This window comes from Rhyacophila brunnea, unplaced genomic scaffold, assembly GCF_057557595.1.
Source record: "Rhyacophila brunnea isolate RB1 unplaced genomic scaffold, BYU_Rbru_1.0 scaffold_20, whole genome shotgun sequence".
Classification (NCBI taxonomy): domain Eukaryota; kingdom Metazoa; phylum Arthropoda; class Insecta; order Trichoptera; family Rhyacophilidae; genus Rhyacophila; species Rhyacophila brunnea.
This window is the reverse complement of record NW_028232860.1, coordinates 21,003,503-21,067,608: the sequence shown is the minus strand read 5'-3', so window position 1 is coordinate 21,067,608 and position 64,106 is coordinate 21,003,503. Positions and strand designations below refer to the sequence as shown.

The 64,106-nt window shown below is 34.1% G+C and overlaps 2 protein-coding genes across 2 annotated transcripts; one reads left to right on the top strand and one right to left on the bottom strand.

The window, feature by feature from the left end:
* Positions 1-8,578: 8,578 nt before the first annotated feature.
* On the bottom strand, positions 8,579-13,309 carry LOC147071375 (uncharacterized). Its single transcript, XM_085948575.1, has 2 exons — positions 13,301-13,309; positions 8,579-9,361 (listed from the first exon to the last, which is right to left on the bottom strand). Exons 1-2 carry the CDS (start codon positions 13,307-13,309, stop codon positions 8,579-8,581), a joined length of 792 nt encoding a protein of 263 aa, XP_085804701.1.
* Positions 13,310-15,520: 2,211 nt separating this feature from the next.
* On the top strand, positions 15,521-17,526 carry LOC147071374 (uncharacterized). The gene is made up of 2 exons (XM_085948185.1): positions 15,521-15,581; positions 16,295-17,526. Exons 1-2 carry the CDS (start codon positions 15,570-15,572, stop codon positions 17,144-17,146), a joined length of 864 nt encoding a protein of 287 aa, XP_085804311.1. The 5' UTR covers positions 15,521-15,569; the 3' UTR covers positions 17,147-17,526.
* The last annotated feature ends 46,580 nt before the right edge of the window (positions 17,527-64,106 follow it).

The following is a 64,106-nucleotide window of genomic DNA, read 5'->3' as shown; positions in this document are numbered from 1 at the left end:
CGCATGCCCACGAAGGTGTCTGAATTAGATAATCATCTTCTTCTTCTATTCGTATTCGTTCCTATACCATTCATCCGATTGCGATGAAACTTTTGTCAGTTGCTGTGCGCATACCTGCGAAGGTTTCTAAATTAGTATTATATAAAATACAATTTTGTTGTTTGTTTGTTCCATCCAATTTTGATTTTTTTTTACTACATATTAATAACATTAATAACGTTTGCATATTTTGGATTCGATTTTAATTTATTGTTCTTTTATTTGATCTTTACTCCTATTAGAATTATTTTCATATTGCCATATTGTATTACACAAATATTTTAATTTTTAAAAAATAATTACCTCTTATTATTTTTTAAATATCTAAGATAAATATAACCACGAAGCGACCCTGTGCGAAGCCGGGTACTTCAGCTAGTCACCAATAAATTGTAACCTCACCGGGTCGAACCCGGAGGGGCCCAGGTGAAATTTATATTTTGAACACATCTCAAGACAACAGATAAGTATTTATTAATGGATGAGGAACATTAAGAAAACATGGGGATAAATCAATAGTAAAACACATAGGTAGATTTTAAATATTTTTTATTGTGTCTATAAAATCCGGCAATTCGAGGAACACCATTTAGAAGAATGCCAAAGAAACTAAATGGCTCAGTTTATCAGTGGTGAGGGGTGAAGGTAGGCTGTAAAGATTAGACATAAATAGTACACACTGTACACATAAATAGTACACATAAATAGTACTACAATGAAAGCAAAGACGTTTGACTGAGTTAGCAGTTAATACAAGTTTAATTGTCATCAATATACCTTCTCTGTGGTCATGGCTAGATACTTCAATTCTGATTACGTATATATATTTATGTTAAATGTGACTGTATTGCCAATCCACAACTCCTTGGTTATTAAAATAGTGGCAAGTGAGGTCTCTTACTTCACGGGCTGCTCGTGAAGAATGGTTACTAGCAAGCCAGGTGAGCTGAGAGCGGTTCTAGTGCTAAAGCCACGTTGACACGGTCCAAGTACACTTGGACCGAGTGCCATCCAAGTGCCAGCTTCATACTAATTATTCCTATCCAAGCTACTCGGACCGCGTCCTACTCATACAAGTTAGCTTAGATATGAATAATTAGTATGAAGATGTCTCATATGAGTGCGCTTGGACGGCACTCGATCCAAGTGTACTTAGATCGTACTTGGACCGTATCAACGCGGCTTAAAGGATCTGGATCCCCACGCCATCTACCCGGTGTTGATACACCATCTATTACTCTGTCAAACTCTTCTTGTAAACATAATGTATGTAGCCAGTCAGTGGCGCATCCAGGATTTATTATTGGGGGGGGGGGGGGCAAGTACAGGGGTTAAATATAGTTTTCATGCAAATGAAAAAAAAACATTTAGTAGGATTTGAAAATTTTATTTACAGAACAAAGTCAAATTTTCTTTTCTTTTTACAAAGCTCTTGAATTACTTCGGCCGTGGTTACTTTAATACTACATTGGACGCCAAAGACGCGCCCAGCGCGTAACGATTAAGGTGGTCATTCGATATAATTAGCATGTTATTTAAATGTGGTAATTAAAAAGTAACTATCTAGTCAGCAGTCAATGTGTTTTGTGTATATAAAGTAAGGCCAGTCCATTTAATCTTGACTACGTCATGGTATGTCACCATGTACCTACACCTTATATAATGTTTGTTTTATGTATGTCTTTAAAAGGCGTAAGGTTAAAAAATATCTTTCACTGACGTATGTTGTGACGGGACGTGTTTCACATATTTTAAAGATGTTGGGGTAAATCTTTCTGTCGCATTTTGATATGGCATCAACAGCATTTCTGCATGGAGTAACTGCTTTTGGTCTATCGAACTTTTTATACCATAATTTCAATTCGGCATTTAAAATTGCAAGATTTGTAGAAGGCATATCACGGTCATAAAATTCGCACAGCTCACGAAACACTTTCGGTTGAAGTATCTTTTCCGTTTGGTAGAAGAGTTATAAACTGTTTCAGTACTTCGCGATGTCGCATGAAACGTTCATTGAGCTGATTTAATATGTGGTCAATAAATGGAACAAAGATAGTTCTTCAGAAATACTCTTCTGCTGAATCAGCTGGAACATTACACCTCAATGTTTGTTTCGATGTAGTTCGCCGCTTTTTTATTTCAACATTAAAGTTATTGGCTTTTGCACACGCTTCATCGCAATTGCCAAATTCAAACTGTGTGATGCACAAAGAAACATAAAACTTGTGGATAAATGGCGGATATATGAGATTGGACACCATTAAAATTCCCGCTCATTTGTATGGCACCGTCGTAACCTTATCCATGACAAATCGATTCCATAATTATGGAAACTTTCCAATATTTTGTCAGATAAGCTTTCTCCTGTGGTGCTTGTTACAGGATCAACCGAATGAATTGTTCACAAATTTTGTTGTATTTTCGTCGTCAATGTACCTATCTAATACACAAAGAACATTGTTGCGTTGTCGAAATGTCACAAGTTTCGTCGGCAAGGATTGAATTTTTTTTATTAAATTGAGGCATAGTGGCGGTAACCGTTGAGCGTGTCATCAGCGACTGGCGGATCGGAAGTGACTAACAGCAACCATGCTGCAGCTCGATTTCCTAACTATCGTCTCGTGTGGCACCAGTCGACATGACGTAATTGTGACGTCAGCCAATACACGCTCGAGCGGGCGGCATGGGCTACGTGCGCCACGTAGGTCAAAATTGAGGTTTTATGGTATTTTCAGAGCATAAGCCTGGACATTCCTTTAACGTTGTAGATAATCTATTTATATAATTTTGAAGCCTTATTATCCGTTATATTTATTTTAAACATTTGATGACTGCATAATGTATTTTTATTACATAACATAGTAGGCATTCTTTTAAACCTCTCGATCTAATGTTTTCGAATATAGTCATATTTCAGTACATCCATATGCAGTGGTGTTAAGATTTTTTGGATTTATTAATTTTTAAACGCATTTATAAAACCATTGGTAAAATTGATGTTAACATTATATAGTGAAATAATATGTACGATAAAAAAATGTATTTATAATCTCTGTGATCCCAAATTTTACAAGAATTAGACATTTTACTATTCAAAAAATGGGCGCGATTCACACGTTTGTAGATAATTCTAAAGATACTGATTATAAGCTATGTCTTTGACCATTCAAATGTGATAAAACATTCTACGAATAACGATTGTTTTATAATAATTATCGACCTAAGAATAAAGAAGTATTTTTTTGAAATACGCCATTTCTATTGGCTTTTCCCAGTGGTTAAGATACAACATACGGCCGTAGGCATACGGCTTACGGGCCCTTTTAATAGATTTTGTAATTAACGTGTTAATTTGCATTTGAAAAGTAATTAGCAAAAACACAATTTTGTGCGGCCCGTAAGCTATGGGTTAAGAGGCGTAATCATGCCCATTACACATCTAGTCAATAATAAAAGGTAAAAAACACTCGATCGTGTTCCTTGGTTAACCAGCAGGATTGTGTGATAGATGTAAATTTTTAAATCAATAGCTTTAAGTAAAATATTAAGTTTTTTGTAAGTACTTAACATTGTAGTTGTAATAGCACGTAAAGCGCAAACCACATTGAGGTGCATGTTGCCTACTGTCACGGGCTGCCGCTACGGGAAAAAAGTGTGTAATGTTGTTGTTCATGGTATTTAAAATCTTATCAGACTGATTCTCCCATCCCGTAGCACCTTTTGAACCTTTAAACGAACATTGTCAGTTGGAAAAATCTGCCGTAATCGTTAAAACAAGAATGAGCGCACTTCACGTTGAACTGCGCTGCATCTGCACCTGCATGACGTTTTGAACGTTTTTATCATATTCCACATGGCTGTACTTTTCGAATGTCACGTCAAAGTGTCAATCTGACGTTCTTTTTTGTTTTTAGCAGTAGAGACTGTGTATTTTTTTTTATAATTTTGTCTATTATCTATGGTGGGTTCTCTTCAAAATATTATCTATGAATGTCATGTCGCGCTTAATTTTAACGTAACACACACCTCTATAATCCAAGACCCACACATCCACATTAAAATTAATTGAAATTAGCATGAATAATAATTAAAAATACTAATATATTAGAGTTGGCACTCTCCGTTATAAAATAATAACATCCATAACAAATAACCAACAGAGGTAGTGATCGTTCAAAATATTCTGCCAAATAATGAAATCATAGACTAAATTTGTCTCTGAAGTGGTATTTTAGTAATGGCCGTCGCGTGATCGGGAGGGCGGTCACGTGACCCAGGATGACCTAAAGCAGGGGCGGGCAAACTTTTTGGATGGAGGGCCAAATTCAAGAATTCAAAATGAGCTGCGGGCCGCAAGTAAAATACCATTTTTCGATAGGTATACACTATTTATTATCACGAAAAATAAACATTACAAAAAAAAATAATGAGAAGAATGAAACTGTTGTACATTTTTGAACATTTTTTTAAATTTAGGTGAATTTTGTACTTGATATTCTCAAAACTGCTAGTAAATGGGCATCGGAGATATTTGATCGTAAAGATTTTTTATTGAGGTTCATGATCGAAAATGTTTGTTCACATATATAGGTTGATCCAAAAATAACGAACATTTTTCTTGCATACCTACTCTTTAAGTTGGTCGAATTTGTCTGAATTTAGGGCATTGTAAAATTTGGAGATTTCTTCACGACGATGCAATTCTCTTAAATCAGTTTCACACTGCAGATTAATAATCTCAAGTTGTAGCTCTGTCGGTACACTATCAATATCTATTGAAATCGATGTTCAACGTAGAAAATCGTGGTTACATAGTGTGAGACGAGACGCAAGGAATACGTACTGAGATAATACATTTACGAAACAACAAATTCTTCAAATTATGATCTATTATCAATATTTTTTTAAAAAACACACTTTCACAAGTACAATTATCGATGGCGGGCCGCGAAAAAATACCCTGACCTAAAGGGACAAAGCCCACCAAACGCAGCGGATTGGAGCTCTCACTAGGTAGTAGGCCCGTGAAACGTGAATGCAACCGAAATGACACTCATTCCACCCGCGCATTACCCTTCACCTATGTAATAAGGAGCGCGAAAAGTACAAAATAATTATTATTATCAGCACCTCTCATAACAAACAGTGACGTCCCGTGGGGGTAGGCAGATTGACCGTCGCTTGGGGGCGGTAGTTACTCGAAGAGCGGCAAATCGAGGAGAATCATTAGGTATATTTAGAAATAGCTACCAAAACTTAGTAATAACGGAAATATCGTTCCATTAAAAAAAAATCGGCTCACTGGTTGGAAACAAAATGTATTAATTAACATACATGGTTTAACAGCAATGTAGTTTTTGTCGGGTTCGAGATGTATAGCTTACTTCCGTTGTACTTGAATGTCTATCTTTGATGACCAGCAAGTACACGTGCAGATTTGTGAACTATAGGCAGCACATACATTTATCTACGTATCTTAAAATTTATACAAATATCTTTGTCAGTCACTCTTGAGTTTTGGAAGTTGTCAGATGTATTTGAAACCGTTGACTCGCAATATTGCCTTATTTAAGCAAAAATGGTAAGTATTTAAATTAGATTTAGTAGTAAGTATATATTTTGTTAGTAATGCATCCATACAACACATTTCTTAGATATTTTAGTCATGAAAGGATGATAAAAAAATACTCTATAAAAATGGGGCGGCATTCTGGCGCTACCTAGGGGCGGCATTTTGTCTGGGACGTCACTGATAACAAAGCAATAAAAATATTATTTTATTTCTTAGCGGCTTGTAATTCATATTCACGATGACATAATTCTACTAGCAATATATCGCACACCAAGCAACTAAACAATGCCTTTATTGTTATTAAAAGAATGCCAAGGCGCCCGTCTATCGACAACGCGTCCAGAAGCGGAGAAATAAAAAAAGCGTGCGCCCCTTATGCTTGCCGCATTCAATGGGCGTTGACATATTTGAATAAATAGTATTTACGTTAATTCATCCTGCTGAGAAGCCAAACAACGCGTGCGCCTCCACCTATGTGCTTTGAATTATGGGGCAGGTGAGCGCAGCGCTTCGTCAAAACCAGTGTACTCTGCCGTATTTGATCACGTTGTATTTTCGATAATTCACCCCGCCACTTGTAAAATTTTGCGCGAGCGCCCCACTCGCTGGTTAAGTGGGTTTCACGCCAAAGACTTACGTGGGCGACCATTTAAAAATCTTAGCTCGTGAAACGCGCCAAAATAAAATGAATCTAGATATTAACTCATTAGTGGCACATGTGTCCATATGGACACATCAATTTTGTTGATGGTGTGACATGAATTTTTATTTGTTTTAAAAATTGTTTATTTACATTTTTTATGTATCTGTAATATAACAGAGAATGAATAGTGAAAATAAAAGTTTCATAACGTTTTTAAGTTTTGAGATAATAGCCGTGTCCATATGGACACGCGTGACACTTATGTTATACTTAATTTTTTTTGTGGATTGTATGGTTTATTAGTAGAATTAAAGTATTATAGTTTTAAATACACATTACACACAAACTAATATTGCATTTTCTTCACTGCGTTCTGATTTCAGATGTTTCTTTTTCTTTCAAAAAATCAGTCACAGCGTCGATTTTTTTTATTTTTTTGAATAAAATAATTTAGCCCATTAAATCGTATATCTGCTAGAACCATTGATTTTGATGTACATAGTTTTGAATATCCATCCTATCAAGATCCATCAGCGTTCTTATTTTCCACATTTTTCCCGAAAAATTGATATTTTATGCAGCTAGGTGTAATTGCGTGTAGAATCTCCAGTTGCAGTATAAAATATCAGATTTGTCTATCTATGTTCTTGCATTCCTAGATTTCACTTGTGTATCTGCTTTTAATTGTTTATGATTTAAATTATCGATTGTTCCACCACCATCCTCATCTGTTAAAACCGCAGGATCTGGTCGGTGGTGAGATAAATATTAATATTATATTCGTCGACATTATCATCATCACTAGCTTCATAAAGTGCATTCAATGCATTATTTACCATCATTTCTCTTTCTTCAATCTTAGACATATCCCAGAAACTAAATAATTTGACAAAATGATAATAATAAATTTTATAAAAAATATAGTGATAATGATAACACTGTTAACAAATCATAATTTAAATTTGTAGTGTTAAGTGGCACGCGTGTCCATATGGACACGCATTAATTCATTATGCAATAACACCACATAAACAAAAATAATTCCATTTCGTAATTACATATCATGAAAGTGAACACCTTTATAATGTATTCAATGACAGAAATATTATTCTTTGAAACAATATAATCAGAAAACCACGGTTACCTTTAACATAAGTCCATCATTTTTTGATTATAAAATGAATGGCCACTTTGACACTTGATATTAATTTTATTATGTCAGCTAGATCATTCAAATGACGAACAATTGAAGCAGTGTACTTATTTCAACTGACTAACGTTTATAAACCAAATTATTATTTTAAAATAACAATTAGGCAAAGTAAACTGTACTACAATAATTGCGTATCCATATGGACACGGGTGACACTAACGTGAGCAATTGGGTCTGGCACTAAAGAGTTAATAATTAGAATATAAGTGATCCTTGTTAGATAATAATTAATTAAGAAAGTAACTCACTGACTAAATATGCACGATGTATAACATAAGTTCTTCTTTTTGTATATAAAAAAACAGTGAAAATATAAAGCCCCGTGCACCAAAAAAACTACTATTTTATTTAATTATTTTTGTGAATCCCGGGTTCTAATACATCTTTAGCTAGCTACAGAACCCCGGATATCTCAGTACCTTCCTACCTACCTACTTTTTATTTGGATATGTTATTGCTTGATTTTTTTTAAATCTGTAGATTAATAATTCCTTGTAAACGGCACATTTGCGGTAGGTACAAATAAACTTTTCAAAAGCAACCTTGGTTTTCCCACAGACTAATTTTCTCTTTGACAAGAAAAAATAGTTCTTTAGTTTAACGAATTATTAACCATTCAACATGAAAGTGTAAAGTAAAACACTTAATTATTCAGGCTTGCATAATGTTGACATGTCATGGGCTTTTTATATTATATGAGTGTGGCCATGTTTGGGAAAAGGCGAGATTGACTTGTGGCTAATTTATATAGAAGAAGGTTTCCTTCAACATCTATGGTGTATCTATGTACCTACGAAACAAATAATATATCTGGATGGCTGTTGAAATAATAGTGTTCTTTATTTGTATATTTATAAACATGTTATGTATTTCACAGAGTTGCGATGCGTGATGCGATTAACTAACTACAATCCAATGAAATTATCAGAATGAAAAAAAGGAGACAACGTATCTACTTTTGTGCAAAAAAATCTTACAACAATGAAAACAATACTTGTGGCATTCATTTATTGTTGCAGTAGGTAGTAAAAAATGCAGATAATGAAGACTTATTTTATTTAAACGTTTCGTCATAAGTAGGTATATTGTATATATTTTAAGCAAGATAGAATTAGTGATGATAGCTGTTGGAATATGAGTCGTGACCAGAATATCCACCGCTGGAGGCTCCATGAGATGATAATGCTTGCGACGAATAATCAGCCGACCCTCCGTGACCAAAGCCCTGTCCAGCTCCTCCGCCTAATCCACCGAATCCTTGCCCAGCACCACCGCCAGCACCACCGCCAGCTCCTCCTCCGAATCCTTCACCAGCGTTTCCACCGGCATTGATATAAACAGGAACTCTCCTTTCCACGATGTAAGGCTGGGCAACCTGTACTGGGTATGGCCTGTCAACTGGCACTGGGTAGGGCCTTGGCACACGTACTTCCACCCTCCTAATGACTGGCACCTGGTATGGTACCCTCACTGGATAAGGGACTGGTCTATCGACGTTATAATGTACCGGTCTATCCACGGTGACTGGGTATGGCCTGGTTACTTGAACTGCGACTGGTCTGTCAACGGGGACGCGGACGGGTACTGGAACTTGTCTTTCTACAGGGACTGGGTAAGGCTGGGGAACTTGGACTGTATTGGTGATTACTTGGGGTGCTTGGGCACCTCCACCTCCACCGCCGCCTCCCAGACCGCCACCAGCGCCTAGACCTCCTCCGATTCCGCCACCAGCCCCGCCTCCGAAATCACCGCCTGCGCCGCCTCCGAAACCGTGACTTCCGGTATCAATGCTGTTGCCTCCTCCATAGCCAAGATCATGTAGACCACGTTTTTCATGCTTCTTGTCTATGGACGCACAGGCCAAGGCCATACACCCAAGAAGGGTTGCAAGAGTCTGTAAATAAAATCAAGAGTATAGGTATAGTTAGGAAATGTGTTCGTCGCATGGGGATTTACCTATGATTTATCTATGATAGCGATAATCCCTAAATAAGGGCGGCAAATAAACGAATGCATACAAATATTACTAGCCAACTGAGTATTCAGCGTGATTATGTAGATTTTGTGGTAATATATTTTTTCGGCTGTGACACTGGTAGTAGGTATCTGTTTGTTTTGACAATTTGCAGATAATATAAATGTCCAAATTTTAAACATATTTTTACATATACTAGGTACGTAATAATTTTTTAGCAAAGTTTGAGCTTAAAATAGCATGGGGTGGCAAGTCTGATTTTGCCCAGAGACTTCACTGCCTGTAAGTTTGTATTCATTAATGATTCAAGACCGTCCAACCTCTTTGGGTCGTATAGTACGGACATAAAATTAATGTCTAAATAAAACACGGTTTTTGTCGGTTTACACTTTACAGGAAGTTAGCAGCAAACAAATTTTGAAAATAGGTGATATACTGGATTATTTGTTAGCTTAGATTAGGTTTGGTTTTCATTCTTGAATTCACGAATTTTGTCAAAATTAGCCATGAAAATTGAATTAATGTTCTCTCAGAGGGTATAAGAATGTTTTTCGATAATAATCGATTTTTCAAACCCAACATATGATACCAACCACTCTAAATTTTAATAAAATTGGAGACCGTATAGAATACGGTTATCTCTTTCCGATAATAAAGCTCACCGCGAACTGTGCCACAGTGAAATGTTTTTCGCACAATTTACATGTAACTAATAAAATAACCACTGAACAGATCAAAATATAGGCACATATTTTAATCTGTATTTCTTGTTATATTATGGTATACCCGCAATAAATGATTATATAACCAAACACGCAATCAATTAACTTGGTTAATAAATAAAGTTATACTGATACAAAGACTATATTATATAAAAACGGAAAAATTACTTCGGCATTGACGTTGTTCAGTTAGAAAAATAATATACAATTAATCCAGTTACAGTTTCCCTTGAAAGGACGCTCACTATTCGTAGGAAATATTGCTTAAAATCTAAGGGTTTTAAGAAGTGTACCTGCTATACGATAATAAAAATATTATAATAGTGTAGGACCTAGGTAATTTTAACATTTAGTGCTGGTATTTTATCGGACATGTAGAATTTTGCAAGGGGGAGGAAATTCTGCTTACCGATCAATAATAATTATGAATAAAATAAGACATGAAACAGATACGTAAATACGTCGATCTGTAACTGAGAGCGGAATGCACAATCTAAGATTTCGATCCTAAGGATAAGTCGCCGAAAAGCATGACTTAACTATAGACAATCCTAAGTATAGAGTTAAGGAATCCTTAACCATAGACTACTTTTGTTATGAACACTCCCCCTTCTGTATTACCATTTACCACTGACAGCTGCTGTCAAAATAAATTCACATGTCTATAAAATAGTCCATACACTTAAATTCATTTAACAATGTATCTCAATATGGATATTGATAGTGTTAATTCGTTTGGCATGTACTTGCAGAATATTATTTTACTTTTATACGCCAGCCCGCAGAAATACAAAATGCCAGGTGAAGAATGACACTTGATGCTAGTATTACCATGTTAAAAAAATATCTTGCGGTGCCTGTGGAATCATGTATAATGACTTATAACGGAAACATAAGAGTATTATAATTAAATATTAATATATATTTATAGTTATTGCATTTATAAAATGCAGTTGTCATATTTTTGTCATCGTTTAACAATTATAAAATAATTTACCTAGACTATAGGAAAGAGAATTTTTAAATATGGTATTATTTTCAATAGAAATGATCTTAATTAAGGACAATGTTTCTGCATAGTGTTTTCTGCTAAGGAAATTTTAGTTATGAAAAATGTTTCTGCATTCCGCTCTGAATCGATTACGATGAACTAACTTGCATTTAAATCCACTAGAATTTAAATTAAAATTCCATCAAGTACCTTCAGTCGATTGTATTAAATATTAACTTGTATTTATTTGAGTTATTTTTTTTTTACTAAACGTCGATTGGTTTATTTTCTATCGTTGGAGCTTTGATGTCAGTCAGCTATTAGCTGTACTTTAAACTGCCACTGAATAAAATATATAATAATAAACATATCTGATAAGAAAGAACTATCTAACCTAGGCAGGTATTAAATATAATTTGTAATTTTAGTAGTTAGTGCTCACTGTTAATATATTTATAATTATAACATACCTACATAAGATCCAGTCTACGATTACAATAATTAGATTTTAATTTATGTAAGTAGCTACGTATCAAGAGTACATTAATAGTAAAAAACAATTATTTATATAGTGACTCAACATGACTATTGAGTGTAGATGATACTTATTAAAAATATACATTTATTGGACTTTACAGATATTCAATATAAGTGTTAAAGCCATAGCTATAAACCATGGTTTTTAAGGAGGGTACTTTATGACGGTTATGCCATAAAATCTATATAAAACAAAGCGTTCTCAAATATTTAATGCGCGTTACATTTAAGTGACAGATTTTAATGCCTATTATTATGATACATAACTATTGAAATTGTTGTTTTTAATTAATAGAACGCAATTTTTTTGTAGTACTTATTCCACTTTTAATCAATAGATTAGGACCGGTTTCGTCCGCCTCAGATGGACATTTTCAACATTTTGTCCCTCTGAGGTGGACGAAACCGGTCCTAATCTATTGATTAAAAGTGGAATAAGTACTACAAAAAATTGCGTTTTATTAAATAAAAACAACAATACAATGCAGTTCCACCATGAATTGACAGTTAACAAAATAAAAGAAACTATTGAAATTAATATATTATTTAACACATGTTTAAATTTATCCCATGTTTTTCCACACTTGAGATCCGTAGCCTGTTATACCACACCCTTTATGATAAGACAGTTTCTATTCATTTTGTGTTCACTGGCATCACCGTAAGGGGATATCTGCCTATCTAATAGGTACATTATTATAAATTTACACTGTTTAGATTGTTTAAAGTGTACCTATTCAGTGTTTTTCTACCTTTGCCAATTATTAATGAGACACTTGAAACTAATTAGGATTTTACGATACACCAAAATTATTAAATAATTAAAGAGTTTCGCTTGAAATAACTCATTTTTTTTTATTAGTTTTCGAGAAAACTGATCAGGAAACACTTGTGTAGATTAAAGAAAATTCAGTAAATATTTCAAAACGTGAATGTTGTAAATACAAGAAATGCTATAATGTTCCGTTCATAACACTATATTACATCATGCCACAAGGTGGGGTTTTAGGTCTAATAATAACGTAATGATTTATAATGAAGTGGTTAGGAGGGTATCATAAAACCAATAAAATATAAACTCGTATTTTTATAGAAAAAATAAATCAGAAATCGATAATTTTCAACGAAATTGTTTTTAATGAGTAGCGTCAAAAATGTATTGTGACAAAAATATGTTGGCGGCAACTAAAGATCTACCATCGTAAGTTGGCAGCCGGTCGAATTTGAAACTAAAATTGTTTATCGAGGATAAATTTGTTATAAATGCCATTTAATTTTACAACATGTTTCTCGAATTATGGATTGCATAATATTTGTACAGAAATCTACTACCAATAATAAATTATAAATTACTATTTTTTTGTTAGTTATGGTAAAATTCTCAATGTCATACTAGCGCCCTCGCTGAAACGCCAATTTATGATGGTAGATCTATAGTAAACACTACTTAAATATTGTTTCTATAATATATATTAATTGTGATAGTATTTCGCCTCATACAATACTGGGTTTATAGCTAACGTATAATTTCAAATGATATGTCAGTACAACAGCTGTACTTATATTTAAAAATGTAATTTAAGCGATTTTGTAGAAAATGGCATATACCATAGGCATTGTGTATATCTTGGGACAATCAGTATAAGTTCTAAATTCAAAATAATATATATTTAATGTAAATATTTAAGACCATTTATTCCATTCTAAATTCAATAGCTATTTAAATTAAGAGCGTAGGACGTATAAAACTTTATAAACACCGTTGAAGGTTGCAAGACACTGGTTGCAGAACAATTTGGAAGGGTTTAACATAAGTATAAAACACATATAATAATTAATGACTACTCACCAAAGATCTCATGATATATTGTTTGAAGAAGAAGTCACAAGTGCAACTAATATCTTGGAAATGTGTTTCCTAGTTTATATACTAAGCTATCTCTCAAGCGAATGCGTTTTCACGCTAAAATAAATATAGTCATTTTATTTTGATATTAAATGCACTCAGTTTTTAGTAATTTTATACGAAATTAAGTAATTTCAATAATTACGATTCGGAAAACGATAATATCTTAATGCACTGAATAACATTATAAAAAATTGGACACGGTTAAACCAGAAATTCCGCAAATTTTGTAAAATATTATCTTAATTTATTCTATTCAACAATTTCCAGTGGCGTCTGAAGGATAATAATATGAAGGGGATGGTAAAAATGGTGAGTGGTAATGGCACGTGTCATGAAGTCGTGGGTTTCGGGTTGTTTTTCAATGAGTATTTGGACTCAGAGTATGGCCCCAATAAGTTGAGCAAGTGGTTTTTATATTCGAGGTTGTGATGGAAAAATCTTATCTTGAGAATTCTCGAGAAAAAATCAGAAAAAGCCAATTTCAAATCTAGAGAAAACATGAATGAGATTCTTGAGAAATCGAGAAGTTATCACTAGGTTAAGGTGCCTATGAAAATTTGATTTTTCGGTAAAAGAAAGAGACACTTCTGATTCTCAGAATTTCTTAAATTTGCCGGTAAGAAAAATTGTTACCGGAAGAGAAAAACAAGGTCTTGACAGTATTATTGGTCTAACTTATCAACTTTAATTATTGTAAACGAAATTTGTTTAATCTTATCAATCAAATCAAATATAATGTTTTCACAATTTTCTTATAAATCAATACATTATCATTCTTGACAGTAGTTGTGTAATTTATCGTGTTTCAGCGCAATATTAGAAAATCAGCTTCATCATTTTTTGCACCACAATCCTCGGCGGGTCTGTTTCTTCCAGAAACTTTCTATATCCCGGAAGATGCAGTGGGGACGCTTTCCAATTGCTTTGAAGTGGTGCAGTCTAACCATCTCAGTTTAGTCCACTCAAGTATAGCTCGATTTTTTTAAATACACTTATTTTAATAACAGAATATGTAAGTACTTATATTATGACGAATTACGCATATTTTTCATCACGTACCCAGCGTTCCCTAATGCCGGGTACTCATTAGCCGTAACTGTGACCGTTGTGGATACAGTAACCAGTATGGACGCCTAGTTCGCGAGCTTAAGAACGTACTTCATTGTAACGGCAAATGATTGTCAACAGTAGGTGCAAAGAAATTTAGCACTCGTCGCCAATCGGAGAACGATAGTCGAGGTGTGCGCACGTCGATTTGTTTTGTCATGGCGTCGGATGAATATATTCTTAAATCATGTAAAGATGACTAAAAACTTTACGTATATACTTGAAAAAAAAAACATGTCAATGAATATACTATTATTATTAGTAATATAACGATAAACATAACATTACATGGACGCATGTTGAATTTTTATGACAAATTATATTTCGTTCGGCACGCGTCATTTGCACAATCCGCGCATCGCCTAGCCACGATCTTTTGAGACCATGCCTCAACTGAAGTATAACCTTAATAAATAATTATTTCGCATCTAATGTTGGTTACAGTATTTGGAACGGTTTCAGTTACGGGTCGCTAATGAGTATCCGGCTTTATATAGGTATGTATTTTCCTAGTGAACTCATAAACAAATACCCATGTCATTGATATGCAGATAGGTACATTTCAATTTTAAAGATTCACAATGAGTAATACAAAGCTCGATACTAGTATCCCCCTTTCGACGAAATTGTCGTACCAGCACTGCCTAATCGGACAGCTCTGTTCTGGTTGCGAATTTTCATAATGTATAATATTTTTTTAGTTTTTTTTTAAAGTTGTTCATATGGATCATCCCGATAAGGAGGAGGTTGAAATAGAAAGTGCTAGTGCAGCCTGAAGATCATATAAAACCACCAGCAAATCTGCAATCATTATCAGTCGCTTCAGGTAGCGACATCAGCCACACTTCAAACAACCAAAACATGGCGTTTAAGGTGAGTTTGAAATCCGATTCATAAACGATAATTGAAAATCGAACGTGCAGTCATAGTAATTAATAAAAATCATTCGACATATTTGAAGTTTTCGAAAATAAAGTTGTAATACTTATTTATAAAAATATGCAGAAAGAAATATTACGATTATTATTATAAATGAATCTCTATTCTTGTATATTAAAATATATTATTATTGTAGTGTAGTATATTGTCCGAAAATTAGGAAAATTTGCCGATACAATTGGGCGTATTCAGAAATGGCAAAAAAGCTTTCAAAGCTAATGAGTAATGACATTTTCGTTGATAAGCACTTTGCCGAAACGATAATTAATATATCTATATTATGAATTTTAAACATATTAAGTAGTATTTATTTGGGCTAGGTATAATATTTAACTCAAAAAGATAATGTTGCACTTAGATTAAATATTGATTTAAAAAAATGATAATTATTTATTATATTTTAATCTTTTATTAATTTTTTATAACAATTTGTAACCGTAAGACAGTGTACAATGTATTAGGTATAATGTAACTCAGAGTTAAGTTATTGAGTTAACTAGACCTGTTGTAAATTCAGGTTTTTGCATAATGTCTTTTGTATGACTCACAAAATGGATTAGACATGTAAATGATTATTGCATTACCTGTTACATTCTTTTTTATGTACCTATGTCATTTATACTAATTTCTAATATTTTTATTTCCAGATTGTGTTTGGAGTTATTGCCCTTGTGGTATTAGCTGGGGCCACTGAAAAGAAGGTGGAAAAACGTGGACTCGAAAGCGCTGAATACAGCGGACATGGTGCCGACTCTGCCGACCTTTCCGGGCATGGAGGCTTTGGATCAGGCTCAGACTATGGCGGCTCTGGAATTGGTGGTGGCGGTGGAGATGGCGGCGCTGGATTCGGTGGTGGTGCTGGATTCGGTGGCGGTGCTGGAATCGGTGGTGGGGGTGGCGGTGGCGGTGGAAACCAAGTCATCACTAATACCGTTCAAGTACCAGTACCACAGCCCTACCCCGTCACAGTCGACAGACAAGTTCCAGTTCCAGTCCAGGTTCCAGTCAATCGACCTTACACCGTAGAAGTACCAAGAGCTTACACTATCACCAGAGAACGCGCAGTGCCAGTTTACGTCAACAGACCAGTACCTTACACCGTCAGAGTTCCAGTTCGAGTACCAGTTGTGCAAAGAGTGGAAATTCCAGTCCCAAGGCCCTACCCAGTTCCAGTCGACAGGCCATACACCGTTAATGTGCCCCAAGCTATTGTCATTCAGAGACAAGTGCCAGTTATCATCAATCAGGGAGGTGGAGGCGGAGGCGGAGGAGGCAACGCTCTCGGAGGTGGCAATGCTTTTGGAGGCGGAGCTGGTGGATTTGACGGAGGATTCGGTGGACAAGGGGGCGGCTATGGTGGAGGCTACGGAGGACACGGAATCTCTTCCGGCTCATACTCATCAGGCGAATCAGATTATTCATCCCACGGATCGTCTTCTAGTGATTATTCTGGACACTCCGGTGCTGTCTCTTCTCAGAAGTTCACAATTCACCATTAATTTCGACCCCTCGTTCTAGCGAAAACCAAACGCAATCTATTCGTCACATCTGAAAAGATTGAAATATATCTCAAAGTTGCATGTTTTATTGAGAGCTCTGGGATTATTTTAATATTCTTCAATTGTTTTAAAGAAGTCTTCTCTGAATTACTACCATGTCCTAATCAATAAATTTCTTCTTCACCCTGTGCTACCTGTTGTCTGATCTAGTATGAAACGATTGGTTGCATGTTATGTTAAACATAATTAGATTTTGAGTTGCAGCAAGTGACATCTTCTGAGAGCTCATAATATTTTTTATCTTTCCATTTGTGTATTGAATTGATCTCATACTATTATTGCAATTAATAAAATGTTCTTCGATTGACTAACAAACCAAACGAATCTTATTATTTTAAATACATACAATCCCAAAAAAGTATCCATTATATCTAGATTCAGAACAGTAACCAGATTGAAACAAATGGCTATTGATTAATTGCCAAAAGTCTGCCTAGTGAAAATGATTATTTATCTTTTTTGTAGTTTCCATTACATTAATCTAATTCCATATTAGATGAACAGAAAATAATTTAATACACATAAAATATTGATGAATCACATAAGATATCGACCATGTCCGATCCTAATAGGATCATACTATGGGTCTCTACAAGTGGAAGTTTGTATTAACAGATTTTGTTTTTACGACAAATGTATGTCAGCCACTCGCTCAACCTATTAGGTCCATTCATACTCTGGACTCATACACAAATTGAAAAAACAATATGTCGTCTCTGTTCTGGCAGAACACACTAACTGGAGAATACTAGTTTTGAGTAATTTGACTTTGAAGTTGTTAAAATGTTTGAAATGGTCTATCATGTGAGTTTATTTAAAGTAATCGTAAAAAGTATGACTTTAAAATAAAGACTGTTTATTTATTGAAGGTTTCAAGACGGTAAAGTTTGAAATAAGGAACATTTTGGTATAACTAACTCAATATATCATTTTTTTGAATTAGTGTCTTCTGCCAGAATAGTGACGATGTGTAGTTGCCAGATTTTGAACTTTATTATTAATCAGGACCGGCTCCAATCGCTTAGAAAGATATTGTCATAATACCTATGTTTTTTTATCGTTAAAAAGTTTCTAACATTACTATTTTTCGTAAGCAGCATTCTAAAACAGTAGAAAATAAGATTTTTAACTTAGTTTTGGCAAGAGTGATCGTTGGAGGCTTTCGTTTTATTATTACATATTATTTTATTGGTATGTTTATCTTTAAAATCTAATTTAATGAGTGTTAGTATCTGTGAATTAAGAAATATTTTTAGTCAGAAAACGATTCAGATTTTTTGGTGTACAATCAACAATTTAAATTTATTATCACTACATTGTCTCTATCAGACATCGGCTGGTCAGTTCCATTCCCCAAAAAGACTCTTTATTTATGTAGATTGTAGATACAACTTTGTGGATATAAAAAATCACTAAAGGATAAAATAAATAATTTCAAGATAAAAAGAACTTATTATATTCAACGCTTTTAAATTTTCTGTTGAATCATATAAACTTCACTTCACTAGCTTAAACGATCAAAAAAAATGTACTTGATAGAAATAATACTGAAATGTCATATTGATTTCGATAGTAACGCACGTATATATTAATATTAATAATTTCGTTGCTAGGACCCACTTAGCAACCAATAATAGTTTTACTTTTTACGGATTTCTTCCGAAATAACTTTTCATACAAAACAGAATTAACTGAAAATGAAATCAATTCTACTTAAAGATGGTTAAACTATTAAAAAATGCATTGGCATCGTGTTCTGATATATTCTAAAAGTTTCAAATGTCTAGCTAGTCGGGGAGTTAGTTAAAAATCGATTGGATTGGACCGGACAAACATCCACCGGACAAATAAGAATACGAGCTAAGAAAAACGTTGTAAAAATGAAGATATCCACCAGCGAACAAAACTCAGACATCAATTAATTATCGCATCGCAAGATTTGGGGGCTGTTAATAAAAGAGATGACCGGTGGATTCTAGAATTGAGAATCGACAACACTGTTGATTGAATATGAGTAATATTAACAAGTCTTCTACGATAATTATTTTATTGACTGAAGTGGGACGTGTCCTGCCGATATCAAGTTGGGCAATTTTATGCATAATTCACAAAATATGTTTCGTGAAAATAACCAGAACTAAAAATGAATTCGTTGTAATTAGTGTAGGTATTTACCTTTACATTTCCTTATATTTGAAATAATTCATTTAATTCGAAGTAAAGATTTAGATCCGGGTCTTTGGCATAGCATATTAAACGAACATCACTCACCGTGACATTTTACCATATCCTCGGGTGACCATAATAACTCTTTGTTACCAAAACGGGACATGCATCTACATGCAGGCGGTTTATTGTTATTTTCCATGTTATGGGTGCACGACGATTTTTTTCTCGCGGAAGTAAGTTAATTTAAAAATACTCAGCAATGGTTTTGGAGAGATGATTTTTGATAAAATAAAAAAAATCAAACAAATCGACAAGGCATTCAATTTGTGTGTTATAATTTTATCTGTTTTTAAAAATATTTTTTATAATATTTATATACTTATAAGGTTATATACTATTTAGCTACGGCCACGATGGCAGAGCGGTTATCGCGTAAGTTTATAATGTCATGGGTCCCGAGATCAAATCCCGGGTCTGGCCACATTCACATGTTGTTTTTCAATGTGTGTTTGGATCAGAGTTGTTCAAGTGGCAAACACCCATTTCTCGTAAAAACAAGAAATCTGTTAAAAATACGTTAAAATCTGTATAAAGATATGCATTTGATAATATATTTTGCTAGATTCGTGTGGAGGAATTATATGCTAGCTAGAAATGAAAATTATTTTAAAAAAACTTTCTAAAATAGCCTTATTTAACAGATCAATCGATACTTATTTATTTTAATAATGACATTGTCACCATGATAATAATGTATTTAATTTGTAAATGAAGATTTTCGATTGCATATTTCGTGAAAACTATTATCATAATATTATATTATAATTCAATATGCAATAATCAGATCTACAAACGGTTTACCATATTCGATTTGTAATATGAACAATAACTAACGCTACCATCGAAGTTTGCAGTTTCGTATCACAGCCTGATTATAGTAGGCCTTGGACTGGATTCGTGTAAATGACTTCACAGCAAAGATAGAGTAACTATCCCATTAAAAACTGGACGTATGGTCAACATAACCATACCGAATATTAAAAAAAACATTATTTATTACCGAAACTAATAAATCTGATCATAATGCATGTAGTAGGTAATTATTTACAAAGGCAATTAAAATAATAAATTTACGGTGAGTTTTAAGTTTGAACACAACTACATAAGTACTAGCGTTTGCAGGTTCCTAATCCCGGCATTTCAAGATCCCCGCCTTTGATTACAAGGTAAAAAGTGTTATAATATTAATTTTGACCACAATCAATATATTTTCGTCAATTTAAGAAGTCGTAATGTTTAAAGAAAGCGGTGAGTTTATAAGAACTTATGGGTCCTCTATAAAATACCTACTAGGTTCGAGTTGTGAAGTTTAGTTTGTTGTATGTTTTTTTTTAACGTTAAACAACGTCTTTTAGTAGGTTCGACAATCGGTCGTAAGCCGCTTGGTAATGATAAGTGAAAGATAAGCTGATTGCATATAACTTTTTAAGAAATACACATACCGAGACAGTTTATATTTATTTATTTATTTTAAAAAGACACGTTGATTACATAACAAATTATTAATGCAGGATGTTCACAACATGACATTTAGAATAAAAAGTACAAGTAATCAGTTAGAGAAAAAACAAGGTAGAGTACAAAAAACAAAGCAAAAAATAGTTTTATACAAAAGAAATAAAATGAAAAAACAAGAATAATTAAAAAAAATACAAATTAAACAATGAAATAGAAAAAACAGAATATACAATGCATCGCTAAAAATATCTACATCTCTAGGGAGTGCATTGACCAGCCGCACAGCCCTCGCTATTGGCTATTGCCTGGTGAGCCTGACATGAGGAAACAGCTTTCACCCAAAGCATACAAATTCAACTTCTCTAAAATATCGGGATTGGAAACTATACCACGTGAGAGTAAGGAAAAATGCTTTAAGAGTAGAAGTGACCTACGAGCTTCAAAAGAATGAAAGGCGAGCATGCCTTGAAGTCAGAAAATACTCGTTTTAGAAGATGTCAAAAGTAAAATAATTATATACTTTAAAATAAAGACGTTGAAGAATTTTTTTCTGAATACGCTCTAAAACAAGCTTATAGGAAACGTCATAAGGACTCCAGATAATGGACCCATATTCAAGAATTCTTCGTACTAACGACACATATAGTGTACGTAAAACAGTTGGATTCTTGAATGGCTTGACTTGTTGTATGACGAATCACGCAATGCCGTAGAAGTGATGTGTGAGCGAGATGATAAGCGTGAGTCAAACAATATGCCAAGATCTTTAATTTATGATTAACGCTTCAGTAATCTATTTGACATATTATAGTTGAATATAATTGGAGATCTTGATTTTTAAAAGCTAATACACACACATTTGTCAGTATTAAATTCGAGTTTATTTTTTTTCTACCAAATTTCAATTGAATTAAAATTATTTTGTAATATGTGACAATCTAATTCACTGCAAATTGACGCATATAATTTAAATCCTCTGCAAAGAGTAAAAACTGGATTCCATTTATAACGTTGACAATGTCATTAATGAATATAAGGGACATAATTGGGCCAAGATTTGATCCTTGGGGAACACCTGAATAAGTTTGAAAGACGTCAGATCTACACCCCATACTCCACAAATTGACAGCCATGCGAAAAGTAAGATTTGAAAAAGTTCATAAAATTTATAGATCCACATACTGCACTTAATTTGTTAATGAGAATATCATGTTCTACCCGGTCAAAAGGCTTTGACATATCATCTGTATAAATTGCGTCCACTTGACAATTTACGTTCAGCGAATGAGATATGAATCAGCATACGTCATAAGGTTTGTAACTGTTGACCCAGCTGATCGAAATCCATGTTGAGCGTCAGTCAGTTGACCGTCTACATGTTTATAAATAAACCTATGCAAAATAGACTCAAATAATTTAGCTGGTGCATAAGAGTCGCCTGACGGTTTATTCAGTTACACCATCAAAGTCAGTGAGAGGTGTGGTGGAAAACAGGCCTCGATGACTGCGTTCCAGCAGTCATTTTATATGTTTCACTCTATTATTTTATATTAAATAAACGAAACGAATGACTAAAATAATTCTTTTATTAATTTCGCCCAATAGTTCTACGTACATAAAGTCACCGCGCATTTTTTTAAAAGTATATAATATAATAGTATAGGTACATATTTATTATGTCGGCTTTTTGTCAAATCCCGGGATTAATAAAACACTTATCCCGGAATTGAAAAATCAGTACGGGATTTCAATCCCTACCACATATAGGTATATTTTAATAAAAATAATTATTGTTATAACCGTTGGCATGATTTTAATAGAATCTGGAAAATAATGATTCATCACTCGTTTCTACTGACTGTACAGTAAGTAGATAATGATTATATTTTCAAGTTATGTTAAACCGTTAGCTCAATTAGAATTAATGTATATTTTTTGGTATATCGTAAGTCATTGATGTACACACTGTTCTCTAATTTATTTTTTAAAAGTTTATGATAAATAAATTATTAATATTAATAAAATATTAAAAAGTACTGTGATTTCCAGGCCCGTTCCAAGAAACTCGGCAGCCCATGCAAAGCTATGTTATTTTCAATTCTGCAATTTGCCTAAAGTCGGAGATTCTATAAGGCGAAGCTGACAGAGCTTGGAGACAAAACCACTGTGTCTGGTTAATATCTAAGAACTCCAAATATCTGTTGTCAATCTGGTTATCTCCATTTGCCACTTTAAATTCGGCCCGTATTTTTTTGTTGATGTACAAAATAGATACTCGATATAACAAATATGTATTTTTCAACAGAATCCCTACATGCAAAAGTCATCGCACGCCACAATTAAATATAATATACAATATGTTAATACAACACCTGTCAATATTCTTGTCAATGCGCTCAATAATACTATTAACTAACAACAATACTATTTTTTAACAGAAGCAACGCAATATACGGTAACAATATTCATAGCTAAACAATGCGTCGATTCGTAGGTATCTATTTCAATGAAATCGGTGTATTATATACGAGTTTCACCCAATGCCTAAACAAAACCGAACCATAAGTGCGAGTAAGAAAGCGTTCGGGACGCTTACCTCTCCGCAATATGCGTTATAAGTAGGGAATCCAATCCCGAGCCAAAATTCTGATCCCGGGATTTCGGGATTACAATTTAACAATCCCGGGATTGGCATTTTTTCCATTGTTAATATAAAAATTTTATATTTACAAATAACATTGATAAAATCGGTCAAAAATAAATCTAGTATAATTTATACTACTTACGACATTTATTGTTAATATTGTATACGTTCAATCTTGGAAATACACAAGTTTAATGAAGTAAATAATATTGTAATATAAATAATAATGTGCATTTAATAATCTGATAGTGAAGACTTAATGAATGGATTAGCGAGATTTAAAATAGTAAAGCAAATAATCATGGCGTACTGATGGCCTTTCCGCTTCATAAATCTAATTAGTCAGCCAAATATGAAATTGCCGTAAAACGTATGATATCATGGTGGAATTACTTTGTTAAAAGTGCGAAGCATTGTTTTTTTCCAATCTTTCCATTTTTAATAATTTATGTGAAAAAATAAAATGAATCGGCAACCTACACATGGGTATAAATCAAACTTCATTCAAACTCAGTTTATTTCTAATGTAGTTATTTTTTATTAAAAGTATTTTTTCTGTTCGCTTTTATTTTATTTTCCATAAAAATGGATAAAAAAATCAATCCCGAAATCCCGGGATTATGTTTATCAATCCCGGGATTCACAGGTATCGAAAATAGCTCGGGATCCCGGGATCCCGGGATTCGGGATCCCGGGATTGGAATCCTTAGTTATAAGTAAGATATAATTTATTTCTACGGTTGAATAAAATATTTTTTATACACGTCGCCGGTGTATATTGTTTTGCATGACTTCAGTCATTTAAAAACTGCGAACACGTGTTGCTGAAATTTATTGTTTTTGTATTATAATGGTTAACTATGTTGTGTTTAAATTTTGTAACTGTACTGAGAAGCAACATGATGGTATAACGTTCCATAGTTAAGTTAATAATAATAAAATTGAGGTTCTGCTGTTCGTTATACGCAAGAAACACGGCTTCATTTTTCCGAACAATACCCACTTTCTTTATATTATTACTCTGAGTTTTCATCAGTATTATAGTGAACTGGGTTAAGAATTAGTATGCGATCAAGTGCAGCGCGCATGACAGGGATGTAAGATGTAACGTAGTCGACATACTAAATGCGATCGCAAGCTCTTTTGCATGCATTTTTACATGTGTCAGAGTGAGAAGCGTATGGTTAGCTGTGCATACCACCTTGGACAGATATATATATATATATATAGAGAGAGAGAGTGAGTGTCTGTATATGCGTTGTGTATGCTGCGTTACAGACCGACAGATTACATGTTGTTTTTCAATGTAAAATAAATCTTTTAAGATAACCGTCACCTTCGGTTATGCGTGTGAATGGTGATTTACGCAAAATATTTAATTATGCCAATTAACATCAAACGCTGTTTTATTTACGACTATAATTTATCATTAAAAGAGAATGCATCATTAATTATTTATAATTTTCGTCTCGTACCTACATATGTGGCTTGCTTTCCCAAAATTTGAATTATTTTTAATAATTTAGTATAATATGGATGTGATTTATGTCGGTATCATATTATTATTAAAATGCACGAATAAATATATTATCTAAAACGTATGTCACGAAAAATCCCAAAAATATTCTACAGTACCTATTGTCATTCATTAGCTTACTAATGGATAGAGTATAATATTATTAAGAATATAATAGCCCTCGTGAACTATCCTGTTCTTAGTCATCTGTGTCTACCAGGGAACTCAGAAATAATGGAAACTGAAATACAAAACTGGTAAGGCGATAGCAGGTAACCGACTCGAGTAAGGAAGAATCCGGGGTAAACTTACACACGTGTCAAGAATACCGTTTACGTACAATACTGAAAACTGCTCTCGGTTTATGCATTTACGCTCATTTAATGTTGGTGTATTACACACACTATTGCACGAGCATAATGCGTGCTTCATTTTCGTAGGACACTCACACATTCAAAACCATGCATCAAGATGCGGTGTATTGAATATAGCCTATCGGTATTCTATTTATTATCTGTTCTGTGGTGTCTACTCGTACCTACGTATTTCATTATTTCGTGATCATATAAAAACTGTAGAATGTGTCTGGAGAATAAACTATACCTTCATTGCAGTAAGCATATTGTAAATCATGTTCATATCTTTACAGCATTATTCTACTATTTTGCTAAAGTATTGACTTAAATAATATCACACATAGTTTACGTTATAATGTATTTTTCTTCTTTTTTTCAGGCGCTTCAACCCTGTGTGGGCCTTAGTTTCCTCCAGCATCTGAATCTATTCAAAGCCGCTTCACTCCAGTTTAGGACAATCAAGATCTTTAAATCCAATTCGACACTATCCCTCCATCCTGTACGAGGTTGCTCAGGTCTTCGCGTTTCTCTCTTTCATCTATTCTGATAAGGTGTCCACATCTTGAAATTTTCTTTGTAAGGGTTTGTCCTGTATAAACCAATTCTTGTACATAGAAATTATTCGCACACTTTTCTATTTCTACAGAATTAATTGCTGTTGTGCCTTCCAGTTTCACGAATGTCAGTTTCTTTGTCAACCATGATTCGTCCATCATGTGGACATAGCTTAGCCATCTAAGGCAGCCCGATTTGATGGATTGCAAAATGTGCAGGCCCCCGTACAAAGCGTACAACTCGTAACTGTATCTTCATCTCCGCCCTGACTGTGTGTCATTGATTGGTCCGAAGGTACCTCGCAGCATGCTCTGCTCAAATAAGCCCAACACTATTTGAATTAATCAGGTCTCCGAGTCATACATGACAACTGGTCTTATTAGTTATAAATGTATTTGATAAATTAATTCTATATTATATTACATTACAATTTCACGTTCCTCTCTATGACGTATTCTGATAACGTGTCCACATGTAAAAATATTGTATTATGGAAGGGTGCGTCCTGTATAAACCAATGCTCTCAATTAAAAATCATTCGCACACTAATTTCTATTTCTACAGAATTGCAATTGTAAAAATGTATTTCGTATATGAATGTTTATTTTTGATCATCATCATTGAAATTTAAGTATCTTTTTTACCAAGTTAGAAATAATAAGGAAAAAAAACTACGTTGTAATAACATAATGGTAAGTAAAAAGTTTATTAAAACAAATAATAATTATCAAGTTTACAGTCATTCCAACATTCATCATGGTTAAATATAAAATATCACGATATTAGTCTAAATAGTCAACATCTTTGAATAATTTAGTGATAAATCGTAACCTTTTGGAAGGATACAGCCCCACCTGTTTTAGATCTAACCGAAGATGCACCGTGACTTGAGTGGATCCCAGATATCAACTCATTGCTTGATAATCCAGATGAACTATGTGCTGGATGAGAAGATGCAGAAGCGGTTGAATGTCCTCCATTCAAATGACCTTGCTGTGATGAAGAATCGTGGATTGAATAGTCTACCACCGAGGAACCTTTTGATGGATGAGAATCCTGAATAGTATATCCTACAGATAAACTATGAGACGGATAGGCTTGCACAGAATGTTGAGTATTGCCTACATTCTGGGAAGAAAAATAACCATGGTTGCTTGCATATACGTCATTGGATAAATGGTTTGTTGTATACGAATTGCTATGACCTGAAAGTTCTCCGGAAGGTGGGCTGATCTGATGAGAAGAATATCCACTTGTTGAAAGACTCTGTGGCGAATAAGATTCAATGGGCAGTTTCTCAATAGGAGATACGTTACTTGCTGGATAGGAACTATGAGTCGAAAATCCACCTGTGGACAAAGATCCATGAGATTTTAATCCATCAGCAGATACGCCATTGAAAGATCCGTGCGAGGGATATCCAACGAGACTAAGGTCCTGTGATGGAATGGATTTATAAGACGAATAGTCAATATTCGACAAGTCTTGCTGATAATTATGTGTATTGGTCAAATCTTCACCAGAGTTCAAAGTGGCTGAAGAATGAGATGTATGTGAAGGGTATCCACTAGTTGAAACATCATTTAAAGATGCATGTGGTGCAACCAACGATGGGTTGAAATTATGGGAATTACCAGAAAAGCTATCTGATGAGTAGGTTTGAATGTTTGCATGCCCATTAGTGGGGAGTCCGGATGAGCTATGCAATGAGTATCCACCATTTGACAGCACATTACCACTTTGAAATTCTATTGATGGGTTGGAATTATATGATGAATATTCATAACTGGGCAAACTGTGTGGGGAAGAGATAAAAGAATTTTCATTAAAAGATAAACTAGGTTTGGGATTAGAGATGTGGTTTAAATATTCACTGGTAGCCAAGTCATTGGAAGACAAATCATTGGTAGATCCATGATACAAATGTCCATTAGAAGATGCAATTTGCGTTTGAATGGTGTTTTCGGATAATTGTACATTGTTTGCAACTCCTTGTAATGCATGATGATTATTAGAATTAAAAGGTATCCACCCACTTTCAGTCAAACCATTTTGTGAGTCGTGAGATAATTGACCGGAAATTGATGACAGAGATGCATCAGACAATAATCCATGTCCAGCATAATTTAATCCATGTCCATTAAATGATGAAGCTCCTCCACCATATCCATTTTGTTCTTGGTTGATTATGATTGGAACTTTCGTTTCAACTACGACAGGTTTAGGTACGTTAACTGGGTATGGCCTATGAACTGGAACTGCGTACGGTTGTGGTACGGAAATCTCAACTCTGTGTACAAAGGGTACTCTAATTGGAACTCCCACGGTGTAAGGTACATGTCTGTTAACAATGACTGGTACTGCTCTTTCTCTGGTGATAGTGTATGGCTTTGGAACTTCCACGGTGTAAGGTCTATCAACTTGAACTTGAACTGGTACAGCGACTGGCTTATTGACAGTTACTGGATAAGGGTGTGGTACGGGGACCTCCACTGTTTTGGTGATTACGTTGGGAGACTGTAGACCAGAATTAATTTCGGATGCATAGTTTGGTCCTAGATTTTCTTGCGATGGTTTAAAGCTGAGGTGTTCTGAATATGTGTTACCACTGGATTCGTGTCCACCATTTCCAATGCTGTGAAGCCCTCGTTTGTCCTGTTTGTTATCAACAGCTCCAGCAAGTGAAAGAAGTGCGAAAAACCCGAAGTATTTCTGAAACATAAGAAATTACAGAAAATTAATTTCGGTAAAGATAATGAAAATCAGAATTTTTGTGTATAATTTTGATAGGTTGTTTTGTTCAACCAAACTACTAAGTTTTGTGAGACAAGTTTTTAATAGCCTATATCACATCGTGTCCGGAAATTTGCACGTATCCAATTCGCCGTGTCACACTTCACCGTGAAATGTTGTATCGGAAATATATAAAGATATAATATATAAAGAGATACAATTTATGCCTAAATAAAACACTGTTCTTATCGGTTTACAGGAAGCCAGCGGCAAACAAATTTTGAAAATAGCCGATATACTGGATTATTTGTTAGGTTAGGTTAAGTCAGGTTAGGTTTTCATTTTTGAAGGAACATTATTGTCTGCAATGCTCCACGAACTCATATTTTTTTCATCTCGGTGCTATAGAGATGACCGTATAGTACACGGTCATCTCTTTCCGTTAAGGCCATGCATTAGTTGAGGCACGGTCTAAAAAGATCGTTGCTAGGCGATGCGCGGATTGCGGGTGGCGGGTGAAAATGACGCCTGTCAAACGAAATATTATTTGTCATATAAATCCAACATACGTCCATTTTATGTTCTGTTTATTGTTCTATTAGTAACAATAATAATATATTCATTGACATGTTTTCTTTTTAAAGTAAATGGGTAACGTTTTTAGTCATCTTTACACGATTTTAGAATTAATTGACCCGTCGCCATCACGCAGCAAAGTGACGTGTTCCTGGGTCAACATTCTCTCACTGAATGGCAGCGAGTCCAAAATTTCGTCGCGCGTACAGTTGAAAATTATTTGGCGTTTCACTGATGCGTCACCTTAAGAAAGCTCACGGCGAACTGTGCTACGGTGAAATGTAATACATACAATTTACATGTAACCATATCACATAGGTCGTGTCCAATTCGGCATATTACTTTATTATAATAATATGATAAAAAAATAATAATCAAACAACGTTTTAATGTTCTATTTAGATCACAACTTTTTGTTTACCATGTCCGATCCTGATTAGCAGACTTTTTAACGAGAAATGGATGTTAAGGCACTTGCTCAACCTATTAGGTCCATACTCTGACTCAAACACAAATTGAAAAACAATATGTGTATTTGCCAGACCCAGGTTTCGAACCTGGGACCCACGACGTTATAGGCCAACGCTTAAGCCACAACTCACACCAACCACAATATCACAATTGTATTGGTTGATAATGATATTTTATAGTAACTTCTATAATCATTGTTATAAAACTAAAAAAAGCAAATGTTTATATTTTTAGTAAGTATTCAAATTAATGTAATAATTATTTATATTCGATACAATCGGTGCCTATTAATTAGTCTCATATAATTGTCTATGGAACCAAAACGTAAAGTTAAATGAATATATCATCAAACGTGGAATACCTAGATACTTCGGACATATTTTACACAATGAGTTACTTTAGCTCAGTGGTCTCCAAACTCAATAAGGATGTGAGCTACTTTCAGAAATTGAAATTGTCCGGTGACCTACTTATACATATTCCTTCTTTATAATTTTTATCATCGTCCTATTTATATCGTACCATACATAATATTATTATATTACTTAAAATAAATTAGAACATCGGACTTACAATAAAACATAAAATGCGTACTTTAATTATGTAAATAAGTGAGTAAAAGTCAAAATAAATAGTATTAGAGAATGGCTTTCTTCCACAATTTTTTCAATTCTCGGTGAGTACCTTCATTGAAACTTATTTCGAGAAATATTTCATTTTGGAGTCCAATAATAAAATTTGAGAGGCAAATTTATAAATAATATGATAAAATTTAATATCCTACGCGAGCCACCGAAAATGACACCGCGAGCGACCGTTTGACGATCACTGTTTTAGCTATTATTTCAAATAAAGGTAAAGGTTAGTAAAGACGTAGGCAAGTCGATTATTGTATCTAAGCAACATCCGTAAGTAGCCCAATCATTGTTGCCATCTTTTCAAAGTGGAATTATAGTATATATAGTATTTGGGGAAAAAATATAGTACGCGTTGTCATCTGTTGAAAATGTTTAGGTTTTTTGTTTCTCAGAAAAAAAATAACGGAGAATTTGAGAAACTCCGAGACCCCTTTTTATTTAGGTACCTCTTCCGATCTAAAATGCTTAAAGAATTCAAGAAATTTTATTTTGTCCAGGGATTTTTTACGTTTTTCGAGCAATTTTATTGTCAAGTTCTCCAAATCTTCTTATATTGCAAAATTATAGTACTTTTCACCAATTTATCGAACGGAAATATCTAAATTTTAGTACTTTTTACAATATATTTTTTCCGATATTCAAAATTATAGTATTTTGGGCGTACTATACCTGTTTTATATCGTACATAGTACGCAGCCGAAAATTATAGTACAAATACTATAATTATAGTACGGTTGGCAACACTGAGCCCAATGTCTAAAACGTATGGTATGACTGGCTCAAAAGAGGGAGATGTACCCACCCATTACAATTTTGGACGTCAATTTTCGATTAAAGACGTTATAAATACGGTTCAAAATCTAATAATATTCTGTAATAAAAATTGAAACATGTCTTGTATTAAATTAAATACATAAGTTACATTTTTATGAAACTGAATGTATTGTATTTATTAATTATGTTTAAAATCGGCACATCATTGAACACAATGCTATTATAAATTAATGGATTCATGTTATTTTTAATAATCCAGATAATGATGATTATTGATAATAATTTAATTCACTAAATACCTAATACATAGATAAAACGACAGGATTATTTCGATGGCTGGAGGAACAATCACATAACTCGGATTTTAGGATTTTTAAAAATTGTATTTATTAGGTTATTGTATTATTTTATATTTTTCTAAAAAAAATAATGTTGCATATATCAATAACCTATTTTAAAATGATAATTTAAAAAAATTAGGGAAAGATTTCTTTGAAAAAATGTCACTAGACAGCACTGCGTCTTGAAAAATATGCAATATTGACTTATGTGATTGTTCCTCCCGGCCATCGAATTTTATTATCATGTACTAACATATGTATTATCACTAAAATTTATGGTTGAGATTGCATTAAATTACCTACCTATTTTAATCAATCTATGGGTATAAATTATTATATACAAAATAAATTTAAGAAATATTATTATATTTATTTTTATATAGGGAGTGTAATAAATATGTTATCAACTATTAAACTATTTAGCTATTATAATAGTTTTTAATTGGGAACAGTTTTAATTAATTGTCTATGGAAAATATACTGTTTATGGAAAATATTAATGGTGATTAAACTTCACATACCAGCGGAGACATACTCTCAAATTTGAAGAAATGGTTGGGATATCACAAGCTGCTGACTACAACTGATGTGGTCTATGACGAGAGAGATCCATTTTATATGATATTATTTACACTTAAATCAGTGTGACTTTCTTTTATGAATAATGGCAATTGTCTTTAAATAAATGCATTTTTGTGCCAAAATTTGGAACATTTCGAAGTAGAATAACTAAGTACGTTCCATCTAATAAAAAGCTTCACGCATTGTTGGACGTATGTATGAATAATTGAATAAATTAACAGATTTTGACTGAAATGTGTTTTAGTTAATTGAAATGGATCTCATGAAACAATACAGATTACATTTTAATTTTAAAATATCAGAACATAAATTCTGTGGATACAACGTCACTGTGTAACCCATAGCCCCCATAGGGAGGAGGGGTTCAAGGATGGAGGCCCGGCGTGGTGGGTTGACCAGATAAGTGAGATAAACACATATCACAAATTTGCGCTATTTTCCTTCAAGTGTATCTACTTATAATCATTTAAAAATGTAATATGTGACGCAATTTTGGATTATTATATTAAAAAATACAAAAAATCGCTAAAAAAATACCCTTAATAATTTTATCTCAAATATCATTTGGGAAACGCTACTGTAGAGCATCTCACACTGCTTTTAACCTTAGCGATAGGTGAGGGGGCTTGCCAAAAATACTGGCCTGGGGGGTCGCTTCAGGATGTGGGGGTGTAACCGGTGTAACCGTAACCAATCGAAGGCTATTCTAATATTCGAAAACATACTTCTCCGAAGAATACTTGGACCGGTCAAAGAAAACCAAAGGTGTCGCATACTTACGAATACTGAGCTCGCCAAAAAATTCCCAGTATAGTAAATACTTTGAGGACGCGAAGACTCATGAGATGGATCTAGAGCTCACCATAAACATTATGAAGGAATTCGTTAAACACTCGGCCCCTGGGCCGCCCCCGGAGGAGATGGACGGATTACGTCACGTCAAGGGGCCGCAGAGAGGCTGAATGTGACCGACTGGAGAGGTTCGTATAGAAATGTTGGGAGGATGGTTGTGCAGTCGGCCATAAACTTCAATGGTCTCTCTTAAGTAAGTAAATAAGAAAATAATGTACCTACATAGTATTAATTATTCATTGTTGAGGATTGTGACTACTCTGAAATACAGTCATCTCTTGAGCGACAAAGACTCTCCACTCCTTACGGAGCTCAGGGCAGAGTAATGCCTGCCCCGTCCTCTGAGGCAGGAGTAAGCTCCTTCACTTGGTCGTTTCAGTGCCCCATTAAATTTAAGAGTAGGTATTCATTGAGTGTGAGAAGTATACATATCAGCGCTCGAAATGGAAAATTTTACGAACCGGAGCTCTCGGAAATTTTACAAAGATATTAACATAGTTATCTAATTTTATGTGTATTTTATAGATATTTTGATACATAGCCTATCTAGCTCAGACGGTCAAATTAATTTGTCCACGAAACGGAGCGATAATTTTGGGGATTTTCTGAACCGGAACGGCGCTCCGGTCCAATTCGAGGCCTGATACATATGCTAAATATGGATCGCCAGTTTAAGAGAGATCCAACAATAATTAAGAGTATCCCAACGTCGTATGGAGTACCTAAGTCCTACAGCATATTTTGAAAACTCTGGAAATACAAAAAAGGAAATAATGGTTTAGAGAGTTGACAGAATTTTGAGATATGAAAGATATTTCTCAGCAAGAAGATAACCGGTAGTAATCGGCAGAGAAATGCCGTTAAACAATGGTATGTACCTACTCACCCAAATTGTGAAGTCGAAACGATCATAAGGCTGACAATTTGATTGACAAATTCTGGCAGAAATACGTAGCAGCAAACATTTGACTGAAAAGAACGGAAGAAGCTGATGGAAGCTAAGGCACTAAGACGTGAATTCTATCGGTCCATCACCACATACTACGTCTTCCGCCATGTGGGACTTGTAGAGGTAGGTACATATCCCTTGAGTGTGAGGGAGGGTTGCCTATGGTGATGGAATCCGTGCCGCTTTACCACAAGAGTGCGAAACCCTACAGCTGGATGAGTCTCTGCGCTCTCTTTGACCATTGAAGGTTTTTTCGCCACTAATTTCCTTTATCAATAAAAGTCTTCTCTACTGGTGTAGCGACTGCTTTATCCACTTTAACGTGTGAGATAATATATTAACGCGATAAATTTTATTTTTATAATAAAAGAGCATTTTGCATTATTTGATATCCATAAACCATTCTTAAGATACAATGAATCATACAAATCACTATCATTATGATGTGTTATTTTTGAACTCGATGATTGAATCATTCTAGACATTCGAGAATATTCAAACCACTGTTTTAAAAATGCATTCATAATTTTCATAGACAAGTGGAAATTTAACACAGTTTTTTATTAGATCATCAGTCGCTATTATTATCATACATACTTTTATTGTTTCCCGTATAAAAATATAAAATAATGGTTATTTTGTCACATATCTCGAACCGTGGAGGTCTTCATATGAATGCGGCGAAGACCGCGTGCATTGACGACGACACTCCTCCAGCATTCAGTTCCAGTTTCCAGCATGGCCGTCGAGATGATAACCGGGCTTAAATATTTAACAGCCCACATGCCCAACGTAGGTCAAAATGGAGATTTTTTGGTATTTTCAAAGCATTAGCCTGAAAATTCCTTAAACGTTGTAGATAATCTATTTATATAAATTTGAACCCTTAGTATCCTATATATTTATTTTGACTGCAGATGACTGCATAAAGTATTTTTATTACATAAAATAGTATTTTTTAAAATCTCTCGATGTAATGTTTTAGAATATAGTCATATTTCAGTGCATCCATGTGTAGTGCATCCATTTTTAACGAAGAACTCGTCATTTGATGAAATGTTACACGAACTCATGTGTCACGTACTGCGGCGCACGAATAAGTGTCCTGCGGTGAACTGTTTACGTACAAATTTCCGGATACGATATAAATGATCTTCGTACTACAACAGGCCTCACATGGTGGGAGGCGCAAATCATGACCAAGGGAACTGGCGCAACCTTGTCCTTGCTCTACGCGCTGATGGTGGTGATGCTGGAGTGCAGTTGTTGTAATACGGAGAAGGTGTAATTTCAAGTCATAATTGAGTTGTCACAAAAACTTTCAGCTTTTCCAGCTATAGCCAATACTTTACAATATTTCACTTAGTGATAATAAATTAAAAATCGTGTTCAATACCATTAAACAATAGTTGTATTTAATAACGGTTGTCAACATTTAACGAGAAATTGTATAGTACTTACTCGTGAGATAATACTTACAACTCAAATATGTAGAACCTATAATTTATTTAAAATAGGTGTAAAAACCGACTGTAGACAGGCCGTGGTACTGAATTGCGGATTACGATGGAAGTGGTCGTTAATGATTATCCTCACAATAAATGAAAATTTTCGATTGAATATTTCGTTCAATTTATAACCATTTGTTTTAATATGCAACAATCAAAATTTTGAACATACATAATTATGAAAACACTTCTGAGAAAATATATTATAACAAATAGAAAAAAATCTTTTTGAAAAAAGTAAGACAACCCGCAGGAATCGAACCTGCATCTCTCGGGTTTCGCGCCCATGCACATATACCACTATGCTAAAGGCGTCATACTTAATGCGACAAATTTTAAATAATGGCTCTTAATACTCTCTGAAGCGCTTTCCAAATTGAGCTACAATTGGCGATCGGCTTTTGTATTTTAAATCAAAGTAGGTATTTATTTAATTACTAACCGACGTCACGGATCGCTCCGTGTGCGGAACACTCCAAGTACTAAATTGGTAATGCTAAAATGGCGATAACTAACGGGTGTTTTTTTGGAGGTTTGTTTTTCAAATTGGCAAAACTTTTTCCAGCAACGGAAAATTTGACAGCTGACAACTGGTATGTGGTCAATTTGGTTTGCCATTTTGCTATGAATACACTTACGTCAGAACAACGGTTGCAAATTGTGCAAATCTATTTCGAAACTCATGGTTCAGTTCGCGAAACATACCGTACAACTACATAATCGTCGATCATGAAGCTTATTTTTAGTTGAATGGCTACGTCAATACGCAAAATGGCCGCATTTGGAATGATGACAATCCACAAGCCATTATTAAGAAGCCGTTATATCCAGAAAAGGTCGTTGTTTGGTGTGATTTATGGGCTGGTGGAATCATTGGTCCATGTTTCTTCAAAAACGATGCTGGCCAGAACGTTACAGTCAATGGAAAGCGCTATAGATCCATGATTACTAACTTAAAGTTAAGTTCGTTCGTTCCCCAATTGAATGGCATTAATGTGGAAGAGCTGTGGTTTCAACAAGACGGCGCAACATGCCACACAGCGCGCGCCATAATTCATTTATTGAAGAAAACATTCGATAAATGCATAATTTCGCGTTATGGACCTGTGAATTAGCCTCCAAGATCGTGTGATTTAACACCTTTAGATTATTTTCTGTAAGGATATGTGAAGTCGTTAGTCTACGCCGATAAACCAGAGACGATACATGACTTGGAAGCCAACATTCGCCGCGTTATTGCCGATATACGGCCCCAGCTGCTCGAAAAAGTGGTCGAAAATTGGACTTCAAGATTGCGCTTTCTTCGAGCCAGCCGCGGCGCCTATATGCAAAAAATCATATTTAAACATCAATGGCATACAATTATCTTTTAAATAAAGCCAATAATATGTCCATTACCACAATTTTTATTTATTTTATTTCATTTTAAAGTTCTACACCTCTAAAAAAACACCCGTTATTTGCGGACCGGCGGTTAGGAAACACTGATAAAGGTAATCATCTCTCCCATTCAAGTTCTTGTTCGCGTATAACAGACGTTATAAAAGAACACGTATTTTTTTCTAGATTTAGAATCTAACTTGTAGCCGCGCTGCGGCTTTACCAAATTTTGAAGATAATGGACCCACCAAACCATACCCTGTTTTAGTCGGGCGTATCATGAAACAAAAGGTGTGATTTGAAGCATCAGATTTTTTTAACGACTGGGAATGTCTGAGTAGTTATCTAAGACTGAAGTGTGATTTGACTAAATTTACATGATTTTAAGTTAAGAGTGTCAATGGAAGAGAGGTATATGTACGATATAAGCAAAATTAAAAATTGTTGTAAGTAACATAAGTTATTACAAGACTGTCGAATAATCTAAGTGAAGAGATCTTCATGTTGGCAGTACCTATGAAGCTGAAAATTTTCTATATCTTACAAAATTAGCATTTGTGGCGATCAGGTCAGACCGTGCAATGGGCCCAACAGCTGTTTAAATCGAATTTTACAGTAGGTAGAGTATACGTCTCATAACTTGCACTCCGGCTCTAGGATAAAAATGATTTAATATATTCTAAAAAAATGTTTTTAAATATATTATCTATTTATTTATTTATTACTACATATTATATTAATACAAATGTATATTATTTGATCAATTTTTTTTAGGTAATCGGGCAAAGAGGCGTATTAGTGTAGTATAGGTAAATTGTTTTACAGTGGCACCATGGGTACGGCAAATGCGGCTTGCAGTTGTAGTGGTATTGTTTGCTAGCATTGAAACAGGCATTGTCGCAAACAATTCAATACACGCGCGAATCGCCTATGGTGCCACTGTAGAATGATTTACCTATAACAAGTGCAAAGTTCTAAAACGTATACTCTACATAAAAATCTATAGAGCTCGAAGATATCACTGTCTCATGATGAGAACAGTGCTCTGCAATAGCGGACTTTCATTTGATGTAATTATAAGGATTGTTAGACGGTGGTTATATCACCGCTGTTTCATTTTATAATTTTATAATATGAATATCATTAAAATATACGATCTTTGTATTAATATATGGATATACCGCAGAATGTTAAGATTCTTATGGAAAGGTGGGGTTAATGGCCAGGATACAGTAAACCGCATGGGAAAGCAGACGGTAGTCTTAAAGACCATTGAAGACCAATTTACTTCGGGCGTATAGTGAGAAATGAAAATTACCGGTTACATGTAAATTGTACGCAAACAGATGTACGTATATATTATGGCCGTGAGTATTTATCCAAATAAAATGTGGCGGAATAGCATGATGAATAGAATTGGAATAGATGGTACGTTTGATCTTCGTCCATCATTTCACCGAGCGGTAATTTGTACGCATTTAAAAAAACATCAGCTTTATATATATGCAATACAATAATATCGATAATCGTGAGTTACTGCCAACAGTTGGTTAGTCTCTAAATCATGTTATGGAGAAATTGCAATTTGATGTTATGCCCTCTAAAATCAATCATAATGCTACTTTTTTGTGCTTTGTGTGCATTTTATAATTTATATCAAATGACATTGATTTTTTTTTCTAGCATACATATTTATAAATAGGCACACAATCTGCTGTTAACTGTAAATACCTAAATTATCGACTTACCAACTTTTGGTAGCAACCTCATGATATAATATTTGTAATACATAGTTTCAACAATAAATTATTAAACCGAGCGGCTTACGCATCGGTTTATAATGTCGTATTCACTCGCAACTCAGTGAATATCCAATTCAATCAAAATCACAATGTAAATTATACGTAACATAACATCAATATCAATGTGTCACTGTTCTTTAATGCCGTGCATCAAACATCTATAATCTAAAATGTAGTGCTAAGAAAATACACCACTGTATCTCACAGTGGCGAAGACTCCATACTAGGCGATTATTTAAAGCCTACCTTCTTAAGAAAAATAATTTTTATTTTCATGTTGACGTATTTATATAATCACAAATAATAATATATTCAATATGCCCAAAGCCATCGTATAATTGTCATAATTTTACGATCTTTCCCATATTTCAATAAGTACCATCTATGGCATCTCTCGAAATAGAACACACCACGTTTCACTTCACATATTGTATAAGATTATTTTCGCGTGAATCGACGGGTTTTTCAATATGAAGTTTTTTTCTCATTGTTTCAAAAAGTCTGGCGTCCCGCATACAAATGTACAAGCTGTTTCGTTGGCGCTTACGTTGCGAGAGCACATTTATTCAAAATAATTAATAAGAAGATAATTTAAAAAATAATTTCGATGGGATTCAATCACATAAATATGTATTGATTGTTAAAAATATCAAATAATTTATGTCGTGATTTTTATTTATTTATTAGTTCACTCATTAGACAATTTAGATATCTGATATTGTACCTACCAAAGTCTGTGTTTTAAATATAGAAGTATTTTAAAATGTCTAGTTTTACGGGTTAAATTATAAATTGTTATGCAACATAATAAATATACAACAACGGATATTTTCATAGATGATAGGTAATATATTTTGAGCGTATGTTACGTTTATAAATGTTTAGGAAAATACATAAGTAATTCAAACTAATTGATTATTTTTATGAACTAATTAGGTATAACAAACCAATTAAGCTTTTGAAATTTCTTCGTTTTAGCGTAACTATTCATCAGTAGTAATATTGGGTTATCTTCTTATTTCCCGCAAATATATCTGACAAGCGTGGTTACTCCCACAGCTTACCTCTTTCAAAAAGTCACCCTTCGCCACTGGTGTCTCATTTCTATTATGCCCCGAACATATGACATCACACACACGACGAAACCTTCTACATACAATTAATAGATGTAGGATCTACACACCAAACAACTCAAGATCATACATCTATAGGTCTGGCAAACACACATATTCTTTTTCAATTTGTGTTTGGAGTGGTATTGTTTCTGTCTGGTACTTATATGGATTACAATATTAAATTCAATAAATAGAAGAACACGCATTGAAATATTAAAACAAATTCAACAAGGTACACATTAAGTCTCTTTGCCCTATGTGTCATATTGTTTTATAACGCACGTTGTATGAGTATATGGACCTAGTAGGTTAAGCAAGTGGCTAACATCCATTTCTTGTAAAAACAAAAATCTGTTAATACAAACCTCCATTTCGTGGAGGCCCATAAATGATTTTATTAGGATAGGCCGGATAGGGCATGGTCAAAAGAAAAAGAAAATATTAGTTTGTCATCTGGTATTTGAATAAAAATGTTCACGGCCATCATGTATACGTACGTACACTTTACCGAGCATGTCAACTACCAAATGTTGTTGCAGCTTATTCAACTTAAAAAATATAAGTATTATTATAGCAAATTCCAAATTCCAGCTATCCTTTCATCTTTTGGGAGGTCTGCCTAGGTCGGGAGACGGCAGCCAGCATCATGAGTCACGATGTCTGCTTTTAGACCAGGCTCCCATAGACTTTTCATATAGATAATATGCGGAACGCATTCTGACAATTTAAATATGTTCTACGCTTAGACAATAGATACAGAGTTCTAGGGGTCACAAAGATATTTATAATGTCGATTATGCCAGGCGATATAAGTGGTCATTTTTTTAAACCCACCAAAAATTGTTCCGAGTTCTTCAATAAAACCAAGACCGAATCACGGATCGTTTGAAAATACAATAATTGTACCATGCCATCGGCATGGTTGTAGAACGGTTCATCCCATTTGAAAAAATAAAAATAGTGGGTACCTAGTGCAATGTATCAAAAATTAACAAAATATCTTCGCAAATTTCTTATATCTGGTCATTTTTAGTATGATCTTTATTATTGTCATTGCATCTGAGTGTCCTCATTAAATTTGTAGGTCATGTAACTTATATATTATTATTATATAATATAGTAGTTAATTTTGGCTGTGCCCTATGTATATTCTATCATAATATAATAACTCAGATGTAAATAAGTATCGCATTTTGTATATAACTATTTATTATCAGTGATCGACGTTTCTGGCAGACTATCAGATTATAAATAAAATGAGCGTTAAGAATTTAAAACTTTGACGAAGAGATATTGCATTATAACAAAATTAGTAGTTTTAATGTTTAGGTATGTGAATTAATATTTTAACATTGATCAAAGATCTCGTACAGAAGGACCTTAATCAGTTTCCAAATAAAGATGGATAACAATTTATAAACCCACTCCAATTTTTATTTACCCCGCCCCCCCAAAAATGATGTAGAAATTTTAAAAATAAGTCGAAAATATTGTCCAATAGGTATCAGAATATGTTTTTTCCCCCACATTGAGTACGCATATTGATGAAAAATATATCATCGCGGTGCATGCTCATTTAAATGCTTGTAACTAGGTACAAGGTTGTAACTAGGTTGTACTAACTGTATACAATCAGAGCGGAGCGGAGCTCGGAGCAGGAGCTCGGAGCACTGGAGCAATGGAGTTTACCCGGAGCAGGAGCGGAACCGGAGCACCGAAAATTTGTAGTGCTCCACTGCTCCGGACGTTTTTTTTATTATTAAATTTTCGTCCTAACATTCAATGAAAATTGTATATTTTGACACTGTGCAACACTGGAATTAATTGAAAAAATATGGCAACACTGCCAAGTGATAAATAACCTTACTTTTTTGACAGAAGAGGCAAATAATTAGAGACGATTTGCTGCCGAAATTTGTTTAATAATGAAAATGACGACTATTTTAAACTTATTTTTTTTTTAACATTTGTGTTCATATAGTACTTATTAAACTTTTTACCCGGAGCAGAGCAGACCCTGGAGCGGAGCCGGAGCAAGTATTAGGTCCCTGAGCGGAGCAACTCAAAAAAGGGTTCGCTCCAACGCTCTGCATAAAATGAAACATGGCATAGTATAAGTATGCTATTGAAAATCTAAATCGATGCAATGTATGTTCATTTAAATGCTCACTCCTCAGAAATGACAAAAAACATAAAATTAAACATGCTGGTAAATGTCGTACAAATGCAATGTTTTGTCATTTAAATACTAGCGGCTCAGTGATCTTAAAACACATAAAATAACACATATTGGTGAAATACCATATAAATGCGTCCTTTTTATTAAACGGATTTGATAGGTATTTTGCGACTACATTTTTATAAAAAAGTTGACCACAACTTCAAACAAGTTAACCAACCCTATCATAATTATTATGTCGCACCTAATTGGTCTGTTTTATGAATTCATATTTCTACGAACTTTAGAACTTTTATTACGAATGGCTAACAACCATACGTCGTGAAAAAATCTGTTAAAGTTACCGATGACTTCCACGTATATATTTCGCCTAGATTGAAAATAATAATTTACTTTTACTAATCAAATACCGAAATGGCGGCGATGTTATCCTATCTCTTATGGATGAAAGGTAAATCTCATCAATTTTGCGATTAATTATTATTGTTCGTCATTTAAATTATTCTATGTCGGCTCAAATGACCAAAGAGTTGTATAATCCAGCATTATCTTATTATGTAAGTACAAACTTTAGTCAGTTGAGGCTTTAATAATATCGAAAGTAAAATGTAAACATACCTACAATGGGAAGAAATGATTCTATATAAGTCAGTGATTTGTTGATAAGCATTCAGTCAGAATTTACAAGTGGGCTTGAATATACATAATAAATAATTATTTGTAATACTGTTATTAAAACATGGTGAGTCTAAAATGAATTATATAATAATATACACACTTGAGTATTTGTGTCAGTAAATTTCTATCATCCGCGTAGTTATTCCGGTAAAATAAATTGCGTAGAAGTGAATTATTTAAAAAAATGGAATAAGTACATAATTTTATTTTAAATCATATTCTCAATTTTATTCATAAATACATATTTTTATGGCTATTCATTTATGTTTTATTCACCCAGGTCTAATGTTGTTCTTAATTTGAATTATAATGACAGAAAGAAATCCCTGCAAAAATACAGTTATTTTTTTAATAGGAATCATAATGTTTATATTACGAGAAATAGTTAATTTAGTAAAAACACAACGAATTAAATGTTAATAATTGTAACAGTGTCAGCTAAAGTTTAGTAGCATTTACTAATATTCAATAAGTATTATATATATATTTTTAGCCGGGGTCGATCCACTGCTGGATGAAGGCCTCCCCCAGCTCCCTCCACTCTTCTCGATTCCTTGCTTTTCTCTGCCACGTCTTCCACCAAACCTGACAAGTTCGTCAATCCAGCGGGTTTTGGGGCGCCCCTGTGGCCGTTTAGTGCCTCTCGGGTACCACTGAATGACTATACTCATCCAGCGGTTGTCCGTTCGCCGTGCGATATGTCTGGCCCACCGCCATTTCATCAATTTGGTGACCTCTATCACATCTATCACTCTTGTTTGCTTCTTTATCCATTGGTTTTTTTTGCGGTCCTTACGCGATATGCCCAACATGCACCTTTCCGTGCCACGTTGCGCAACTGTCAATTTTTGGATCTCTCGTGTATTGAGGGTCCATGTTTTCCAAGCATTCGTTAGCACTGGTATACGTACATAAGTACTACTGTATTATATCGTTTTGTCTTTCATATTTTAATCCCATGCCGTATCAAAATATATTGTATACCTAATGCTTAACAAGTAAAAAAATGCATTCTACCAGTATGAAAATATATATCAGATATAAAGTTGCAAGGCTAGGATTCAGTATCCTAAGTTACTGACCAATGTTTACAATAATATTGTGAAGTATGGCGTGAAAACTCTAAATAAATCAAAATTGTGTATGAGATACAATAACGAAAACAAAATAATAATCGATTGTGGTTCTATAGTCTGAATGAAATGTATAAATTTCTCTTGGCTTGTAATATTGATAGACGCAAAAAGTGTTTCTGGGAAAGCGATATCTATTTGAAAGTAATTTACTCACCTGTTTTTTTCTGCCTAGTCATTTATTTTTTTGTCGTTGCATCTAATTTCATCTTTTCGATGCTTCAATACACAGACTCCATTTCTTTTGTTGTCTATGGTATACGTAGATAATATCATAGACTTGATCAAAGATTTGAATTACGTCCAAAGATTAAGTGAAAGCTACAATCTTTTATCTCTACTAATGTTGAACAGTATTTATCTTTAACATCGTAATATATTAGGTATATTATATGGACATGAATCGCCAAATTTACAGTTATATCATAGTCTTTCTCAGATGGAACGAACCGTGTAAAATTATTACAAACTGGGTCTAACATATGTTGTAAACATTCTTTCGTCGTGCCAACTATATTGCCATATTTATTAAAATTATAAATCGATCTATTAAGATAGATAACTACATCAGTAGAGAAGGTACTTTCATTAAAAAACTTCAACCGGTTAGTTATCAAATAGTCTATACAAATTATTACATACTTAACTAGGTATATGTAACATAACAATTATATTTTATTATGAAAGTAACTTGAGAAATATATTAGAAATATTACATTCTTATTAAATAATAATAATTATCTATTTAAATAATTCTGATGAAATCAGTATAACTTTGGTTTCTTTGCAATAATTATATATCTTTACGAGTATTCATTGTCCTTAAATTTGTAAGCAGAAATATTTAAAAACTATTATTAAATAGTTGACATTGACAGCTACGATGGCTGAGTAATAAACTGTCAGCTGATACTGCCTTGGTTCGGTGGTGCCCGGATTCGAATCCCGCTTCTGGGAAAGTCATATGTTATTTTTTAATTGTGTGTTTGGTTCCAGAGCGTAATATCTTGAGCAAGTGGCTTATATCCATTTCTCGTAAAATATAATGTAAATACAATAGATATAACTGAAAACAGGGCTCGAAATGGACCAGAGCGCACCAGAGCGCGGTCCTGTTTCTGAAATTGGTAAAATTATCGCTCCGTCTCGTGGAAAAAATAATTTGACCGTCTGAGCTGGATAGGCCATGTAATAGAAAATATAACATATTACTTATTTTTATGAAATACACAAAAAAATGATAACTATGTCTTCTAACTATGCTAACTATGTATTGTTCTTCAGAAAACTGTCGTGCGCTCCGGTTCGTAAACTTTTCCATTTCGAGCGCTGACTGAAAATATCAATTATCATTAATTATTATGTTCTTTTTTCAGACTCTGGTAGCCCTCATCACCTTCCTGGCTTTGGCATCAGGATTCAACTCGCAGAAGAAACCTGTGAAGCGTGAACTTGGCAACGATGGTCTATCATTCGGAAACCACAATTATTTCAACGTCAGTCCTTTGACTTCAGCAATACCTTCTCAATACAAACAGGAAACACAAGTTCAAGATCCTGTCGACAAACAATATCCAGTGTATACGAAGGGACAGAATCCTGCGATTAAAACACTTTTAGATGATGTGGAAAAAACGACAAATTTGTCAGACGTACCAAATGAAAAAAATATTGAATCACCATTGACCGTTAACGTATCACAAACTAAAGATTCACAGCCAGTAATAATCGAGAGAATAGACCTTATAAATATTAAAGATGGCGAGAAAGAAACGAAAGATATAAAGAAAAAAAGTGTTCGTGCAAAAAAAGGTTTTGGTGAGATTGTGTTGGATCCTTCATTTTGGCCTGAGGAGTTGCGTAAGCTAGCTAGTAAATATTCTCAATACAATTCGTATTCCAAAGACTTGACACGTTAAACGAATATAATATTGTTATTAATAAATAAGGTTATCAATTTTGTTATATAGTATTTTTTACCTCTTTATATTTCTGTGATTCTAGTTGATATTAATATAATAATGTTTTAAAATGTTGTTTTTATTTTCCCTGCGACATTCTGGATGTGTCAGATTTTATTAATGTTCCAAATTCAAATGCATGTTGCTTTTGTTGATTGAGGGCAATATGAGATATAAATTTAATGCTACCAACACCGATAGTATACAGACGACAAACCAATATAGGTAGGTAAATAATATTATTATTTCGTGGCCATCATTTAAAGTTTTTTTAGTATTTTTTACAAGAAAAATCTAACAACAAAAGTCAATATTATTTTATAGTAGAACTTATCCGATTTAGTGAATAGTACTTTTTGAATTTTGCATTGTAGCATAATGTGCGTTATACTAAAATATTAATTAATAATAATGATATATTTAAAAAAAATGGAAAGAAAGTGTAGAAAAGTTTCTATTAAATAATGTGGCCAGATTTGAAAATCTGAAAACGGGACATTTTTAGGTCATCGTTGATTACAAAAAATGTTTAAGAATTAAAAAAAAACTATTCATTCAATATTTTATTTTTTAAAATAGACTGAAAATTAAAAGTAGACTGTATAGCTCGCAAAACTATAATACGTGTAAAACTGTAACTTTGAAATAATATTTTTATTTAATTATGTAATGAATATAAATTAGTACAAAAGAATTTGGACTACACATAGAAAGAGCCTTAAACGTTATATCTATGATATTTGAAATTATTTAGCAAACTTTCGAAGCATGGTAAGTTAGTAAACCTTACAAATATTATCGTCGCTCAGTTGGCATTCCGATTTGTTGACACAAACAATGGCTTCCATTTTTTATGATTCTTGAGATTACTTACTCGACTGCATTAAAACGGTTTTACACAAATTTTATAGGATTTATCAACTAAATAATGTCAAGGTGTAGTAATATTAGCCATTATTAGCTGCTTATTTTCTCATCGTGATGGATTGCCTTTGTATACGCCCTGCAAATTGGCAAATAAATGTCATATAAGTGTGAAACTCTCTTGAAATGAATGCGTGCAATGTATGTATAGTCACTAATTTCATTTGTAGACCAGTGGTCCTATTTTTGCTTCGTTTTCATATGTTTAGGCTGTCTATAGAATAAGGTTTTCAACATATTTGGTTGGTACCAATAATTACTTAAATACAACACATTTAGGTACCCGGAAAAACTTTATTGGGACAGAGTGGCAAAATATATATATATATTAAAATAAACAGAACTTGTCCCATAAATACGAAAAGTCTGGTTCTCCTAATTTAGACTTTAATTGTTTATTTTATTGTTAAATAACTGATATAGATACTAGATATCAATGGTTAAAATAAATGTTCACGTGGGGGCTAATAGCGCTGTTTGATTTACACGGCGCACTACAATATAAATTAAAGCAATAAACGATTAGTAAAATAATATAAATTTAGTTGTACTGTATTTGATTGATTTGTCGTAAGTAGATCGACGTTTTTGTCAACTGTTTCCTATTCTATAGGATTGTATTTTGTGATAAGTTTAGAGGTCCTCTTACGAATTTTTGGTGTGTGAAAAATAATTATATTGTTTAGTTTCAACCTCCGATTGTGAAAAATAAGTTTTTGGAACTGTATGACGAAGCGAGTGTCTTCTGCGTTTCAAAAAAGACACCTTATGGTTCTGTCATAGTATGAATGAATTACGAACGAGATTTAAGACAACATTATTATTTAATCTTTAATCATTGTTACATGTTACATTTAACTTTCTTTGTTTTTAGATATTACGTTGGATTAAAGACAATGTCATTATTAATGTACTGTATCGCGTCGTGAGAGGTATACGAACTAAACTAGAACAAAACGTTTATTAAGTAATTAGGGCATAGGCAAGTAAACAGAGATATTACTTATGTAAGATAATTCGATTACAAAATGTAAGCCCTGTTAAAATAATCATGAATGGCAATTTTTGAAACTTAGATAATAATCTAACATAATATACTAATTACACATTAATTGTAATATATTCGTCGTGGTCATACACCAATACTATAATCAACTAAAACGGGAATGGGACAACTGGACGCCAGGACAATTGAACGCCGCATTATCGTAGACACGTCGTATACAGAACCTAGACGAGGAATTTTAATCAGTTTCTATCTACTTATTAGTAGTTTTATTTCCTTTTACTCTTAACATAATGTTTTTTGCGGATTGAGAATTACCATGCCTAAGGCTTTATATAAAATAAAAAAACACTTTTTTCGTTGGAACTTGAACACATGCACGATTAAATCATTATTGATGTGTGCATATTTAAATGCTCACCAACTATTAAATCATAATATTATAATTTAAATATAAATAATAATATTTAATTTATTTTTTTAAAGTACCTATAAGTACCTAACGTCAATTTAATTTCGAATTGCATGGCGTCCAGTTGTCCCGGCGCCAAATCGTCCTAGACCTAAAAAAACTGCATTACTTTCCAAATCACTTAATACAATAATTCCGTATGTGGACCGGTGGTTCTTGTTTGCTTAAATTTTATACATTTAGTTTAGGCTCCATTTCTATGGAAGGAGATTGTCAACATCTTTGATTATATCGCAAAATCTGCATTATAATAATATGGTCTTATATTCATTAGTAGACAGGCAAACATTGAAAGATAAATGAAATTAGTGTAGACTTTTATCAAGCGCTGAGCCAACATTCCTTGATGAATATGTAATAATATTTTACCATAGCATATACTTGAAAACATCTCATGTATATACACACTAGAAAAAAATCATTTTGTAGAAAAAGAAATACGACCCCCGACGGGACTTGAACCTGTACCTGCTGGATTCAGGCCAGTATATTTTTCCAATTCAGCTAAAACCTTAGTTAATTACGATGATTTTAACTAGCAGTTGTTACATGAAATGCTTATCGAATTGCGTTATAATGTTGGCTATCGGTCTTAGTATATTGAATTAAGGTAGGTATCAATTAATTCCTTTATTACTAACTGACGTCGCGGATTATTTAGTTTTTATAACGTACTGTCACGACCTCGGACTTCGGGTCTTATATCTAGGGTACCTTTTAGGGGTGTAGTCAAATAAACTGCACCGAGCCGCACCCTTGATCACCTAGAGGGACGTTTCTTTCCAGAAATAAGTCCCACGGCCCGTGTCTTTGAGGCTGAGGACACGGTTCGTGAAAGACCAGGTGTGAATAAGTAAGAAAATATGCAAGACGACGAATGCAATTGGGCTTCGCCACTTAAACAGTATAAAAAGTGACCAACTGTCGCTAACAATAATGTATGAAACATGTCAGTAGAATGTATAGAAAAAGCTCATGAAAATTGTAATAACTTTATCGTGACTGAGAGAGAGGAATGTTAGATAGTGAAAGGAGAAGAAAAAGAGTTGTTAGAAAATAATTAAATAATGTTAAATATCTGCCGGCAACATTGTCTTAATAGCGTCAAAAAAAATACGAATGGCAACGCCGCATTTCGTACGTCTCTCAAGTGACCGTTGGTTTTAGCGGGAGAATCTTTTTTGACAGCCTCGCAGTAAGCAGTGTTAACCGCGCTATGCGACAAAACCATAAATTGAAAAGAATGTGTATAAAAATGTAACCTTTAGAACAGGGGGGGGGGCAAACTTTTTGGATGGAGGGTCAAATTCAAGAATTAAAAATGAGCGGCGGGCCGCAAGTAAAATACCATTTTTAGATATACATTATTTATTATCACGAAAAATAAACATTACAAAAAATTAATGAGAAGAATGAAACTGATGTAAGTACCTTTTTTAACATTTTTTTAAATTCGGGTGTTAATTTTGCAGTTGATATTCTCAAAGCTGCTTCTAAATGGGCATCGGAGATATTTGATCGTAAAGAATTTTTATTGAGGTTCATGATCGAAAATGTTTGTTCACATACTTACTTACTTAGGGTATGTGCTTATTCATTTGGGCCACCTAGACGGTTTTTAGCGTCTATCCCCTTTATATGAAGTATCTATCTGGAGTGAAGCATGATTGGAGTGAGAGGACCCGGTTTCGGCGGCTTCGCGACCGACCGAGACCAGGTTTAGGATCTGGGTGAAGGAATCTCTAGTAAGTATATTTAAAAAGTGTTTCTTCCGAGCAAACAACAACAAGGACCGCCGCCGTCACAGGCCCCCAACATCTCCCCACCCCACGTCTCGCTTCTGTCCGGCTTTGCAGAGTCCAGCGTTCAGCCTGTGGGGTCTGGCGTTCGTCTAGTCCGAATCCAGAGCCGGGGTCGTCTTCTTCCGCACCAGCCGGTGCTCCCACGAAGACTGAGAGAAGGCCAAAAAGCAAGATCGGCATCCATAATCGCATCTTTATCGTGTGTTACTTCGGGTCTTGCCCGTTTGCTCATCAAAATTTGAGCCGCAGAGGGGGGAAAAACTCCGGAGGTGAGCAAGCCCACAACCGGCCAAAAACCCCTCCGCTGTGGTTTTAATCTGTAGGGAGAAAAAATACTTTTAGGGAAAAAGGATATTTATTTGGGGGAGGGGGGATTTATTAGAAGTACCCTCCTGGGTCATCCGGTCATCTTGGGTGGTGGTCGGTTGAGTGGCAAGGGATCTGTAATCATATAGAGAAGTACGAGAAGTAAAAGAATAAACAGAAAGAGAAGTATGTAAGGAAAAAGGATATTTTATTAGGGGAGGGGGGATTTATTAGAAGTACCCTTCTGGGTCATCCGGTCATCTTGGGTGGTGGTCGGTTGAGTGGCATGGGATCTGTAATCATATAGAGAAGTACAAGAAGTAAAAGAATAAACAGAAAGAGAAGTATGTAAAGAAGAAGGATATTTTATTTGGGGAGGGGGGAATTAATAGAAGTACCCTCCTGGGTCATCCAGACGTCCTGGGTGTTGATCGGTCTAGGTTGAGTGGCAAGGGATCTGTAATCATATAGAAAAGTACAAGAAGAAAAGAGTATACAAAAGAGAAGAATATAGAAAAAGGATATTTATTTAGGGGAGGGGGGCATTAGTAGAAGTATCCTTCTTGGTCGGTCAAATTGATAGTGAGCGTGTATGTCGTAATGTAATAAGTCTTTAATTGTCGTGTTGGGATGGTTGTTGATGGAGCTGTAGAATTGCTTCGTGAGCTTGAGGATGTGGGTTTGGAGGGTTTCCAAGTTAAGATCGCTGTGGAGTGTGGTATTCCTGACGAACCAGGGAGCATTGGTGATTGCTCTGAGAGTTTTGTTCTGTACGATTTGTAGTCTGTTGATGAATTTTAAGCCGGCAAATGCCCAGACGGGGCACGCGTAGGTCATAATGGGGCGAATGATAGCTGTGTATAATAGCAACTTGCTGCGATAGGCAAGTTTGCTCCTATGTCCTATCATGGGTTTGAGCTTAGCTAAAACTATGTCGGCTTGGCGTCTTTTATCGCTAATGTGTTTTGAAAAGTTGAGTGCTGTGTCTAGCGTTAGACCAAGATATTTGACCGTATTGGTCCAAGGGATTTTAGTTTTGTATGTTCACATATATATAGGTTGATCCAAAAATAACGAACATTTTTCTTTCATAATCTTTGAGTTGGTCGAAATTGTCTGAATTAAGGGCATTGTAAAATTTGGAGATTTCTTCACGACGATGCAATTCTCTTAAATCAGTGTCACACTGCAGATCAATAATCTCAAGTTGTAGCTCTGTCGGCACACTATCAATATCTATTGAAATCGATGTTCAACGTAGAAAATAATGGTTACATAGTGTGAGACGAGACGCAAGGAAGACGTACTGAGATAATACATTTACAAAACAAGAAATTCTTCAAATTTTAATCTTATGTCAATATTTTTTAAAAAATATATAAAAAAAAGTTATTCGCAATCAGAAGTACAATTAATGATGGCGGGCCGCAAAAAAATACCCGGCGGGCCACAGTTTTCCCCCCCTGCTTTAGAATATATTAACGTAAATACATCTCGTCGTTTCCGTGACATTCCGGTGTGTTATTTGCCCATCTCCACATCCCAATCCAGACAAAAAAAACATACAAAAACGCAAAGTGACAGTTTGTTAGTACAAAAAGAACAATTATGATACCCACCTTCAAAAAAACTGAAACTGAGCTAGACCAGAAGTGTGGTGGTTTATAATGCAGTACTTAGGCCCGTTTCAGACGGGACACCGGTGTCGCGCTCGATATAATATAGGAGAGCTTTGCATTCGAATAAAGGGAGGTTTGTATTATGTTTATGGACGCCCTAGAGCTAATGAGTCAACGCATAATTTTGCGTTATAATTTAGATCATAAAACTGACTGCGGTAATAAAAACAAGTGTATCGGCGGCTTGAGAATGTGGGGGCCGACGGAAAAGTGTACCGGACACGCGTTGACTCATTAGCTCTGCGGCGTTCATAAACATGATACAAAGGCCCCTTTATTCGAATACAAATGCCTCTTATAGTATAACGAGCGCGACACCGGTGTCCCGTCTGAAACGGGCATTAGACTTGCTAATAATTTAATAAACTATTTTTATTTTCAACGAATAAGACACAAGATTTCAGAACGTAACATTTTATATATTGAATATATGGGTGTCGTATTTTTTTTATACAAAATGATTTTTTATAGTGTGTAGGTACCTATATGCATGAGATGTTTTCAAATTATGTATATTTAATATATAGAATGTTACATTTTGAAATCTTGTAAGAATCTTATTCGTTGAATAAAAAAAATAGTTTATTATATTATTTTAGCATAATTAGACCAAAATTCTTGATGTTTGGTAGATAATTTAAAATCATAGGAGTACCTACTTATCTATAGTTTTATTCTTATCATCTTTGTTTTATAGCTTCATAGCCCAAAAATCTGTAAATCTAAATGTCTCAAAAATGTAGAAATAGCAAAACATTGTTTCCAAACCATTGAAGCTACACGAAAATTTGTTATTTGAAATAAAATGTGACAATTCACATGGAAGCATAGATTAAATGAGAGAAAATGTATTATGATTGATAATTTAAGAATATTCCACATGTTTTCTTTTCGAAAGATATTGAAAAAACATCCATCTATAAAGATTGAAGCAAAAAAGGATGACTGGTCCACTCATTAAGATAGCGAAAAGTGACTTCACATTGCAAGTTCATTTGCAGATAACTTCACACTATTTATATGACATTTATTTGCCAATTTCCAGGGAGTGTAAAAACACAATCTATCACGATGAGTAGATAAAAAGCTAATAATGCTACTTCTTCTTTTTTGACCATGTCAAACATTACATTGAGCATCTAGATTTTTATTTTTTATGAGAAATTGATGTTAGCCACCTCTTCAACCTATTAGGTCCATACTTTGATTCCAAATACAGATTGAACAATATTATGTGTATTTTCCAGACTCATGATTCCAACCTGGGACCTACGACATTATAAGACGTTCGGCCATCGTAGGAATTATTATTTAGTTGAAATATCCTATAAAGTTAGTGTAAAACCGTTTATAATTACTGCAGTCTAGTACGTAATCACAATGAACATAAAAATTGGCAGCCATTGCGTGTGTGAGAACAACGGAATGCCAATTGGGCGATGGTAATATTTGTGGAGTTAACTAACTTAACCATGATTCATTGGTTTGTTAAATAATTTCAGATGGCATCACATAAATAACATATTGTAAGGTTCCTTCTATTTATAGTCAAAATTCTTTGGAGTTTTCAATCCATTTAAAATCAGCATTTGAAGTGGAATATTTTACGAACCGGAGCGCTCGACAATTTTCCAAAAATATTAAAACGTGACCGATTTTTCTGTTACATACTTACTTAGGTAAACATATGTAATGTAAATGAATTTAATATTTTCTTAATAATTCATGTACCAAAATGCAATTTAAATACGGAGCGGAGCGACTTCGAGGATTCTACAAATCGGAGCTGCGTCCGGTCCACTCCATTTCATTTCGGACTCTGTTAATTGGATAGCGGTTTATTTGGATATTACAAGAGGGCCGGGGATCGAAAAGTAATCGTTTATTCCGCATACTTTAGTAAAACCTTAAATTATATACCACCAAAATGAAAACAAAATTAATATTAAAGAAACGTCTAACGTAACATTTCGTATTTTAATAAAACCGTAACACATCTAATGTCCGTAGATACGTAGTCATCGCGTCGTAGGTATTATACTTCTCGATAATGATACTCACTACATGTTATTTATATAGGTAGATAAATCAAGTTATTCAGAGACTTATATGATCGTTTTTTGTTTCACCAATGAAATTTCAATTAACTATTTCTTTTATTCAACGAATAATTCACAAGATACCTACTTTGATTTAAGAAACAAAAATCGATTGCCAAAGTAGCTTGATTTGGAAGAGCGCTGATGAGTTGATATTAAAATTGACCAACAGTTAAAATTTGTCGCAATTAGTATGTCACGCCGTAGCTTATTGGTAAATGCGACGGATGGGGCGTAAACCCGGAAGATACAGGGCTCGATTCTCCGTCGGGGTGGCTTACTTTTTTCAAAAAAGATTTTTTCTATTGGTTATAATATACTCAAGACGGCTTTTAGAGAAGCAAGGACAAAATTTCGAAATTCAGGCGTGGTTTGACGGCCGTTCACTCGACAGATTTTTGAAGTCGCAAAGAATAAGTATGAAACTGCGATTGAGGAAGCGAAATTAGAAAGCTGGAATAGCCATTGCTCGGCTCAGGGAAAAGAGAATGTATGGTCTAGTCTTCAGAGATTGCTCAAAAGTAAGGCGTTCAAACCGCCTGAAACTCTGACAATCAACGGTCGCATGAACTCTTCGGCTCTCGAATCTGCAGAGGCTCTTCTTGCGTATTTTTTTCCAGACGACAGTATTGCAAACGAAACGGAGCAACAGACATTGATCCGAAATGCGGCCTCGATTCCTTCAGAGGAAGATGACGACGAGAACTTCACTCTTGAGGAGGTCGAAAGAACAATGAGGCTGTTCAATCCAGCTAAAGCTCCGGGACACGACAGTTTCACGGTGGATATCTGTCTCAATTCATTCTGTTCTTAGCATAGTTGTCGCTCTTTATAATGCTTGTTTGCGAATTGGTCATTTTCCAAAAATCTGGAAGGTAGCTAGAGTGGTGGTCATTCCCAAGCCGGGAAAGGACGACTACGCTAACGTCTCGTCATATCGGCCTATCGGATTGCTGCCCGTGTTCGGGTTATTAAAAAAATTATTTATTAATCGAGTTTCCTGGAAACTTCAGACTAAACATCTGCTCAGCGAATACCAGTACGGTTTCACCCCTCAAAAGAGTACTGAAGACGCGCTTCATGCAGCAATTGATAGAATCAGGGGGGCTAACCGCGATAGTCAGCTCGTAGTGGCGGTATCTCTTGATATCAAAGGCGCGTTTGACAACGCATGGTGGCCATATCTTCTTCAACAGTTGAAATCTAAAAATTGTCCTGCTAACATTTTCAGGCTCATCAAAAACTATCTATCCGACCGAGAAGTCTTCGTCGAATATGCTGGAGCATCTGCTACCAAAGAGACATCAAAGGGATGCATACAAGGTTCGTCTTGCGGCCCTGTACTGTGGAACATAGTTCTCGACGATCTTCTCTCTATGCCGTTTCCTGAAGGTGTACACGCACAGGCCTTTGCTGATGATGTATTGCTGATTATGGAATCCAAAGAACTTGGTTCTCTAGAAACTATGACTAACAACGTGCTGGAGAGCGTCGAGGCCTGGGGAAGAAGGTTAAACTGTCTTTCTCCGCGGAGAAAACGAAGGCCTTATTCTTTACTAGGAGGCGCGTCTCTCCGCCTTCGCTGGTGATGAATGGGCAACGTCTATCTTTTTCTAGGGATTTTAAACTTTTAGGGTTTGTAATCGATGACAAACTAAATTGGTCAAAGCATGCGGACAGCATCTGCAAAAGAGCAGCGGCGACTTCGCTCAAACTAGCAAGAATGGCCAAACCCACATGGGGTGTATCTTCTGAAGCTCTTCGAATTCTCTACACTTGTGCTATTGAGCCTATGATCACGTATGCGGCCAGCATATGGCATCAAGCTGCCAAACGGAAAAACATAGCAAAAAACTCAATACGGTTCAGCGAGCACTAGCGATACGAATATGCAGAGCTTACCGAACGGCTTCGCTCAATTCAACGCAAGCTCTAGCAGGACTTATGCCTCTAGATTTACGTTTAAAACAAATCGCTCTCATTTACAGAGCTAAGAAGGGCGAGGAGGGCCTCGCAGGTTTTCTGCCTGACGACAGGCTTTACGAAAAATCGGTGGACTATAGAAGGCTGCCACACCCGGCTAGACTATTTTCTGAAGTGGTTTCTTATCCTGCAACGTTGGAAAGCAACGAATGCAATAACATGCCGATTTTCACGGATGGGAGCAAAATTGATGGCGGTACTGGTGCAGGGTTTGTGGCATACATTAATGGCGGTGAGATAGCGGCTCGTAAGTACCGCCTTGCCAGCTATTATATGGTAATGCAGGCCGAACTCTATGCCATCCAATGCGCTCTGGAGTGGGCAGGCTCAGATCCAATCCAGCGAAAGCTCACCGAAAACCATAGTATTTGTATTTATTCGCACTCCAAAAGCTCAATCAAAGCAATTGTAGATCCCTTGTCTACTAATCCGATTGTCTTTTCTATTCATAGCGAGTCCGCTCTACTGAGACGGCGCCACCCCGAGGTGCACTTCAAGTGGATAAGGGGACACACCGGGATAGAAGGAAATGAAAGAGCTGACAAATTGGCTCGGCATGGTGCCTCTGAACCCAAGACCGCGATAGCTTATGACAAATTTCCTCTGAGCTACGCGAAAATTACAATTTCAGATATGGTGAAAAACGAATGGAACTCACGATACATAAACTCATCGACAGGGGAGTTGACCCGAAAGTTTTTACCTTCAATTTTAGCAGCACGAGACGTCAGGGTGCATAAGTGGTTGTGTTTTGAGATGACTCAGATTCTTACAGGTCACGGAATCATGCGAGCATACCTGCACCGGTTTAAAATAACATCTGATGGAAAGTGTCCATGCGACGACGGAAGCGACCAGGACGTCTTACATTTACTCCTAGATTGTCAAATCTTTAGCAAGGAGCGGCACAACCTGAACTTTTTATTACAGATGGCAGATGCGGACATTCGAGACCTTCCGGGGACCATGGCAAACGAGGCCGGAAGAGATGCACTTTTTAATTTCTGTATTGATGTAATAAAAAGAATAAAAATAATAAATGGTGACATGTAAAGATGATTCATGCCTTTCAGATCCAGTGACTGCAATCATATAAGATAGGATAAGTATATACTTAGAATATCAGTCCTATGCGACATTTCTTTTACCACGGGAAAAAACTCGACTACAAATCGCAGTCCTCAGTTCCCAATGAATACGACAAAATATTCATCAGAATCACCTCCGCCTTGCGCTACTAAGAATTTTCCAGGGTTTTTGCAAGGCGGTTTCATAGGCCCTGGCCGAATTCAAATTAGCAATACCCGATGCGTGTAGAAGAACAGTTTTCAATACGGCATATTCTCTCAGCCGGCACAATTTTCATTTAACTAGCATCAAGTAGAGTAGTTTGCGTGCCAAAGTCCTTAAGAAACCTCGATAGTAAATGCGAGGTATCCATAAAGGCATCTAGAAAAAAAAATAAATTTCAAAATTATGTATTTTCAATGAAATTTCAATCTTGTCACATCGGAGGTTTTAATAGCTATACAACAATATTTAAACATTCATCATATAAGGACTTTTAAATTAAAAAATAATTACCGTAATAATGCACACGTCAAATATAATAAAAACTTAATCTGTTATTGTGGTGTACTCGTATGTTAATTTTGGCAGAAACTGTACGAAAGAATGTTTTGACAAATTCAGATGTTTCTAGAATACAAGCAAATTAAATCGTATTATTTAGTTTTATTAAAATCTCCACAAAATATTCCATTGCTCTCGATTTGAAAATAACTAATTTTTTTTTAAATTATCACAAACGTCATTTACTTTTGCACGGCTTTTAATTAACGATGATAAAGCGAGGATGCGCAGCTTTGTATAATGATGTAACACTCGGAAACCTGAAAACGTAATTACACCAATAAGTAAAGCGTCTATAACTTCAACGAATCATTTTATTTCATTTTTATTGCTAATAATAAATTATTTCATATTTTCACGGTTGTTTATTATTATATTAAATTTCAGGGTTATCGTACTGTTCTTCGTCTTTCTTTTATCAACGTTTGAGACTTGTTACAGTAACCATTCTTAAGTGATAATGATTTGACGACTACTAATAAATATATGAATGCAATTGGCTGAATTACTAAGATATATATTATATTTTTAAATGCACAAAGTTTTCTTTACTAAGAAGACATCATAGCTTCTAGCTTTTTCAGCAAAATTTAATATCCGATTTGGCATTTATGGTAATCGAGCTATAACCCCCTTTTAACTCAAAGCAACATTTGCTCTCAATTAAACATACCCCATTTCAGCACACTTCGATCGGCGTCTGCATTCATACGCATAACAGTAGGGTAAGAGCTACAATTATTGGCCAGTTAAGGATTTTTTCAACCTTGTTAATTTTTTGTGGACACATATCATTAGGAAGGTGAAATAAAAATATATAATTTGTTAAATTGTTTATTTGTTTATAATAATCAATTATCAAAACATTTAAAAGAATATATTTTATATCATAAAAAAATAATCAAAAAATGCAGAGATCTACAATTATTGGCCACTTTTTTCAATTATTGGCCACCAAAAGATGCAATTATTGGCCACTCCAAAATTGCTGTAATAACACTATTTAAACAAAAATTAAAAAATAGTTTATGTAATATTATGATCACACATCATTATTAAGTGTTCAATCAAGTACTTAATGCAACTTTATTGTCATTTTAGTAGACATACGTAACATATTACTTAACGGCCCACATGTTCAGCGTACATCAAAATGGAGCTTTTATGCTATTTTCAAAGCATGATCCTGGACATTCCTTAAACGTTGTAGATAATCTATTTACATTATTTTGAAGCCTTATTATCTTTTATATTTATTTTAAAGATTTGACGACTACATAAAGTATTTTTATTACATAAAATAGTATTCTTTTAAACCTCTCGCTCTAATGTTTTAGAATATAGTCATATTTTAGTACGTCCATGTGAAGTGGTGTTAAGATTTTTTATATTTATTAATTTTTAAAAGTATATATAAAACTATTAGTAAAATTTATGTTGACATTATTATAGTGAAATATTTACAATAAAAAATTATATTGATAATCTCTGTGATCCCAAATTTGACAAGAAGTAGGCATTTTATTATTCAAAAAATGGGCAAGATTTACACATTTAAAGATATTTTAAAGATACTGAATTTAAGCTATGTCTTTGACCATTTAAATGCGATAAATATTCTACGAATAATGTTTGCTTTATAATAATTATTGACCTAAGAATAAGGTAGTCTTTTTTTGAAATACGCCATTTCTATTGGCATTTCCCAGTGGCTAAGCTACAACATACGGCCGTAGCCATAAATTGACAAACGATAAATGAAGTAGGGAGTAAGATCATGTTAACGGACGTGTTTGAACATGTACCTAACCGATTTTTTTAAATGTTTTTATTTATATATGGGCCAGGTGGCCAACATTTATCTACGAATGTCGGAGAAATATAATAAAAACAAAGATGATTAATAATACTGTTAAAATACTATTCAACTAATAAAAATTAATGTAATACTTTACTAATTAGTCACATATTCTATTATAAGCCAGGCCGGCCGATAAAGGAAAATCGACGTATTTTGGAATCAGTTATTGGCCACCATCATAATATGCCTACCCATCTATTTTTTTTCCAAAATATATGTCAAATGATGTATACATAAATCATGGGTGGCCAACCTTTTCAGCAGCCGGGCCAGATTCTAAAAATGAGATTTCCTACCGGGCCGTACAACCGATTTTTTTATTATACAAAACAAAAAAGAAATATATATTATATTTTAGGAAATAAAATAAAACAAACATGAGAATCAAACATATTTATTAGATTAGACTTTTTTAAATAATAAAAAATAAACAAAATAATATAAAAATAATAAATTTTAGTGAGAAGTTTGATTTTGTGTGGCAGAACTAAGTGCATCAAGATCGATATCGAATGAGGTTGTTCCTACACGCAAACAGTTTTCCAAATGCACATCATTGATTCGTGTTCTCACTCGGGATTTGATATGCTTCATCCGACTAAAAAGCTGTTCACACGTGTAAGTGTTTCCAAATAGCGAAGTCATCATTAGAACATGTTTGTAAAATGTAGGAAATTTCTCCTTATCCAAATAAACGTTTTGTAAAACTCTTCCAAACCAACCTGATGGAATTTCTCCTTTAACTGTTCATCACAACATATTTCACAATGTTCCATTTGTAAATCTCCCGGTAATAAATTCACATCTACGGAGAATGGCGTTGCAAATGCAGCAAAAAGCACACGGTGCTTTTTAAAATCTTGAGCTAATATCGAATCTCAATTTTCGAAATTAGCATATCTAGCGGCAGCATTTGATATTAATTTTATTTTCTCACTGCTCCACGGGCCACGAGTTGACACCCAGATGTAATTAACGTGCATTTTAAAGGTGGTAATTAAAAAAATCATTATCTAGTCAGCAGCGAATGAGTTAAAGAGATCATTATCAAAAACAATGTTTACTTATATTATATTTTGATCGAAAATGAAAGAAATTTATTGTTTATCACAATTATCTGAAATGTTATATTATAACAGGTACCTACTGATTTCAATTAAGCTTTTTTCAATTGCCACGATAGAAATAATATAGTGCCCACAATATACGCCTAACGCAGTGTTTCCTAAATGGGTTCCACAAGATAAAATTAGGGATTCCACGAGAGTTGCTGGTTTTGTAAGATATTATTTTGATAAGGGGATTGAAGAAGGTAAATACAATTCAAACTTTGTATTGCATTATACGAAGTGGTTCTGATAATTTTATCATGTTATTGAAAGTCAACAACTAGAGCTACACATTTTTTAAATTATATTACGTGAATATAATATGGGCAATCGCCACACGGTCCTGGTTTTGTATTATGATTTTTTTTATTATTACAATCACTCAATGCCATTTTAATAAGTAGGTATACGATATTGATGATTATTATGTTAGCAGGTGGACACAATAAAACATATTTAAAAAATCAGCAAAAAAAACAGTTGGTATAATAAAATTAAGTATACGAAAACATAAAAAACAAAACGGCAGGAAATTATTACAATACAAAAACATAATAATTATCCAATTATGGAGAAAAATAATTCAGTCGGTTATCCTGCATACAGCGGCAAACACATTTTTAAAATAGCCGATATACTGGATTATTTGTTAGGATAACCTAACCTAACCTAACTTAAACTAATTTAAACTAACCCAAACAAACAAATAATCCAGTAAATCGGCTGTTTACAAAATGTATTTGCCGCTGTATCCAGGATAAACGTATAGAACCGAATTTTGCATCGAAAATGATGTAGGTAATATAAAAGGTTCAGTGATTAAAATAAATTGAGTGTGGTACTTTATGTAGGCAGTTACTTAAAATTTTACAATATTATTTTTTTTTGATACATACTTTTCTCAAAATGTATAATATATTATTGGAATGAAGAAGTATAATATAATAGTAATAATTTTATTGTGATAGTTAATAAAAGTATTTTGTACGTTAATTACTTTGTTTCGGATTCAACGTGTTAAATATAGAGAGGAGAAATGGCTGCCTATTGTTATAAAATGCACACACACAGAATCTAAAATCAACACTGAAGTTTGACACCACAACATCAAGACATTTATTTACTCCTGAAGTAATTATGAAATTTAAGGTATGTAAATAAACAAATCTTATTTATTTTAAACTTGAGTATAATATTATGTTTGTGCATAACGGCTAACTAAAAGGGATGACTGAGGATTAAGTTTTTTTTTTGTAAATGTATATTTGAAAAAAAAATATAATACTTGGTTTTGAATTTAACTTTTTAAACGTTTTAGATAGGGATAATAATATGGTCATATTTAATTACTTATTTAAACAAAATAAAAGGTACAAGTCGGTTATCCTGGATACAGCGGCAAACACATTTTGAAAATAGCCGATATACTTGATTATTTGTTAGGATAACCTAACCTAACCTAAGCTAACTTAACCTAACATAAACTAACCCAAACAAATAATTTAGTATATCGGTTATTTTAAAAATGTGTTTGACGCTGTATCCAGGATAAACGTATAGAACCAAATAAAATTATTAATGTTTAACCCAATTTGATAAACGAATACAAGTATTATTTGAAATGAATATAAGGTGGTCATCGCAGTTTTTCATGCTCGAAAAAATAACTAGAAGGTCAAGTTTAATTTATGATAACTGTACTTAGGCATTTTAATAACTATGTTTTGTTTTAAGACGTTGAATATCATTGTTTAAAATGTTTTATACAGTGTTTTTAATTTACGTCGATTTTAAAATAAAATCTAAACTTATCGTTGTATTATGATGAATTTATTACCAATATACATATTTGTGTAAATAAATCTACATTTTATAAAAACTCGTTACAAAAATTTTAATGTTTTGCTACGTCATATTATGTTAGTTTTTTTGAATTCCGCCGCGGTTAAAAAACATATTCTACAAATATAATGACACAATGCATGTGGGTTTATGTTAGGGCTCAGACATAATTAGGACACTGTAGTTTGAGTGCGTCAACGCAGGACTTACTTGATTCTAAATGCATCCGATCAGAATATCCAATTGTATTTTTTTTTATCCAATTGGAGATACTGATCAGATGCATCTGGAATTAAGTTAGACCTGCGTCAAGACAAGCTAACTGCAGTGTTGTGTCTGAGCCCTTAATGGGATTTTTAGTGTTTCATCAGAAGTGGCAACTCTTGGTGTCGTAGAATGTAGACTATTAAAAAGTACATTTAATTTGATACCTGAAAGTGTATGTTTAAGTGTAAAAACTCATGTTTGTTTCAAGCTAACGTTAATGCATGGACAGATGTTTATGCACAAACGTATTTTTGCCTGGAATAGGCATTATATAAAATTTTAGATTTATTAATGTGTAAGTGTTGATGATAATCAACTAATTAAAGCCCCCCTTCATAAAATCGTATATGTCTAGGTTACATCAATTTAATACCTATAAATATATACAGATATATTATATTAAACAAATATATGTGTTGCTTAATATATACTATTAAGTTTTTGTTTGATTTTTGAATTTGATGACCCTTTGATGCAAGCCAACGAAATATATTTTTAAACACTACAAAAGGCCATGAGGCTAAATAAAATTCGTGAAACATAACACAGAAATACACAGGTTTAAGAAAATCACATAATGTATTGCGGCCTCACCGAGAATCAAAACTAGAACTTCCAGTATGAAAGCCAGTGCCTCACGCATTGTACTATGAGTGTGAGGCCTCAGTGCCTGCGTTCGGCGCAGCGTTGAGCGTTTTGCGCAACTCAAACGTATAACCGTGTGGGAAAATGTTAGTAGACAATGTCTTTTTTTGGTTATACATTTATACGGTTATACGTTTGAGTTGCGCAAAACGCTCAATGCTGCGCCGAACGCTGCCACTCAGGACGTACACTAACGGTTATCAACATATGCGATGTTAATAAAGATATCAATATACACAACTTGAAAGCACATGTGACAAAAAAACTTTTTGGAAAAAATACTACACCCAAGAAGTTCGAACCCGCGCCCTCTGGGAATCGCACCCATAACTTGCGGTTCTTACAATTCTTACTAAAACACTTTTAAAATTGCGTTATTCATTTGACAATCGGCTTTTGTATTTTTAAATCAAAATATTAACCGTATTAACTAACTGGTGTCAGGATCTCTCCAAATGTGTGTTATAACGTACTTGCACGTGCTAATAATGAAATAAACTATTTTTTTATTCAAAAAATACTTAGATATCAGAATATTGCATTGAAATCATCAATATATCAAATTTCCAAAACAATCTCAACGAATATCACAGTTTTTCTTATATATAATACTTAACAATAATGTTTAATACTATATTTCTTTTTTTTTTATTTCAGATAATTTTTCTGGCATTGGTCATTACTACATGTATCCTTATTGCCGATGCATACGAAGAAAGCCATGATATTCCACCATGTTTGCAAAACCACCAGCATTATGCTAGCAACTACGACTACTCCTCACATAGACCATCAAACTCTGGTTTTAGTACATACCACAAACCTATTACTAAAATCGTAAGA